The 60,948-nt window shown below is 32.9% G+C and overlaps 4 protein-coding genes across 8 annotated transcripts; 1 reads left to right on the forward strand and 3 right to left on the reverse strand.

Annotated features, from left to right (window-relative positions):
- Positions 1–32,105: 32,105 nt before the first annotated feature.
- Positions 32,106–36,973, forward strand: LOC130955853 (L-arabinokinase-like). Of its 4 annotated transcripts, XM_057882837.1 has the most exons (17): positions 32,106–32,134; positions 32,340–32,473; positions 32,584–32,691; positions 33,217–33,285; positions 33,388–33,471; positions 33,562–33,638; positions 34,002–34,068; positions 34,343–34,400; positions 34,500–34,567; positions 34,662–34,724; positions 35,046–35,099; positions 35,196–35,298; positions 35,373–35,482; positions 35,567–35,686; positions 36,335–36,391; positions 36,479–36,615; positions 36,722–36,973. In XM_057882837.1, exons 2-16 carry the CDS (start codon positions 32,348–32,350, stop codon positions 36,602–36,604), a joined length of 1,290 nt encoding a protein of 429 aa, XP_057738820.1. In that variant the 5' UTR covers positions 32,106–32,134; positions 32,340–32,347; the 3' UTR covers positions 36,605–36,615; positions 36,722–36,973. The 4 variants fall into 4 exon arrangements, 3 of the variants coding, with proteins under 3 accessions (XP_057738820.1, XP_057738818.1, XP_057738819.1); XR_009076921.1 differs by lacking the exon at positions 32,106–32,134 and having other exon boundaries at positions 32,168–32,473; positions 35,567–35,678; XM_057882835.1 differs by lacking the exon at positions 32,106–32,134 and having other exon boundaries at positions 32,168–32,473.
- A 213-nt stretch (positions 36,974–37,186) lies between these two features.
- LOC130955855 (uncharacterized) lies at positions 37,187–42,546 on the reverse strand. 2 transcript variants are annotated; one of them, XM_057882839.1, is made up of 5 exons: positions 42,216–42,546; positions 39,733–39,837; positions 39,104–39,205; positions 38,709–38,976; positions 37,187–37,879 (listed from the first exon to the last, which is right to left on the reverse strand). In XM_057882839.1, exons 3-5 carry the CDS (start codon positions 39,185–39,187, stop codon positions 37,731–37,733), a joined length of 501 nt encoding a protein of 166 aa, XP_057738822.1. In that variant the 5' UTR covers positions 39,188–39,205; positions 39,733–39,837; positions 42,216–42,546; the 3' UTR covers positions 37,187–37,730. The 2 variants fall into 2 exon arrangements, with proteins under 2 accessions (XP_057738822.1, XP_057738821.1); XM_057882838.1 differs by lacking the exon at positions 39,733–39,837 and having other exon boundaries at positions 42,216–42,544.
- Positions 42,547–44,050: 1,504 nt separating this feature from the next.
- Positions 44,051–45,760, reverse strand: LOC130955826 (AIG2-like protein D). Its single transcript, XM_057882802.1, has 4 exons — positions 45,497–45,760; positions 45,071–45,163; positions 44,778–44,861; positions 44,051–44,359 (listed from the first exon to the last, which is right to left on the reverse strand). The coding sequence occupies exons 1-4, from the start codon at positions 45,692–45,694 to the stop codon at positions 44,207–44,209; spliced, it is 528 nt and encodes a 175-aa protein (XP_057738785.1). The 5' UTR covers positions 45,695–45,760; the 3' UTR covers positions 44,051–44,206.
- A 1,303-nt stretch (positions 45,761–47,063) lies between these two features.
- LOC130954057 (proteasome subunit beta type-6) lies at positions 47,064–50,889 on the reverse strand. The gene is made up of 8 exons (XM_057880794.1): positions 50,632–50,889; positions 50,381–50,457; positions 49,768–49,823; positions 49,574–49,646; positions 48,624–48,735; positions 47,944–48,017; positions 47,618–47,692; positions 47,064–47,500 (listed from the first exon to the last, which is right to left on the reverse strand). Exons 1-8 carry the CDS (start codon positions 50,738–50,740, stop codon positions 47,375–47,377), a joined length of 702 nt encoding a protein of 233 aa, XP_057736777.1. The 5' UTR covers positions 50,741–50,889; the 3' UTR covers positions 47,064–47,374.
- Positions 50,890–60,948: the final 10,059 nt, after the last annotated feature.

Below are 60,948 nucleotides of genomic sequence, written 5' to 3' on the forward strand. Positions count from 1 at the left end.
ACGGAACGGTTATTTTTATTTTTTAAAATTTAAAATTAAATTAAATCAAACCAAACGGAACGGTTACGTTGATTTTTTAAAAATTTTAAATTAAATTAAATTAAATCAAATGATTATTTAAAATTTTTAAAATTTTAAATTAAATTATGATCTAATTGGATTGATTTAAATTTGAAAAATAAAAATAACTGTTTATCAATTGTTAAGAGATTGATAGAATAGTGAGGAGAGAATTAAAACGGTTATCTCACGTGGATAGTGAGAGATAACCGTTTCAATTCTCTTCCTATTATCCTATCAATTTTTTTAAGTACTAATTGATCAAATATATCTATTTTAATTTCTTCTACCAACTTTTTTATGTACTAATTGCATATTAAAAGTTTGGATTATTGATGATATTAATATTTTTTATTTTTTTAAATTCTTTTTAAAAAAATACATAGATCTCGTTTACAGTGTAAACGAGACATGTTTCGCATCCACCTGTCTTATCTGGTTTACAGCATTTATACTGTAAACGAGATACATACAAAATTATTTTATTTACCATGTAAACAAGATAAGAGAGAAATATTTATTTCGGTAAATATTTTTTAAATTATTTATTTTGATAATTATTATAATTTATTTATTTATTTAAATAAAAAATCCCCTTACAAAGAAAACTATTAATTTTGGATCATGCACGATAATTTGTGTTACTTTTTATATATAAGAAAATTACGTGTAATTTACTATGAGATGACAGTTAAGCAATAATTAAATTCATATAATATAACTAGTAAGATACTAAGGGTGTGCATGGCCCGGGTAAAATCGGGGTTGATGTGATCCAGACCCGACCTGAAATATGTATCGGGTCTATTTTTGAGACTCGAACCCGACTCTAAATCCGATGAAACCTATACCCTTTCGGGCCACAACTATACCGGGTGAAAATCGGGTCGTTAACATTATATTACCTTGATACCTTCTTGTAAATTAGCATGTAAAAATATCTTCTTGTAATGACCGGGTCTATTTTTGAGACCCTTATCCGGCCCTAGACCCGATGAAATCACACCAAATTAGCCCCTAAAGTGTTCGAGACCGGGCCGGATCTTCGGACCGGATCGGGCCATGCTCACCCCTATAAGATACCGCGCTATGCGCGGGAAGAGAAATAAATAGAATGATTACGTAAAGTAAAGCGTAGTTTGAAAAATAATGATCCTTGAAAAGAAAAATGAAAATTGCTGAAGCTTAGTTTTGTAAAAAAATTATTAACATTCAAAAATTGATAAGTTAGCTTAATAAGATATTTGTAATTCTATTGGAATATAAAGAAGATAAAGTATATTAATTGGATATAAGTGAAATATATTGTCTGTATTAATTTAGAATTTAATTTTGATGCACTATTAGTATAAAGTAGTTTTATACGTGCATTCAATTATATAATGCCACATCGGTAAAAATAACTATTTTTCACATTGACCGCATGTATGGTCATCCAAAAGAACGGATTCTGATCACGCGTACACGTGGGTCACACGTACGCCTCGCATGCAAAACTTCATTTCTTCATAAATTCTCCACTTTACATGCTTTTTCTTCACTTCTTCAATCCATACTTGCCTTATAAATATGAAATCACTCAACAAACACATCAAGGCATCAAATGGAATTAAAGTGAATAGAATTTAGCAATTTTAGGGCCTAAAAAGTATATTTTTACTTTTGAGCACAAATTAGAAAGAATTCACAAAATCATGCTATTTAATTGAATAAATGTGAGAAAAATTGATAAAATCCACCCAATTAAAGCAAATAAATATCATGAAATGTAAATTTATCGCATCCCCACACTTAAACAATAGCATGTCCTCATACTAAACTCAAGAAAGAAACAAGAAAGGGGTATTAACATTTATTCAATTCACAGTATCTAAATGCAACCTATCTACATGCAATCTATCTAAATGCATGCAACTACTTGGTCAAAATAAATCAATTTTCAAGAATACACATATAAACATAAGGGTTAAGACAATAGTAATCAGATCAAATCCATAAATTGATTAGAGTTATTGAAAAGAATTTATAACTTGCAAGATAAGAAATCATCTGGAAACATAAAATTGAGCAATCGAACCCCTCACCAGATGTGTATATACTCTAATCGCTCAAGTGTTTAGAGTTGATTCACTCAATTCTCCTCTTAATCTTGCTTTCCAAGATTTGTTTTTCATCTAACAGTCAACAAATATTCAATGCATGCATACAAATATCATGAGGACTTTTCATAGGTTGTAATGGGGTTAGGGTAAAGGTAAGGATGCATATGGTCAAGTGAGCTTGAAATTTGCATATTTGATTAGTCTAAGCTCTCACCAAACACATATAATAATTTATACAATTCTAATACAATAACTAGCTACCCATTATTCACTTTTTTCACACACTCATGCATTCTCTCAATTCATGCCACATATGCATTTTTATTTCTCAAACTTTGGAGTTAACATTTGTCCTCTTTTTATTGCTTTCTTTTTCTCTTTTTTTTCCTTCTTTTTCTTTTTTCTTTTATTTTTTTCTTTTTTTTCACAATAAAATATATACAAGAGACTAATGTATATGGTTTAAGTATTGAATACATGAATATGTACCCAATTCCAAAAATTTTCAACAAAAGTACAAAAATTTACTTTTACCTCAATCAAAGTTTCTAAAATTCTCCACACTTAGATGATACACACTCTCATAATCTTAAACTAATTATAGATCCAAAAGAAGGATTTATTGTTTTTCACTTAAGAGTCGTGATGTGCTAAAATTAAGAACAAAAAGAGATTAAAATATGCTCAAAGTTGGTTAACAAAGGAAGATAAAATGGTAGGCTATTTAGGTAAGTGAGATAAATGAAATGATGGCCTCAATCATATAAATGCATATATACATCAAACAATGGATATAAAAAATCAAACAAATCAAAGATTGTAATTATAAAAAGAGAATAACACACACAAGAATGAAAATAGTGGTTATATGATGTAACCACACAATTAGGCTCAAAACTCACAAGCTTATGTATTCTTTGCTCAAAAACTAAGTTCCATAATCTATAAATCATGCAAGTTCAATGAAAAATTTTCACTCAAATCAATTAAGATGTCAATGCCCTATATAGGAATGGTCTTGGAAATTTCATTTTGACTAAGCTTATTATATATATGCAAAGAAATGCAACAAACTAAGAAAAATACAAATAGATCTCTAAAATATATACAAACCAAGAAAGAAAATGCAACTAAGAATTCAAAAAGAATGTGAAAGTGTTTGGGATTAGAATTTGTCACCAAAAATTGCCGATCAGTGACGACTTTCCTATACTTAAAGGTTTGCATAGTCCTCCGTGCATTCAGAGATGAGCAAGCGGGTACGGCGATGATACGGATTGTCACCTTCAGCTGGTGGATCAACCGGCTTGTTACGTGTTCTTTCTTCCGCTTCCCTTTTTGCTTATGGTGAATCATCCATGAAAAAAATAGAAGACAGGATGGCAATACAAGTAAATGCAAAAGTAAGGAAGCATATAGTGTTGGAATGAGGTGATGATCACTAAAATGAAGTGAGTGAATAAGTTTGTGACATGAAGGAAACAAGTGTGTGAATTCTAAGTTGCGTGGTTTAGAACACACACACACTAGCATAGAAAGCTATGTCACAATTACACAAAAGAGGCATGAACTTCACTAATTCTAGTATACTTGATATACTTTAAATAAACTTGTAGGTTAAGATAAACAAACAAGTACACAAGGAGCATAAAAGCAATCAAGCAACAATCAAGCAATTGTGAAATGGATAATGGAGAAAAGTTTGTTTGCAACACCTAATTAACATGATGTGGGAAACATCGTTGCTATGTAATTTAGGAAAAGAGTGGTATAAGATGAGATTAATCACATAGCAAGCATGGTCCACAAAGCTTAAAAAGCTAAAAAAATGTCACTAGGTGAGCTTACGATCCAATTTCACAAGTCCTTAATTTCAATGCATCAACTGGGTGACTTAAATAAAAATCAATCATAAACAAGCATCACCTAACAAAAAATACATCAACTAAAAAAAATAAACTGCCTAATGATAGATAATAAATCAAATCACATGGTGGCTAGCTACAACTTGCAATTTAGAAATCCAACAAGATTCACGAAGGCAATGTCATAAGTACTTGGTATGTATAAATGCCCAACATTCAAAATTTAATACCAAGCAACAAAGTATAACCTCAACAAAGATATCCAATAAATAGCAACAACAATACAGCAGCGAAATCTCAACATAATCAGTGAATCAAATCAATAATCCAACACTTACCACCAAAATAGAAAATTAAACTAACTAACTAACTAACTAACTAAAGAGAGATGATGGTGGATGGTGAGTGATAGTGATGGATGATGGTTGGAGGGGGGAAGAAGAGAGGGGAAGAGAAAAGAAGAGAAGAAATGGAGAGAAGAGGAGAAAAGAAGAGTATATGAAACAGGGGAGGGGTCACGCGTACGCGTGGATCACGTGTACGCGTGGGACTTGCGAATATGGGGATCGACGCATACGCGTCTGGCAAGCATACGCGTGACAGGGAGAAAATGGAAGGCGACGCGTACGCATGGCGGGCAGGTTTGAAAAAAAATTGTGAGTACGCACCTAGGTGTGCGGATGCTCTGGGCAGGGAGGTTGTATGAAAGTGTGCGTACGCATTGGCTCGTGCGTATGCACAATACGCACAAAAGGCAATTTTTTATACCTAAAATAGGATCATGCGTACGTGCGCACAAAGAGGGTAAAAGGCTAGGATGCGACACACAAGTGTGTGCGAGCGCTCCTGGCAGAGGGTGTGCAAACAAGTGTGCGTACGCACAGATGACAAAAACTAGAGAAAGTGTGTGTACACACAGTAGTGTGCGTACGCACAATGCTCTATTTCTCCAAAAATTTTTCTTCAAATTCTAAGGTACCAAACTTGAGCTCAACCAAGGGTTTCAACCCTAAAACACCCAGAATTTCACAAACTTATGATCCATACAAAAAATCTAATCAAGCTAAGCTAACCAAGAGAAGCAAAAATCCAACAAACAAATGCTAAAAGAAAGGAAGAGTTAGAAAGATGTTACCATGGTGGGGTGTCTCCCACCTAGCACTTTGGTTTAATGTCCTTAAGTTGGACAATTGGGGATGCCCTTGCTATGGTGGCTTGTGCTTGAATTCTTCCTTGAATCCCCACCAATGTTTGCATTTTCAATAGCCTCTGAGATCCCAAATCTTGTACACCCGATCTTCTTGTTGACTCATGTGATTCCATCCGGGTGGCAAGCATTCAAAATTCTCACCCAAGCACCCAAGCATTCTTCTAGATTCATCCACTTTGGCATCACACCCACCATTGAAACCAAGCTTCAAAGAATCAACCTTAATGAACCTAGGTTCTTGTTTCCAACCACTACCTAACTCCCTCTTACTTTCCAATCCACAAAAATTCCTAAGTTGACTATCATTTTCAATCAAACTATATTCAAGTGGGATAATAAAGCTCAAGGTTAAGGATTTTACCCACTTAAATGAAAGAGTAGATGGTACTTCTTGTATGATCTCCACCTCTTGACAAGCTTTCTCAAGCTTGTTTCCTTGTTCAACTTCTTCAAATTCTTCAACCATTTCTCCTAATTCCTTGATCCCAAACTCCTCCACTTGCAACTCATGCTTCAACTCTTCTTCTTTCTATTGTAGTTCCAAGCTCTCTTCCATTCTACATACTTCAATTGGAGTTGATTCTTCACTTTCATTCATGGAGGTACTTGAATTGTTGGAAGAGTGTAATGAGGCTAGGTGAGATAAGGCTTCGGCTAAGGTTGCCATGATGTTTTCTTACCTCTTTTTGTACTCTTCTTGCTCTTGAAGGAAGAATTGAAGTGCTTCCTCCGTTGAAGGTTGTGGAAAAAAATAAGGTTCATCATGTGGGAGAAAGTTCTCATATGTAGAAGGTGGTTGGTATTGGTAAGAATGATAAGGTGGTGTGGAGTATTGGTGTTGGAATTGTGATGGTTCTAAGTGTGGTTCATAAGGTTGTTCATAAAGCATATAAGGTTGATGGTATGGTGGGTATAGATTAGCCTCATATGGAGGTATTTGGTGATAGTATGATGTGGCTTGTGAGTAAGATTGATCATAATGTTGAGGGTTTGGTTTGTATTGGTGTGCATCAAGAGATGGATAGTAGCTATAAGGAAATGGAGGAGGTTGTTGCCAAGAGGATTGCCTAGAAGCATATGACTCCTCACTCAATTGATCCCACAATCCGTGATGCATTCCATCATTGAGGTTCTCACTTCCTACAACATCATAACAACCAAACTCCAAACCAAAAGGGTGAGAATTCATAGAGAAAAGAGGAAATAAAAAACAAAAGCTAATAAGAGAAACTAAAACAAACTCCTAACAACTAACAAAAGCAAGCAACTGATCAACAAAAAATAAGTTATTCACAATATTCACATATGCACAATAGCCAACAATATAACACAATTGCAACTCCCTGGCAATGGTGCCAAAACTTGATGAGGGCCAAAATTAGGTTCGGAATTTCACAAAATAGAATTTTTTCATTGCAAGTATAGTCCAAACCGACAATTGACCAACATCAAAGTTTAATTCAAAGATGTCACAATCAACACAAAATAACCGAGAGTATTTAAACTCCTGAGTCATTCTCCTTAGGAGTTGCAATGAAGTGCTCAATTATATTGGTTATAGAAAAATGGGGTTGAGATTGCAAGAGACAAGTAATATAAATAGCAAGGAATTAAAGAAGAATGCAATAACTAAATATCAAAAGCAATTTAACTCAAGGCAATAAAGCAAAAGAAAGGAAAATTCAAATGCTAATAAACCTCTTGGCAAGGAGTGAGAGTTAAGGTTACCTATCCTAGCCATTGACCACAAACATATGATGATTATAAAGAGTTAATCCTACTTAGTCAACCCTAACATCGAGGATAAGTCAAATAGGAATAATTGATCTCAATCCACAAGTCCTAGCTAACTCACTAATTAGCTTAGTGAAATACTAGCGTTAGTGGAAATCAAATCAACTAACTACCCTAAAATATCAATCAAGAATGGACATCAATGACTCAAGGTCACCAAAGTCCTCAATTCCAAGCCAAGAGTGTGAAAAACTACACTAAAACTAACCCAAGTATTTTATCAAATACTTGGTGTGTATGAAAATAAAAGCATATTAAATTGCAATAAAAATAAAATCTAAAGCTATCAAATGCAAGATAAAAATAATAACAACTCAATTAAATGACAATAAACAAAGAAACATCAAATTGCATTAAATGAAAATTAAGATCAACAAGAGTTCATAAAACTAAAAAGTGGCATAGATGAGAAATTAACAAAAGAAACTAAGAAAATAAAGACAAGAGAGCGTGAAAACATAAATGAAACTATATTAAAACAAGAATTAAAATATGAAATTAAAAGAAAAATTAAACTAAGAACCCTAGAGAAAAGGGGGAGCTTCTCTCTCTAAAAAATATCCTACAGCATGATACTAAGTTAAACCTAATTGCTCCCCCTTGTTTTCTCTTGAATTCTGCTTGAAATAGCTTCAGAAATGAGTTGGATTGGGTTTTGAAGGCCCAGAATTCACCCCAGCGTATTACATTTAATGAGGTCACATGTTGTTTGTCACGCGTACGCATGGGTCATGCATATGCCTCGCATGATAGATTTCCAAAACTTCATTTCTTCATGAATTCTCCACTTTACATGCTTTTTCTTCACTTTTTCAATCCATACTTACCTTATAAAACTGAAATCACTCAACAAACACATCAAGGCATCAAATGGAATTAAATTTAATAGAATTTAGCAATTTTAGGGTCTAAAAAACATGTTTTTACTTTTGAACACAAATTAGGAAGAATTCACAAAAACCATGCTATTTTATTGAATAAATGTGATAAAAGTTGATAAAATCCACCCAATTAAAGCAAATAAATACCATGAAATGTGGATTTATCACTGAACACCAAATCTAAAATGTTGACAAAGTAAAAACATTAGTTGCTGTAATTATGGAAAACATATGGTACATGAAAAAATTACTATGAAAACATGTAAGCTACAACACTTTAAAGATATAAAATTTAATAAGAAGGTTTATCATTGGAGTTGTCTGCTTACCAGATAGGCCAAACATGGCTCTGTGATTATGCAAAATCCCATCACATAATAAGATGGCAGTTTCTTCCCATACAGCTTCAGGTCGCACCATTGAGTTAGACCACAATAGAGTCATAAACAATTTTCGCAAATAATGACATGAGCCCCAATGACTTGCTTCCTTAATGGCATCAATATATTCTTTATCGTCATCAAGTAGTCCACGTGCATAGCATGCATCTCAGAATGATGAGTTGATAACACCATTGTAGGTTCAAATATCTGCATAGCTTGTTGGTCCTTTTACAATATTTAACAACATCCTTAAGTAATATAGCTCACCAGATGATGGTGGAATGAAAATCATCCTTCCAATGACTTGATGACTTTTCCTAGGTTTCCAAGCTCGAAATAAAGGTTTCCAAATAAACTTTGCTAGAAATTCAGTGTATGTTAGTTCTCTAGCTTCCGCATATTTTTTGTTAGCTGCAAACCAAGCTAGAAACATGGACTCTTCTCCAGTGGCCTTCGCAAGAGCTTGAACTAATGATTCATTATCTATAAATACAACAGGTTATTGATCTGGTAAATGAAAACTCAGCCTCTCAACAGATGGATTTCTATAGTGAATGTCATAGGAAAATATCCTCCATGAAGCTTCAAAAGGAGATATATATCGACAATCATAAAACATTTTCACTTCATCAACTTTCGTACTTGAATTGTCACTGGTGGAGTTTCTGTAAAAAGAGGCTGTGACACAATCATTTCCTTTGTTTACATATTTGAACAAATACTTGATAGATCTTGATTGGTTACACAATTCCACATTAATGTGAGCACGGTATTTTAGTAACAACAATCTTTTATGTGGCACAACATATCTATTGTCAAGATGAATTCCAGACACTTCCACTGTGCGTCCATTATTTCGACGCCTATAAACCGGGTAACCATCTTCATCAATTGTAGTAACTTCGTTGAACTTCTTAGGGAAATGACGCATACAACATCCTTCTTCCATGCAAGCGGAAGTTGGCTTGCTAAGACCACATGGATCATGCAGCATAAAACTCTTGACAGCTTCGTAGTATGCATTATGAACATCACGATCAGGAATCTTAACACAGATGATTTTGTCTATGTCTGTAGGGTTTGGATACTTATCTTGCTCATGTAAGAACAATAGTATATGTGCGTGTGGAAGTTCTCTCTTTTGGAACTCTATTATATAAATAACTGGGGAAAAACCACTGCTTGAATGGTATTAACGCATCTAATTTAGAATAAGGAAGCAATTATGAATGTCATGGGAAAAAATTGCAAAATTTATATGTAAATTACATACCTACTTTGGTAGAACCAAAAAATTTGTTGTATCTAAGATCTTTAATCATCTTGTCTACTTTAACTTTGAAGAGTCTACAAATGATGTCTGGCTTGTCTTCTGGTTTGAGCTTGTGCTTTGCACAATATCGTTGTATTTCATCCCATTACGGATTGCAAGTAAAAGTGATTAACAAATCTGGATAACCAACGCATCTACATATTGCCATTACATCTTAATAATTTTGTATCATGTATCTTGTCCCACCAGTAAATGTTGCCCGGAGTATAATTCTCTTTCCTTTTGAGGCTGCATTTGTCTTGCCATTGAAAACGACATCTCGAAGGCCATTGTATAACTCAGCTTTAAAGTCGCTTTGGTGGGTGTAAACATATTTCAATCTAGCACTTTCAACCATTGAGAATGCATTAACTAAGAATTGTTGGAATAATCGATGGGAATATAAGAGGACACCATTGTGTGAAGGCTGATCTTGGATTCGAAATGCGAAAAAGTCTCACGTTGTGACATATTTGTCATCATCTATTTCTCCTTTTTTAATTTTGTTCAATGGAATATCTTCTCTCCACCCATCTTCACCATAAGGGAATAACAGTGGATACTATAAGCCTATATAGGAAGGGTGTAGCTCAGTTATTCTTTGAAGTGACCCTAATTATTCTCGACAATAATATCTCGCTCTGTTGTAGATCCATCAAAATCACCAACAACTAAGCCAGCAACTTTAGAAACTGAAGGCAAATTATATCTGCTTCCATCCTTTCCTCTCTTTCCTATAAGACGTAGCCGAATTGATTCAGTAGCTATAGCAGCAAGTGCATCCCGAGCAAGTTGAAATTATTTTGCAAGCACATTATGATGATCAAGCATAATTTTGATGGTCGAGACAATATCCGCATGAAGGTTGATTAATTTATCCCTTGAGCTGAAAAAAATAAAGTTCAAATCATATAAATATAAATTTGTGACCTGACTTTGAACTAAAATTCAACCTGCTTTTGGCTGAAAATTAAAAGAAATCATATGTAAATTACCTCATAGTAACGATTCGATTTTGTATCTCGTTTTGAGTATCATATATATATGGTTGTGCAAATTTTGCTATTCCTCCATCTGGTGGAAGCAAACTTCCCATTAAATGATAGTTTTGTCCATGTAAGATGAAGGTGGGGGCCTACAACTTTTATTAATTGACCTCTGTACCTTACCCCCTAATGATGAAAAAGCAAACATACTATTGTAGCTCCTAATACTCAATTGAAAGTGGTCGAATTTGTCATTGGTGTCAAAGTAAAGTTTCCTCAAAGATCCAGGCGGTACTTGCATTATAGGAAGTTGAACCTGACCTCGCCGGCAACATAGTGTAAAATTAGGAGATTTAGCATTATAATGCTTTTCTATGTGGTCTTCATACCAGAATATAGCTCCACAATATTGGCATGGAAATTGCAGATCACCGATATCCCAGCAAGCTACAAAAAAAAGCAAATAAAGTGATGTGTAAACTAATATATCCATTTGCAGAATGCACCTTCAATATAATTTAGATTTTGTTGATTGTGTATTCAATCAACTATGGTAACGTTGAATTTAATTAAGCTTAATTGAAATAGATTAATGACACAATTAAACTTAACGGAATATAATAATCGGAAAATTAACTTAGTGGAATAAATTAAACGTTTTATTTTTAGAAACATGTCGACTAATATGTGTAAAGAAAAATATTAACGTAAATAGTTAAATTTAACAGATATTATTGTACCAAACATTACATGAATTTAATAGTGTAGACAAGAAAATAAACATTAGCATTAAAATAAATCTAATTTTATTTGAGTCATTAACTAAAAAGTGCGTTAAATTACAATATTGAGTTTTTTTTCATAGCTTTTTTTGTATACCACCTTATCTCTACGTTTTTGTTAGTGCGTACACAGCTGTCTATATATATAAGTTAAATTACAATATTGAGTTTTTTTTCATAGCTTTTTTTGTATACCACCTTATCTCTACGTTTTTGTTAGTGCATACACAGCTGTCTATATATATATATATATATATATATATATATAACTTCATGCATAAATTTGACCACAATTAGAAATTAATATTCATTTATTACTCTACTGTGTCATAAGCTTTTATTATTCTTCTGGATTTATTTTTTTTAAATTATCAATATTCATTTAAGAGTCTCTACTAATATAATGTTATGCTTAATATTAACAATAAATTTGTTCAAAAAATATCCATCCGCATTTTCTTAATTGATGAATTTAATATCATGATTACATTAGTATTTTATTTTTTTTATGCAGTTAGTGTTATTGTTTTTGGCTGACGTTTGATTCTAGCTTTCGAAGCAAAATATATAATGTCACAGCAACAGTATTTTATTTCAAAGCAGATATATTCATGGCGAGCCTCAATATTTTTTTTCCATGCCGTACAATCCAGGAATTTTTATTTGTAAATTTATATAATTAAATTGTAAAATTCAATTTAGATTGAAATAATTCAAATCTTTTGTAATATTTTGCACAACGCCGCCGTTACACTTTAAATTTTATATTCTCAAACAACAACATATCTGTTATTTTATTAAATCGGCATACACCTTTGTTTTTGAAAATTATAGTCGTCAACGTATAATATAGTTTAAACTGATGCTGGACTGTTCTCGAATTATTTTTTAAAATTTATATAATTGAATTTTAAATTTTACTTTAGATTGAAAATTTTGTGATCTTTAAAAATATTCTGCACGACATTGACTTTAGACTAAAAATTTCGTATTTTAACATGGCAACATATCTATTAATTAACTAAATCGGCATACTACTTTGTTCGAAAAATGAAATTCGTCAGGCTAAAATACACTATAAATCCATGCTCTTTTATCTTAATTATCAGTATGTATTTATTACTTACATGACTGGTGCTTGCGACAAAATAAAGCAGTTTTAGCATTTTTTTATTTTATGCCTTCTGGCAACTACTGTTACTGTTTTTGGCTCACGGTTAATTTTAACTTTCGAAGGAAAAAATAGAATGTCTCGAGAAGAGTTTTTTTTTTCAAAGTAGGTATTTAACCCTGGCCTTCGCTAATATTTTTTTACCATGCTAGACTGTTTTAGAGTTTTATTAAAAAATAATATAATTAATTCAAAATTTTGTTTTTCATTGAAATAATTCGTCATCTATACAAAATTTTTGCATGATGTCGACGTTTTAAATTTTATATTTTTAAAATAGCAACATAACTCTGATTTAACTAAATCGGCTTACTACTTTGTTCTAAAAATTATATTAGTCTACGTATATAACTTTAATAATTCAATCCTAAAATTTAATTTATATTAAAAAAATTCATCATCTTTTGTAATATTTTGCAAGACGTCGCTATTACACTTTAAATCTCGTATTAAGGTAAATAGCAACATATATCTTATTTAATTAAATCGGCCTACTATTTTGTTTTAACATTTATATTTCTAAATGTAAAGTATACTTAAAATTTATGCTATTTTACCTTGATTATCGTTATATATTTTTTACACTTACATGACATGTGCATGCGAAGAGAAAGCACAGTTTGAGCTTATAATATTATTTTATTTTATGCCTTCCTGCAGCTAGTGTTATTGTCTTTGCCCCACGATTGATTCTAACTTTCCAAGCAAAAAATTGAATGTCTCGGGTACATTTTTTTATTTCAAAGCAGCTATCTAACTCCCACTGTCGCCAATACTTTTTGTAAATTTATGAAATTCAATTCTAAAATTTATTTTAGATTGAAATAACTCGTAATCTTTTTTAAGATTCTGCACGACGTTGAATTCAGACTTTAAATTTTTCATTTTAAAAGAGCAACATGTGTCTTATTTAATTAAATCACCATACTGCTTTGTTTAAAAAATTATATTAGTCAAGGTATGTAAATTTATATAATTCGATTATAAAATTTATTTTAGATTGAAATAATTCATCATCTTTTGTAATATTCGGCACGACGTTGCCGTTACATTTTAAATTTCATATTTTAAGATAGCAACATATATCTTATTTGACTAAATCGTCATACTATTTTATTTTCAAAATTATATTCGTGAAGATATAATCTACTTTAAATTCATATTCTTTTACCTTAATTATCACTATATATTTATTACATTTGCGTTACACGTTCTGGCGAAGAAATAAGATAATTTTAAATTTCATAATTATTTTTTTAGTAATTTTATGGTTTCTTTCCAACGAGTGTTATTGTCTTTGGGTCAGGGTTGATTCTCGCTGTTGAACCAAAAAATAGAATGTCCCAACAACAATTTTTTATTTCAAAGTAGCTATTTAGCGCCGGCAAGCATCATTATTTTTTGTGCACGCTGAATTGTACAGGAATTTTTTATTAAAATTTATTATACATTGAAATAATTAATTATGTTTTTTTATTAATTGATGAATTTAATATATGGATTAAATAATTCTTTACGAAAAATTATCATATTAGTTCTTTGTCGTTAACTTTGTCTATTAAAATATTATTCTAATTTCATATATGATATGTTAAAAATCAAAGAACCTATATATTATATAGTTTTTTAGATTCTTTAATGTTATAAATGAAATTATAACTTGTAAAATCAATTCATATTCAATGATATTAAGAAAAATTGTTATAAAAATATTTAGATTTTATTTAATATTTTATGATTTTATTTTGTTTAACACACACACACATATATGATTATAGAATTTGATTTCATGACTAAAAAATAATTTTCCGAAATAGAATTTATATGATAAGAGAAGTTTAGAATTGTAACGTACTAAGTTGGATCAGCAACATTAGTAATAAACCCGTTCAATCTTCTTACACGTGTTGTGTTACATTGTGCGTTGGTATTTAATCCTTGCAAGTCTGATCAATTTAAAAGGTTGAATAAGAAATGTTATCCAAGAAAACTTTTTTAACATCTGAAATTTTCTTTAGAATATAAAAAAATAATATGGAACTTCAATAGTGTTACTTAGGTAATAATATAATGAAACAAATTTTCGATTCTATTACCTATAATAGCCATTGCAGAGTTTTGATGTTCACTTAGAGTAAAATTGGCAGTTGTATTAGTCTCATACTCACCTGCATTGTTTGTATTGATTGAATCTGGATAACGTTTAGGATCTAGAGAAAACAAATTTATTTTATATGTAAAAGGTTTAAATTTTATTTGAAAGGTATATATACATTGGGACATAATTCATTATAGTATTTCAAGAGCAAATATTATCTATGACATGTATTTGTGTGAAATGTAATGGTGCTATGCACAGGGGTTAATTCAAAGTTGACCATGTCAAGTTGAGATGCATCTAGAGTCTGTCGTGTGGGAGTTACATGTGTAGAAGAGATTGGATCTATGTTATGACTTGCAGTTTCGTTTGAGGCAAGGTTGTAAAAACTGGTCGCACCTAAGAAGTTGTATAGACTTTCAAAGAATTTCTTTATTATTATGATTATGCTAACACAGTAACATGAATATGGATAAGAACTATTCAATAACTCTGAATTATCAAGGAAGTAAATTATGACTTTAACCTGGGAGTAAAGATGTATTTGATGCTAGCTGGAATGTTTGAACATGGATGGTGTTGTGTCAAATTGGAGTCAGTATGTGGCATCCAGGAGTTAGACTTGTTGAAGGCATTTTGGCATTGCAGTAGAATTAAGCTGCATATGGAATAACATGCATGTTGTTTTCAGTCCCTAAACATAGTTGATGTTAAGAGGATTAAGTGACAATGTATAATATGAACCATATCCCATATTTTCTCAAATTCCACATGACATGTTAGTTTAATTAGTTGTGGCAGCAAAGTTTTAAAGCAGGAACAATGACTATAAAGACAACCATCAAGATGGCTGTCACAAATCACCAGGCTTACACAAGTGTTGTAGTAAAAGTTTGAATACAAAATTGGTTTACTCTTGCATAAAAGATATTTTAAAGTTGAAGTATGAACAGTTTATGTTACATACCTTGTAATAGGGGGTACATACAACTCTTTCAGAGGTGTTCTATGCTCGGATTCTTGCTGTGCACAATGCTGAGGTATATACTTTGTGGCAATATGTTGTTGTTGAAGCATGGGATGTCCCACATCAAAGTTCTCTACAATGTATAATATAAGATAAGAGAAGTCTTGTTAATGGGTAAACAAATGATGAAGGCGGCATGAAATTTGATTCATCCAAACTGTAAAGATATGTTTTGTAGGTACCTTTGTGGATAGAATAATGGAGCTTTCTTTTTTTTTTTCCAGCTATCTTGAACAATCTATTTCGCCTTGCTTCTTTTGCATTGTCAACTCCTTGGTCTGGCGAATTCATCTTTATCCTTCGATGGTGAATGTGTCATTGTTGTGGTAACAATGGTATGAAAGAACTCTACCGCTATTTCATTATTTGGAAGGTTGCTTGATAGTTTTTTTATTTTACATGTGTCAATTGTCATGTTATTAGAGGCTTCAATTTCTGATATACCTAAAAGTGTACTGTCACGCCATGGTTAAGATACCTCGATCAACGTGGGACAAGCCTTCATGGAAGCAAAATTTTTCAAATTACATAAATTGATCATGTTAGTTGTACTTGCTTGGAGGTGAGCTGCATTTTTTCCTGATAAAAAACAAATGGCGGCAGATATTGTCTAGTGGTGTTTTAAAAAAGGATATTCTCCATTCTTTTAATGTAATGAGTTTTTTATTTTAATATAAACCTTTTGTGAAAAGGAAACTTGAGACTATACAAATGTTAGCTCCTTATTAGAGTGTATCATTTGAGAAAGATTTGAAGATTAAATATATAGACTTCAATTGCTAGAGGCAAATGAAATCAACTTTTTCGTAACACCCTTGTATGTCTAACTTATGGTGCAACTTTATTTATTTTCATGCAGAATTTTTGTAAAATTTAGGAGGTCAGATACCTGAAAAGCGGCTCTTGTTTACCACAAGAGAAGAGACTATAACAATATATCTATTCATTGAAAACAGGGCATGACCTAGAGATATAGTATGTAGAAAACTATGAATTAATACAATGAAAACTATAACAGTATCAAAGCTAACTAAGCATGGAACATAATCGTAATTCTGTATTTTACATGCTATTTGAATTTTTGTACTAAACAGGAAACACCATTGGCATGTGAAGAATGATTCTCTATAATTGAATTTGCGTTGGCCAGCTCTACCAATATAAATGTCATCGTTGATATGGCTCCCAAGAACATCTTGAAAGCACAATTTCTTTCGTAGAAATATATCCTTCACTTCCTTCTTATGTTAAGCAAATGAGTTCCTCCTCAAGAAATAATTTTGGCTGCTCATACATTCTAATAGTTTCCATTGCATATGGAAGATTCCAACAAAAGCTATCTTCTGTTTTCATTTGAAGAATCCATAATGATATGCTATAGTTATCAATGTTAGCTGGATAGGAGATGTAGCAAATCTGATCTTTGAGCAGTACCAATGCATTACAATCTGACTTTGCCTTGTTGGGAATTCGACTTAAACACCAATTGTAGTTGGTTATGGAGAATATTAGGACGGACTGCAATTTATCCAAAGTTAATCCACCAAAATTAATCCATAAAAGTAACCCATTTTTTGAAATGTAATCAGGACTGACATTGGTAGTATCACCAATGGAAAAACTCTTGGGTTTCTATTGCTGGTACTTGCTGTTCCAGAGGGTGTACCATATGTTTTTGTCATCAAATTTCTGCTTGAACACATGCATTACACAGTACTTCGTGGTGGAAGGGTAGTATGTGAAAGCAAAGATTGAGACGCATGTGTGAACTTTGAAAATTCGTGGTTGAGGTAAGTGGCAAACACTACTCGTTAGCAAGTTCCAGATGAGTACCATATTCTTCCAGCAGCCATCTGTAAGTGTTAGGCAGACGTTCCCAAGCTTAGAACCCACAAAGGTAAAATTATTGCATGTTGTTAACTATGTTAGGAGACAATGTCTTTGATGCACCTATTAAAGCATTGACATTAATAATCGCATTGTTAGCTTTTGTCCATTCTGGATAACAAATATACAATAAAAGTGTTTGTTTATTATGTGAAAAATTTTGGTGGTGCTGAGTAAAAATTTAAATTCCATCAATGAAGAGAACCAAAATCTATTCAATGCCCTGCATCTGCAGAGACATCTATTATCAACTTTTTGTAGAATATAAAGAATTACATCCTGAGGAAGAAAAGGAGAAGAGGAATCAGAAGTTGGCATTATCCCCAACATTTTTTGAAACTTTTTTGCTCACTAAAGAAATCAGTCTTTTAAAGAATTTAGTGCAGAGGCATAGATAGAGCTGAGGGACCTTTCTTGCTTTCCAAGCACCATTTTAATTAAACTAAACCCCTTCTTTACTACCTAAAAGAAATATGTATAAGTTTTGCGCGGGTTAATTGACTTGTTTTTCATTTTTTGGTTGTTAAATTCCATTGACATTTTCCAATTTTTTTTTGCTATCTGACAAAGCACACTGCTAGCAGGTCTAATTGTCATCAATAGACATCAAGTCACAAGTAAAGTGTATCTATCAACACATAGATTTGCACACTATTTTATAGATTTTGACATCACTCATTGTCTTATATGCTAGTTATTGTTATGTGAACTAAATGAAAATGGCATGCAAAGTTGCTAGTTTAAAACCAACTAAGGTCTTTTAGTGAAAGAAAAGATCTAACTATAAACTATTTTCAGTCACTTATATAGTTACTTGACTTTATAATTAATTTATTTTTTATCAATATTTTTTTGTCGGATATAAATTTAGTTTAAAGTTAGATGTCAATAACACTTTAAGAATTTAATTTTTGGTGAATTTCAACATTAATAAATCAAATCTAAACTACTAAACTTTTTTTCACAATTACTTGCCAAATTTTTATCAAGCTGTATAAAATCCGGTAATAAATTTTTTATTTAAGTATTAGTTATAAGTCGAGACATTACTTAAGAGTAATTTATTAAAGAAAGTATTTATCCTTTGAAGAGGGTCACTATAAGGGCTGACATAAATTTACTCCTACCTGCAATAGGTGGCTTGAAACCTTCATGTATAAAAGATTTTTTTAATATATAAAAGCTTGCTTCAGTTAGGATTAAATTGATAGATTAATGCAGTATTCAAAATTTGTGCATAGTATACTATGTTAGCACTTAATGGATTTAGCCATACTAATTATATGGAATAATAAGTTGAAACAAATGATGACTTTTCATTATGGCAGCATTTGTGATAAAACCGATGTATATGAGCTCAGTCATACTTAAAGTCATGAATTAAATAATTCAAGTCAAGTTAAGCATGTGATGTGAGATAATTGGATGTTGCATAAAATATTTTTATGCAGAAGGTGGCTGCATGCATGATGCAGAAAAAATTGTTCAATGTAAAAATATTTACATTTAAGAGGTTTAAATTCATAGACTAATGAATTAGTACAAAATATATTTCTATCCTTTGAAACATTAATTTGAAAAAAAAAAGTCTAAATTTTTCTTTTAGAACCATTTACTTCAATAATTTGATATAGTCTCTCAATCTTATCATTTGTAAAAGACACTTCACATGTGTAGAATCATGATACTCATTTGAGAACTGATTTTGGACATCAGTTTGTTCAGGTACAATTGAAAGGCTATTGTTGTTAGATTAACTACCTTCCAATAAGCCATTTTTTCATACCTTTTCTATAGTATAAAATAAGGACATCGTCATTTGAATATCACGACAAAAAACTAAACAAAGTATGACTAATCTAATTTTATTAATTTTTACTGTTACTCCTGTAGCTCTTATAAAATTTTGAATTCTGAATTTTTTTGTAGTTCAATTTTTCAATTGATTAAGAAAATGTGTGTGGATGAAAAAATATTGAATAAAACTATTTTGAAACAAAAATATTTTACAATGATTCTGATATATAATGTGAATCTAGAAATTGTTGTTATTCTCCATAAAAAAATAGATTTCGAAAAAGGGCAATTTTGATAGTGGTTTTGTGAGTAGAAATGGAGAAAGTAAAAAAAAAATGATTAACCTTGAATTGCATTGTTACTCGCATAGTATAGGATCCTTACTTCAAAGAACAGAATGTAATCATAATTAACATAAGATGTATAGTTATTAAGAGACGGTAGTTCGTTCAACCTGATTAATTTGAAGGATAGATACTTCAACGAATAATGATAGAATTGAGTAAAGAAAGTGTAGTTTTAAAATTCCTTCAGCTTAGCTATCATGGAAAAGTCAGTAACTTTGACTAACAACACTGGTAAATTAATTTAAAGCAAGTTCTATATAAATTTAGTAAGCCATATTAATTTAGAGAAAGCAAAGCTTGACAATACAACATAACATAGTAGACACAGAGAATAACCTCTAATACATAGCTTCATGCAACACATGAACATGCACTACATACCTTCTTGTAATATATATTTTTAACTACTAATAATCAGCACCTAGATTATGTGATTTTACCTAAATTACATAACAGCATCTTAGAACAGAAAACTTGCATTATGCTTAAGCGTGAAACAGAGTTGACTACAAATAACATTGCAGTAACTCAGACCCATCATAACATACCATTTTATAACCTTGGGAAATCTTTAGGTCCAATGTGAAAGCTAAAAATCACACTGGATATAATGTCTTGTGGTACACATGCATCATCTTCGTATTTTACCAAATAAAGGGTTCTCCTTCTATTGTTCATAGGAGTATACTGACAGATATGGAAGTGTAAAAATTTTGACTCATCAACTCCATCAACTTGAAATGACTTTCTTTGATTTGTATGATATCTTCACCAACAAAGTTGGTTGAAGTAAAAAGCGAACCATCCCCATTATACATAAATAATCTAGTCCAAGTTGGTTTCTCCTCGATAACATTAACATGCCAAATAGTAGTGGAGAAGTCTTTTTCATTCTGGTTGGATGAAGCGAGACAAAGCTTTTGGTTAAGATTCATTAGCATGTAACAATTCTCCAAAGCTTGTTCAGGGACGACAATTTGTTGAAAGGTTTGAGATAATATAAAAAAGCATACAATATATGGGGATCTTTGCTCAACATCCTCAAATGACCGTGTTAGCCAATAAATAACTCCATCAAGTGTAACGTAGGTTGGATCTAACCTTTGCATATATGATGGACATGGCAAAATCACATTCCAAATTCTTGTGGTGCTGGTATACATGGTGAGTGTGCATGCAGTAGTTTCATCACTATGTTGGAACACATACACGATAGCATAATCAAAAGTGTATGGATAGTATAAAAAGGCATATGAATAAGCTATTTTAGGTTGAAAGATGTAGACAGGATTTAGGATGAGTTTAGACCTCCGGCTCACTGGATTCCAAGCTATCAAGTAACTCTTTTTTTTCATGGAAGAGTATCTGATGCAAAATACTCCATTTTGAATGCCAATCAGTTGGAACCAACCTTCATAAGTTAGCAAGAATGGAAATTGAAATGGACTGGCATACCCCGTCAAGGCATTCATCATCATGACCCAATCAAGAGAGCTCATGAAAGAGGGTCGATAGCATAAATGTAACACTAGTGATATTCCATCACTTTTTCACATCTCGGACACATTTGTGACAAAGTGATAGCTACTGAGCTTTCCTCTTTAGTAGCGAGACGTCATGCGACCATTCAAAATTGTCGAAGCATTACAGTGATGGAATATGTCAAGGAGAAGTTCATTAGGTAGTTCAGGGAGAGGAATGGAGTGAGGAGGAATATCACTCATTCTTAGTAAAATATGAGGATGCACTATAGAAGGAATTGAGTAGAAAAATATGAGAGTTAGGAATATAAACTTTTTTAGGTGAGAATTTGTCTTGATATGGTATCTGCACTTGTCTTTATTTATATAAGAAAAGCTGCTTAAGGATTCAACTACTACATTGAATAGGTATTTATGTCTTCAATTTAAATAGAAAGGAGCCTAAAGAAATATAAGAGATATCTTTTTAAGTTAAGTTTCCTAATAATCCAAGGATGAATATATGCTAATTTTCACTTATAGCCAGGGGAGTCAGAGCTGCTGAAGCTAAATGTAGTAACTTCATATATTGCTCATATCCTTCTAATTTTGAGTAATTAAATATTATTTTAGCATGTTCCACCTCAACTAACAAATGCAATTTGAATATAGAAAAAGAAAAAAACATTTTGTACCCCATTGATGTTGAATTATGGGAATGCAAAAGGAATGGATAAGTAGTAAAGCCTTCCCAAATGTCATATCAAGGAGAAGATAGGAAGCAATTTGAAGGAATCTTTTGTTACAATAGAGGAAGGATTTAAATGGAGTTACAATAAAGCTGAAAAATAATCTCACAAGAGATTAAGCATTAATGCTCACATGACCTCCAAGCCAGGTATAGCAGAGTATATCTACTCTCTCTTCCTTCCTTCTAATTGTTCTGTATAAATAATTATATAACTCAATGTATAACCAAAAGCTAATAACATTTTTAAACAAAACTATCTCTTCATTTGCTATTTGTGTGACATAAACAGCTAAGCCTTCTCTCATTGAGCAGCATGCTTCCTTAATAAATTTGTGAAGGGATTGCTTAGATATGACTATATATATTTAATAACTGACTTTAAAATCTTATTGCAGGATCCATGAATCATTACTTCTTTAATGAGATTGTTATAAATGGACATTTGCAAGTGGGTTATTATCTATCCGTTCAGCAACTTCTAGTTGCTACACCAATATATTTAAAATGAGTTGTATGATTATTTGATTCAGTGACTTTGTAGAAAAATTCTTGTTCATTATCTATGCAAGGCCATTATTGAAACTCAAACTTTAAGCCACAATTAAGATATCTGAAAAATCAACAAAGCAGTGTTGTTATTGTTTGTTTTGGTCAGCACGTTTTAAAGGATGAAAGAAACTTGTGAACATTCAATTCTTACCATAAATAGAATCTGAAGTCTGCCAATACTAGAGATTACTTTTAGGATTTAAATTGTTACACATTGAAAATAACTGCAGCTGGAAACACATAGCCCTTCCATAAAATCTGTAACTAATCACCACAGTTTTTAATTGTTAGCTTCCAACATCAACAGAAGCATCAAAACGATGAAAGGGTAATAACATTATCCATGTAACACTACCTAAGTGTAAATTACATTGCTTCACACTAACCCCTAATAACATTCAATTAGAAATTTTCTAATAAAAAGATCAATACAACACTACTATTATACAATTTTTACTCCATCTTTTTTTTCCCAGAATTCCGTTTAAAGGTCTTGTTAGCTGACGCTTGTGCATCTACAGAGACAATTGCTTCTCCTATGTATCCATCAACTGTATCAGGGGATGATCTCTTTGCTGGAGTTTGATAAGAGCTGTCACTGTTGCTTTCCACTGTAGAGTCTTTTGGTTGACATTAACCAAAGAATCACTTTATATTTAATTTACATGATCTACCTGTTAGAATATTTTTTCCACATAACAAATATTAACAACAATCATTATATATATAAATCTCACATTTGAAAGAGAAACTACACCATGGGCATTGCTATCATCTTTTGTCTCACATAGAGGAGTATTACCCATCGTTTGGGAAGTCTGCAAGAAGAAAGTACATTTTCAGGTCTACTCTAACAGTGGGCAATCTTTTTTGTCATCCAAAATAGTATTTTCTCTTAGCAATGGTCCCAAAAATTATTCTTACAGAGGCTTCAACAGAAGAGCTGGCACACCCGAAGCTCGATATGAGGAAGTCCTCATCTGAAAGCTTGGTTACACTGTATACCCCCCTCAATGGCATTTATATTCTTGTATGTAATGTTCAGTTTGAATAAGAATCTTTTGTCAATAACATTATCTAAGTGTTTTGGGTATGAGTTTGTGTTTTCCCACATTTTCACACATACATTAGGAATTGTTGTTAGTGGAAGATAGATAATTGACCTTGTATAACTTGGTTATAAACATGTAAAGTTGACTTACACATATCTCGTTAACCTTGTCAGCGGGCTTTCCCACCATCTGCTCTGCTTTTTTGTTCCACACAATGAGCTTTAGACACCCAGTTCCATCAGTAACAATTATTTGTAGCCTATACTTGCAGCATCGTGCCAGCAGAATTGAATTAGCAAGTGCTAACACCACTAAATAAAGCTATAGTCAAGGTACAACATTCTTAATATTGATGTCAACTGAGTGCAACATTTTCGTTTTGTATGCTAAGCACTTACCTCAACATATCCTTGAAGCCTACACGTCTACAATGGTCACACCAATACCTATCTTCGAGCATGTCTTACATGAAGTGTAACACTAGTCATCTTTTCCCACCTCTAGACACACAATATTGGTAATAATCCAGCACGACGTCTCCTAACAAATGGCACACGAATGAGCTAAAAGATGGTTAGTCTAAGTAATGATAGAAGAACCTCACCTGTTGAATATTGAGGACCTCCTCTATAGTCTTCAATGGAACATGTCTGCGTTGATCTCATCTGTGGCATAGTATTGAGGTTGGGTCTAAAGCTGCGTAATTCGTTGTGAAGAGGAAACAATATCCTTATTCAACCTATGCACAACATAAAATGTTCCCATAAACAAATTTTTTTAGTTTTCCCAGATAAGAAACACAAGTACAAATGTTAGTTAAACAGGCAGTATTGGCAAGTAAGTTATACCTTTGCTTTAACTCATTTACCTCCGTCAGATTTGGATTGAAGTAAATTTTGGAGACATAGTAGGCACTTTGAATATTCACTGAATTCAAGTAGACATTAGTCTTAAAAAGTTGGACCACCAATATGAAAGGTTCTCCGTCATCTCGTTCAAGTTGTGGAAGCACTTGGTCAACCAACTCTCCAAACAATGTAAACTTAATTTTATTCTTCCTGGGACACCAAGAGAGAACACCAATGTCACACATAGTTTGAGTATTGATACTTCTTCCATGTTGGCATGAAAAGGTAAATTTTGGAACAGAATTAAAAAATGAAATTAACTCAAATATTAAACATTATTACTCTAGGTCCTCCAACTGCAGAGCAATACATTTGCTTTGGTGACCCGTGCGTGTGATAATTCCCCTGGCCTCTTCCTTTCCCACAATTTCACCTATGTAATCTACAATGAATAATGTTGCAGTTAAAATATATTACTTGAAATCATATTACATAATATGAAAATCATAATATGAAGACTAAATTGATTGACCTTACCAAATAATAGATTTTTATCACTGGAACCATTTGACTCAAGCTCAGTAAAAGGACGAAACTTAAACGGATTAAAAGCGAACATCTCAATTGGTTGGAGTATCACCTCAGTCTTTGTATAAAAACTGAGCTTGTACTTGTGTAGAGTTGTCCTAACCTTATCATTGTTAGTTGTAACAATAAAATTCTGCATACTGTAAATAGTATGCTCCTTTATTTGGTGTCTGAATACTTCTAGTGTAGGTTTAAAGATGGTTGCTTGAATCCTATTACCCTGCAAGAGATTTTTCAAACAACAGGAACAAAACAAAATGACAATGCATAAAAATACAACTTCCAACTCATTAGAATTGCTCGTAAAATACCTTCGCATCTTGTAATACCATCTCCAATCTGAACATCTTGTTCTCATTCTATTGGCTCGGAAACTCATACAATCAAACCACCCCCATAACCAATGACCAAGAAAGCTTGGTAGCATTGATATCAGCAATAAGATCCATTGTTCCAGTCATATTTCCCTTCGAAACAATAACAACAGGATTATGAGTAAATAGAAATTAGGATACAAAGGGTAATGAGCTATAACTTACTTGTGTATATAAAATTGACCGTCCTGCTATATATAGACAATTCTCCATATCCCTATCCTTGAAATGAGCGGGAAAATCCTCTAATGAGCTCAAACTTGTTTAATTTTGAAACACTTGCCGACGACGCCAAACTTCAAGCTAGCAACACCCTCACACGCTCAATATTCCACAAATATCTGTAACCCAATGTCACTTCAATTCTTCTTTTATGTTGCATCTCGAGGTGCAACTTTCCTTCAATATGCGCAGGAAGGGAGAGTGCATCACTGAACACTTCATATTGGAAGGAGTTTCACCGAGAATCCCACCAAGTTGCCCTTTTTTGGAGGGAACACTATTGCTGTGTCGCTGACAGAACTGTTGTATTGTAGAGAACCATTCCTGATAGAACCACTACTTGGAGACCTCATTTAAAAATGTAAAATCCGGTTAATTAATGGCTAATTAACCCATAAATGAGAATTTATTCTAAAAAGCCAAAAATGTGATTTTTATGGGTTAATATGATAGATGAGATTGAGACGAGAATTTTGGTACCAATTTTATAGAAATCGGACCAAGATTGGACTGAACGGGCCAAACTGGGCCAACCGGACCCAAAGTGGACCCTTGGCCCAACTAAACTAAACCAAAACCCTAGTTTTCAGCACTCTCTCTCCTCACTTGACACACTCACACGCTGAAAATAAGAGGAAATGGGGGAAGAACACTCTCCAAGGTTCTAACCCTCACTTGATCTTCAAATCACCATAACTTTTGATCTAGAGCTTCGATTACTGCACCGTTTGCAGCCACACATTCACCACGGAGAGCTCTACAAAACCCATACAATCAATCTTAAGGTAAGCCACATTTTGCTCTTCGAAGTTCCAGCCCTTATTTTCGAGTTTCATGGACAAAATATTGAGATTTTGGGCTCTTTGATTTTATAGGACCCAACTCTCTTGAAGGAAAAGATTAATATTGTCTCCTTGGACCTTGGGTGTGGTAAGATTCTCAACCCTAGTGTAATTTGTTGTTCTATGATGTTTGGGTATTGAGATGTTGTGTATGGGTATGATGGTTGTGGCTTAGGTTGTGTATATGTGAATATTTGAGCTTGATTGAGACTTTGAAAAGCTTGAAGAGGATTTTGTATGCAAAAATCTGATCTTGGAGGTGTTGAGACCTTGAGAGCTTGAGAAAAAGTGGTTTGGAAGTGCTCCGGTTGAGATTGAGAAATCGGCTAAGGTATGGTCTCGGTTTCTCGTATCTAATATGTAATGTGGTGGGAAATACTTAGGTTAGAGACCCTAAGATAGGCATTGAATTGTTGATGTTGTTGAATAAATGAGATATATGATGTGGTCATATATGTGATTATGAATATTGATACTTTGATGGGGTGATATATGAGAAAAATGCATGTTGTGATATATGCTTGATGAGTAATTGAGGTTGAATTGTGGGTGACACCATGTTGATGGTGAGCATGATATTGATTATGTGTAATGATGGTTAATTGGAAATGGTATTATTGGAAATTGGGATGAGAAAGTATGTATGACATGTTTATGTGTTTGTCTCTTAGCCATTTGATTGAGAAGTATTAAAATGGTGGGATGATATTTTGTGAATTGTGGTAAAATGTTAATGTGTGAGTTGAGGAGGCTTGATGTTGATTTTGATATATTTTGATTGATTTCAAAGAAAAGGGATAAAATTGGCATGTTTTGGTTGATTTTGAAGAGAGTTGAAAATGACTTGTTTTGAAAATGGTACTTTGTGGTTTTGTATGAAAACATGGTTTTTAGGCATACTTTGATGGGATATAACTTGGACTCCGGATCCCCGTTTTGTGCCAAATTCGTTTAGAAATGAAATTGGATTCGGGATGTCCATGTCGTTCGAAGAACGGGTAAAAATCGATTTAAAATGAGAAAGTTATGTCCGTCGAAAGATTGGGGGTTGAATTTGTGAATTCTGCAGCTTTTAACTTAGAAATATTTTTAGCAGAATGACCACCCACGCGTAGGCGTCCTTGACGCGTATGCGTCGTTTTTTAAGATGGCACCATCCACACGTGCGCATCGATGTACCGAAATGGTTGCCCAGCCATTTTTCCGAGAGTTGTGCCGATTTTGTGCCTGGGGCACAAATGTACCCGCGCGTACGCATCGTTTGGATGTTTTTCAACCCACGCGTCCGGATGAATGATGCATACGCATCGATGAACTGTAAGGCCATCCACGCGTGCGCGTGAAAGACGTGTACGCGTGGCCCTCGTTTTCTTTTCAAAGTTGATTTTTTAGTCTTAAAAGCCAAATTTCATACTTCTAAGCCTCCGATCTCACCACTTATGTCTTAAATCATTACGATATGCCTAGCAATGAGAAAAGGAGCTAGGGAATGTGGTAACTTGCGAGTGAAGCAAGGAAAAAATGGATGATCAATCAGGATCAAAGATAATTATATGAGATGCGGAGGATGGCGGTGAAAGTGCTGTATGTGCCATGAGCCGATGGGCTAAATTGTTTATGAATTGGCTGATTCTGGATTGAACCATGAGCCGGATGGCTGAGTTTATTGCTGTGTTACGGTGGAGCCATGATTATGGCTAGGTATAAATGCATATATGTTGCTGAATGAAATGTGAATGTTGCACTTCCACCATCGGAGACACGAGTTTCCCTGGGAGAAAGCAGTGACTAGTCACCACGTGCTCCAGGTGGAGACTTGAGACTCTGTTGACCCTATGTCGTAAGGATGGCCGGGCACTGTGAAAGACCCGGATGAGCTTGCCCCCGTGAATATACACCAGTGAGGGTGTTGGATATGGATCATGATTATGATCACGATTATGTTGAGTATAACTCGAGTTAGAGATGCACGACAGAGGGACAATCCAATGGTTAGCTACCAGGACTTGTCTCGTTGGCTATATAACCGACAGATGATATCATCAGCCATTAGGGACAGGCATTCATCATATGCATACTATGTGATTTGTTTGAGACTGTTTATTTGACTGCATATTACTTGCTAATTGTCTAAATGCCTTATCTGTTCTTATTTGTATATCTCTTGTTTGAAATAACTGTGTTTGCTATATTATACTCCTGCTGGTGGTTGGGAGGTCTGAAGGAATTGGAAAGGGAAGTATTAGTTAAACCAAAGAATCTTTAGTCAGTTGCCATTTAAAGTTTAGCTTGTTTATAAGCTTTGATTTTATCTAGAGGAAGTTCTAGGATTGCCTTCGGCTTTCCTCTATTATTACATGTTATATATGTGGGAATTGTTACCATGCTGGGAACCTCTGGTTCTCACCCATGCGGATTTTGTGGTTTTCAGATGCAGGACGTGAGGTTTCTCGCTGAGGCATACTGGAGACTTTTGGATTAGCGAAGATCCTTTGTTATCGGGACTCTGTTTTGGTTTATATGTCTTGCTTAAATACTTCTTTCTCCACTAAATAATACAAACTGTGATGACTCCTCTTATAGGAGATTTTGGAGAATAGGTTCTCTGTTTTTATGTCCCTTTGGGGTTTCCTTATTTTATTATATGTATATATTGCTATGCTCGGACCAGTTATCTTCGCAACTGGATTTTGAGTTTTGATATTCCCGTTTTTGACACTCTTTTGTATTTATATATAATCTCGCGTTGATTTATCCTTGTTCGTTACGTTATCGATCGAATTGTTGCGCTTTCGAGTTATGAATTTTGTCTTAAAAAGGCTCCTAGTTATAATCATTTTTTACAATACTATTCGTACTAAATTTTTATTTTAGAGGTAGTAATACTTTACCATCTCTGAATTATGAGTTAAGTATAAGACTCTGTATGGTAGGGTGTTACAAAAAAGACATCGTAACACTGGTCTGGACACATGTCATTGTGGAGGAAGCCATGGTTACAGTATGTTCCGTGCACGTGTTGGTCTGGAGAGAGTTTAACGTTGGAGGGAATACTGTGGTGCTTCATTTACTGGACTGCTTAACCTTTATATATTAGATAGATTCTCTTTTTTTCTTCCTATATGGACGTATATTTTTTCGCTAACATGATCCCTAACTCTTTATTAATTATTTAACGGGACAATTAAAATTTTTATTTTAATTTATTTTTTTAAATTAAAATTTTTAAGTAAAATTAAAATTTTAAATTCTTTTAGAAAGTAAACTACGATAAAAAATAATTTTAGTTGTCATTTCATATAATAATTAAAAAAGTTATTAGGATAACGGTTAATATTTTTACTGTTAATCGTTTTGTGTCAAAAATAAAATCAGGACTAAACATGCTAAGTTAAGAACGGTAAATTAAAATTTTAGGAAATTAAATTGAAGTATGAATGCAATTTAAAGGACTAATTTAACAATTTTTACGAGTAAACATTCAATTCGGGGTTTTTTAATTTAAATTAAATAATTATATAATTTATCAATATACATAAATTGTAAAATAATTATTTAAATAAATAATGTACCACATTTTGGATATTGTAAGATAAATATGAATATAGGTGTATTTTAAGTACTGAGACTGTGATATGACGCATGAAAATTTTGACATATTTAGAATACACTTAAGATATGTTTGTAGACAGAAAAATCGATACTAAATATCCGAAATGTGTTTCAGAAGCTGATGCAAGTCACCGTACCTAAAATAGAGTCAAAATAAAAATTAAGATCACAGGATTCGAGATATAGTCTAACTCTCTCCTTAAATAAAAAATTCCTATATTATTGCATTATATTTTTTAATAAAATAGTGAAGCAAACAAATATTTCACATTTTTTTGACTCTCTTCTTTTAAAAATAGTATTTATTCTCACTAGTTAATACTATTAGTATTACGAAAATATGAACGAATAAGAAGACGATTTATAGATCATATTAATTTTATCAACATTCTTTTTTTTTTTTAAAAACTTATATTATATAATAATATATACTCAAATATCTTTGTCATTAAGATATTCTTTGGACTAATTATATAAAAAAAATATATTTTTAGTTTTTCCACAAAAATATTTAATTTTTTATAAAATACAAAAATACTCTTTTTCTTAATTTTTAAAGGAATAAAATACTTTTTAAGATTAATTTTATTTAATTATAGTATAAATTAAAATTTTAATTTTAGAATTATTTAAACTAACCTTTTTAGTTAATTTTAAGACTAAAATACCCTTTAAAAATTAATTTCAGAAAGACTAAAATAATTGTTTTGAATTAATTTTGTTTACTTGTATTATAAATAAAATTTGAATTTAATAATAAAAAGACAAAAATATACATTTTAAGATTGGTGTGTTAATATTTTTAGAAATAATTTTAATAGTTAAACGTAGAATAATCAATAATATATTAGTTAAATTAAATAAATATATTGGATATACTTATCTAAAATCACTCTAATTTCTGTTTTGATCGTATTTTGGTGCTGTAACTCGCATCAATTTTTGAACGCATCTCAGGAGTTTAGTACTCGTTTCTCCTTCTGTATATGTATTCTGAATACATCAGATTTTTCACACATTATACTTCAGAATCGCAATATCCGAGATACGTTCATATACGTATTTGCCTTATATTATCTGAGATGTGGTACATTATTTATTTAAGTAATTATTCTACAGTTTATGTATATCGATAAATTATATAATTATTTAATTTAAATAAAAAATTTTAATCCGACTCTGGTTCATTTTCACAAAGGACAAGGAAATTCCTAGAAAAAAAAGGAACACTTCGATTCTCAACTTTTACATTTTGGGACAATAAAATTCTTTTGTTAAAAAATTTGTTAAATAGTAATGAAAATTAATTTTATAGGGATTTTATTTGTAATGTGGGGATTTTAAACTCCCACAAACTATTAATAAGTTTGTCTTTAAAAAATTTTTTCGTCAACGGCAGTTAAGTGAAGAAAGATCATTGATGAAAATAATGTCACAAGCAAAAAAAAATAATTGTACAAAAATCTTTTAAAAAAAATAGCATTGAATAAGAAAAAAAATATTAATATTGAGGATATTGGTATGGGTGATAATAGCAACTGAAAAGATAACGATGATAATAAAGTATGATTACACAATAAAAATATAGAAGAAAAAATGATAATGATGACAATAAAAAAGATGGTGGTAACAGCGGTCATAGTTGATTATATTGTTAAAAAGAACTTTGGAGTTTAGAACTTCTACAAAATATATAAATAAAACTCCCACAAAATAATTGTAAATGAAAAGGTTGAGAGTAAAAATTTTTCCTTTTTGAATCAAAATCGTCATATTATTCATAAAAATAGATAAAAATCGGGTTAGATGTTTATTCTTAATTTTACTACATATAAAATAAAAGTTTTTTATTGTAAAATTTAAAATTGTAATTACTAGATAATAAGATATTAAAATATTGATCGTATTTGACAAATAGTATTAATTTCTTCACTTAAGTCTTAATAGTTAATATTCAATTTTTTAACACGGAATAAGTAAAATCGCATTTACTCCGAATTTTTTATTGAATTCCAAGACCCAAGATGTTTATACCTATTTTTGTTGAAAATAAATAAATAAATAAATGAACTTCTCCCGATACTCGTAAGTTGATTCATATTTGATAACTCGTATGAAAGCTTATTCCCTTTTGGTAATTGCTAATGGCCAATGACAATGTTGCATCTTGATCTGGTCACTTACAATATAATTCTAGGGTTTATTGGTTATAATACCTATGAATTCTTAATCAATGAATCAAAACATTAGATCCTTACTACATTGTTCATTTTCAGTACTATTTTTCATTATTATTATTTATAGTGCATATAACATTGCAATTATTCATAATATGGTAGCGATTAAAATGGGGATGAAGCACCAGGAAGAGTATGATGGCGATGGTGCTGCTGCTGTTTCTTCCACACAGAAAATGGTGTTTGCTTACTATGTCACTGGTCATGGATTTGGCCACGCAACTCGTGTTGCGGAGGTAACCTCTCATTTCTCATTGTCATTCATGATTCATTATTTGGATATTGCATTGCACTTAAGTTTGAATTGTAATTTCAATTTCAATTTCAATTGCATGTATATATGTAGGTGGTGAGGCATCTAATCCTTGCTGGTCATGATGTTCATGTGGTCACTGCTGCTCCTGAATTTGTTTTCACCAACGAAGTGCATTCTCCTCGCTTATTCTTTCGCAAGGTGAGTTTAATTCGTTTTAGCTTGATTCAGACTTAGTTTGATAGTTGGATCCACTTCAAAATGGGGTTGTTCATGACCTAGATTAGTTGGACTGTATATATGGATATGTTTGTTATGGAATGAAATGAATGCTAGGATCATAGCCTGTATAGGTGTTTATTTTTGTGAACAGAAAAAAAAAGCACATGCTTTACTACGTGTAATGATAATTGTACTCACCTTGAATTAAACATTGGGTTGACACACACCTTCACCACCATTGGATTGGATGTTGTCTGACTTCAAATCATGGTAACGGTTTTGTGAACTGGCTTAGTATTTGATGCAAAATGAGTACATCAATCATTATTCATTCAGTAAAAGGAGTAAAAGAATTACTATAGTTAGTCCATGCTATTTTAATTTGTTGTGCGTTGAAGGAGATTTATCATTTTCTAGAGTTGTATTCTCGGATCTGGACATTCATCTTATTCAAAAGCACATAATTCTTACAAATTAAAGATACATTTATCCATTTTTTTCAAGGTGGTTTTGGAGTGTGGAGCTGTTCAATCAGATGCTTTGACAGTCGATCCCCTTGCCACTTTGGAGAGGGTAAAGAAACATAACTTCTTAGTTCAGTTAGTTGATTAGTTATAGTAAAGATGGTCAATGCTTGAACTTTAAATTGTTCTTCTTTGTATCTGGTTATATTAGTATACTGAGGAAACAGTGAAGCCCCGTGCTAGTATCTTGGCGAAAGAAGCAGAGTGGCTGAAATTCATCAATGCTGACTTAGTGGTAAATAAATTATTCTCATGCCAGCCATTTTTGTATGAAGAGAATACACTGTATCTGGTGGACCCTTCTAAAGCTGATATGAAAATGCAGGTATCTGATGTCGTCTCCACTGTATGTCGTGTTGCAGCTGATGTTGGTATACCCTCTGTTTGTGTGGCCAATTTCAGGTAATCTTCCTCCCCTTTTGTGACTGGTGCCACACTAAAAGAAAATGTAGGAAATAAAATTATTGTCTCAAAATGTCTATGTCCTTTCATCTTAGTATTAAGATCTCTCTTCATCGTGTATTCTTTCGAAAACCTGATTGGTATAAATTCCTTTTGACTCCATCGCATCACTAAGTTGCTTGTTCACTTTCTAATTCACTTCCTAAATTAAATAGTCTTTACTAGTAATAAAAAATTTAATCGTAAATGATGCAATTAGAAACTACTTCATTTCAGCACTTGAGAGTTGAGATAAATCGGATTGCTTATTTTTCATAAGCTGCATCAATAATTATTGCTCATTCGATATCGTTGTGATTTCAGTTGGGACATCATCTATCTGGATTATGTCATGGCTGCTGGACCTGATTCTCGTTCGATAGTTTTGCAGGTATCAGCAATATTCTATATAGAAAGTTATCTTTCTGTGCTGCCGTTTGAGAGAAATTTTAGGTTTCTGATTGTGTATCTTAAAAAATTTGATGCTAGTTTGGGATTTAATATATGCATATAGTTTCTGCATCTGATCCGATATTTATGGTGCATACTAAATGACTTTATGAAGCCCCACAGAAAAAGATAAAAGTCCAGCCAAGTAAAATCCTTTCAACTTTTATTATTTTTTAACAAAGATAAAAGATGCAGTTGCATATTTATCGATGCAGATAGCTGAAGACTATTCTAATTGCAATTTCCTTATCCGCCTTCCAGGATATTGCCCAAGTATGTTAGTTCTTATAAAATTTCACAACAATTTCGTAAAATTATTTAAATAGCTGTCTAAATCTTGTCTTTTTAACAGTATTTGTTGCATATTTGCAGTGCCCGCTTTTCGCAATGTTATTGATGTGCCTCTAGTTGTGAGGAGGCTGTATAAATCCACAGAAGAGGTACTGCAACAGTACAACATGAACCTTTGCGGAGATTTTCCATACGATGGTTTCGTTCCTAATCTATGAGCATGTAATTTTCGTTGTTGAAAAGGTGAGGGAAGAACTAGGGATAGCAGACAATGTGAAACTAGTCATTCTCAACTTTGGTGGCCAGGTTATTCCTTAAATTCCATTTTTAGGTACTAGAATTATATATATATATTTATCTGGTTATAAAATAGTTTACTTTGAAGCAATTTGTTTCTGTAAGTGTTCAAGCCTCCAATTCACTTCATCTGAACCTTCAATTAAATACTGATTTGAATTATGAACACAGTTTACAGTTTTCTTGCTAATTGTTTGTTACTTCATCATGACCTTATATTTTTAAGTGTTTCCTGTATTTGGACCATTGGCCTCAGTATAAGCAGAGCCACTACCGTCATCGGACATTCTGAATTCTTCCTGACTATATACTGTCTATCCTTGTCTCCAGCCATCAGAATTGAAACTGAAGGAGGAGTTTTTGCCTTCTGGTTGGTTGTGCCTGGTACTCATCAATGATTCTTCTTTATATATGTTTGATTAAAATTGTTCCTCGATTAGTATACAATTCTTAATTGGTTGTGTTGCTTTTACGATCCAGGTTTGTGGTGCTTCTGACACTCAAGACCTTCCTGCAAACTTCAAAAAACTTCCCAAAAATGTTTATACACCTGATATTATTGCAGCATCTGACTGCATGATCGGTTAGTATGAAATTTCCCTTGGTTTGGAGCTGGACAAAAAAATAATATGCTAATAGCACCTTTGAATTTTTTAGGAAAACTTGGATATGGCAGTGTGAGTGAAGCCCTGGCATACAAGTGTCCTTTTGTCTTTGTACATAGAGAATATTTCAATGAAGAACCTTTTCTAAGAAAAATGCTCGAAGTGCTCACTCTCTCTATCTCTCTCAAATTTCATTCTCAGTGTTTTCTTGATCTCTTTTTAATTGTCTTTTATTTTCTCCCTTAGCATTATCAAGGTGGCATTGAAATGAGTAGGAATGATTTACTCTCTGGTCATTGGAAACCTTATCTTGAACGGGCAATGAGTTTGAAGCCATGCTATGAAGAAAGCATCAATGGTGGGGAGGTACCCTTTAATTCTTGAATGTATTGACTCCTATTTCTGCACAAGTAAATATCGTCATGTAATGTCATATTTGACTTTGAGCTTTATTTGTTTAATGGTTGATTTTCTTGTAACTCGTGCAAGAGTGTCCCCTAGTCTATATAGTATTATAGTAGACAGGGGATGTCAATAAAATATAAATATAAATTAAAATTAGCTTTTGGATTTGTCTGTATCAAATTTTGTATCTCCAAATATTTTGAATGTGAATTCCATGTGATTAATATGCCATAGCAAATAGGTTTTTAGAAAGGGCAATCTTTGAAAGCTTGAAATATTTTTTTTAAAAATATCTTTATTTTATCATTGGTGGACCAAGAACAAGGTTTGTTTACCTTACCATTGAATCTGCGACTAGTAGTAATTTTACCTTTTGGGATGAGTTCTCTTCCTCTAGTTTTAGTTTGCCTTGGAGAACGCTTAAGAGCTTAATCTTTAACCGGATTTAATTGTCTATTAATCACACTACCTTGCATTCATTTTTCTTCTTATGAACATGATTTTAGGTTTGTTCTTTTTTTCCATACTGATTCTGACATGTAAGTGCTTGTGTATTTCAAAAGTTTGATTTTTATTTTTATTTTTCAAATAAACATTTTAAAAATACAGGTGGCAGCCCAGATCTTGCAGGAGATTGCTTTGGGAAAATATCATGCTTCAGTCAATGTAAAATGGATTCTAACACCTATTAATAGCAGTTTGTTTTTGTCAAAATTTTCTTATTCATTTGTATATTGACTTGATAATATGTAGCATAGCGAGGCAAAAAGATTGTGTGATGCCGCAGTTCCAGATGATCAACGACGAAGAGCCATTGGTCAAGATGATATTTTGATCCCAGAATGGTATGCAAATGCTGGAAAACAACTTGGTTGCTAATCATCATATTTGTAAGTATTAATCCATGTTTACAACATACGGGTAATCATATTCAAATTCATGTTTATAATTTTGTTGTATGGTTCCTAATACATAAGTAATTTGTTTTTGCTTAAGGTTCTTCATGGAAATGTTGAAGGTTTTCCAAGATACCTCTTTGCTTTGAGAAACAAACAATGCTGGCGATTAAGGTTATGCTGCTCTTCAACTATAAGGACATGATCATGTCATATGAAAGTAATCACGTTTATAAATTTATTTGTAATTGATAAAAAAGTTCAAAATATTCCTAAAGAAAATGAAGTGCATGGCCTGTAAAATATATATTTGGGATACATCTTAAGCATAATATGTAACCCCTTATTTTCACATTTGGGAACTCACTTTAACCTTATTCTAAAATTTGATGATTCTCAACAAAATGTTATTCTTTTACTTTCATCTCGTTCTCATTCAGAAATCAGAAGTAGACACCAAGAAATAGCAATTATCCAGCCAGGTTAACAACATACATATTATAATTAATTAACGCAATATATAGTTATAATAATAATAATAATTACTGACAATTATGGACTATGGTGATATATAAATAATTAATAGCTTATATTATTCTCTGTCGTATCACTGACAATTATGGGGAATTTAGTAACTACAGATTTGTAGTTATTAATCAACAATCATACAGAGTTTATCTATTCACTGAGTAATGACATAAGTACACTGCGCCTTCAAAAAGAATACCCTTAGAAGAATCCCAGAAAGAAAAACTAATTAAATTGCAAAACCTTTAATTACACTGCCATTCAATTTCAACCAAAAATCAATATTAATCCATTGAATCTTTGACTAGAACTTCACTAATATCCATTTAATTACGGGAACCTTTGACAACCCAGGTTTTAAATACCAGAAATCTGTGGCAAAATCTCCATTACATTGAATGAAGCAACCAAGAGGTAAACTTGAGGATTTAAAATAAGCATTTGGTTTATAATTACAAGAGATAAGATTAGATAAGCTACCCAGATACCCTAAGAAGATTTCTTCTAGAACACATAGCCATTTTGTAACTAATTGATATAAGAAAAACTTGGTCGCCACACAGTCGTAAGCTCAGGCATCTTTACTTTGACTTGTCGTTTAAGGTTACAAGAGATCTAACCACGCCTGGTCCTATCTTATCAGCAAGGGCACCTGTCTCTGAAATAAGTAATGATTTTTCCTTCACTATGCTCTGTAGCTTCTTTGCCTCAAAGTCAAGTCGAGGTTGATCTGTAATTACAAGCTCAATATGAGGGATACACCAATTTACAGTTAATATATATCAGTTCTATGCTTGAGGGAACTGAGTCATAGATACGGTTTAAATTCTGAACTCAGGAATAACAGTGATCATTAATGAACAGGAATAGATATAATCAGTCTCATCAGAAATTCAGAATTACAAGTTGATGCGTAAGGGCCATAAATCTTTAATATGTTCTAATCATGTGTAGGATTATGCGTGCCAAGATGAAAAAACAAGGAACGTATGTCAAAAATTCCAAACTAGTTTCAGGTAAAAAGGGTACAGTTACATTTGTCTTCAGCATTGCAGGATTTGCAATAACATGAAAAAATTGTTGCCATAATGAATTTAAACCATTAGACTGTAACATAGGTAATTTCAATAAAGATGAATTTTCGCATGCAACTAAAACAAACAGATAAATACAACAAAGACACATGCTTGATAATTCAAATATCAAATTGATAATTCAGTCTAGACTCCAAACAAATGCATGAAATATGGCTTGTATTTCCATCCAGCATTAATATATTAAAGCATATAACAAGGAAACCAATCATCTGTCATAAATATTTATTTTCCTAAATTGCAATCAATCTAAGATTTGTTACCGAACTTTACTGTCAAATAACCACGACATACAAATGATAACTAAGCAAGACTTTTGCACAAGCACATTGGGAGAAAAGAAAAATGGAAAGGGTTTTTATTTTGTGGCACTACTAACAGAGGCATGCATTTATGGTATTTTGATTCATTGTCCCTATATTTTACTTCTTTAGAGGGTAGGGTGGGATGGAATGACCAATTAACCTGTTTCCAAGATAGTGTGGGCAGCATGGAATGGGATGCTGGCAAACATATCAGTTCCTGGAAACATCATCCACGTCTTCTCGAATGAATCATGGTTACCACAGGTGTTACACACTTCTTGCACCAAGGGTCTTGACCTCGACCCTTCGACTCCCTTCATCATCGATTCAAAAGGAGTCGGAACACTAGTCTTGGTTGTCCGAGCCCTCTTCCTTAATGCAGTCAGTGCTTCTCTATTCCCATTTCTCAATTTATCATTCTCAACCATCTGCATTTTTTACCCAAATAGGACAGACAGTTAAGTACCGACTTAATTCCACAGAAAAGCCATTTAAAGGGTCTGATGAGGGTATGGTAATGAATTGATGATTGAGATTCCTCAATGAAGTTGTTACCTGATGCCGGGCCAAAAGAAGAAGCTCGGCTTCCAGTTCCACTTCTGTTAATTTTTGTTGGAATTGTTTCATGGTAGGATCCATATTCCAAGAAAGAAACTCCTGCGAGTTGCAAATAAAAAACATATTTTCAAGCTAATGAAATAATGATGGACACCAATTTCAGAAGAGTTATGAGATTCAGTTGACAATCAAGAAGGAACACTAACAGTTTTTTATAATCTTAAAAAAAAAAAAAAAAACTGATAGCTGATATATAAATACACAATTTTTATGGAAATCAGAATTTTATTAACTCATTCATATAAAAAACACAAATAATAGAATTTCTGAAAAACAAATAAATTGCAGTTAAAAATGGAACATTCATGAACAAACTATTGCAGCAATTTCAGCATTAAAACAGTTGCCAATTACAACAATTGCATCCAAAACAAATAGCGAGTAAACAAAACATAAATCGATACAAGAAGCGAAAAAATAAGTGTTCGATATTGGGTACTTTGGCAAGAAGTGAGAGCAAATAGGAGAGCAAGGTCACCTATACTAATCAAAAAGCACTAAAATAGGGACTGGCAACGAATTGAGGACATAAATTAACAAAACCGAACTTTGGATCCATGGCCTACCTGCAGGAATGCGGACACGACGACAGTGACGAGCACGGCGACGGTGGAGAGTGAAGCCGATGTGAGATATTGAGACTCAGAGAGCAAGCTAGACTTTGTAATTTACTATGAGTTTGGCAAATTACATATGGTTTAGCAAAAAAAAACCACTGCGAGGCCAATAAGCCCCAATTACATCATCAAAAACTTACTGCTTAAGAGAGAGGCGGGTTTGACTAAAAAAAGAGAGGAGGCGAATTCCAGTAATGTATATTAATATCCAAATCCATGATTGATCCGCTCAAAATATTAGATCATTGGGTTATTAATTCAATTGTTGAATCACTGATTGAATCTATAGATCTAATTTAATTAAATAATTATATAAAATTTTATTTTATTTTTTTATAATATGTTTTTTATCTTTTTGTTAATTAACTATTATTTTTATTTCAATAAAAAACATGTTATGATTAATAATTTTTTTTTATTTTTAAATATTTAATAAAATTTAGTATTTATTTTAACAAGTGTATAATTAAAAATATAGTTAATCTAAAGAAGAGTGAGTATAAAATTAAAATTAAATTAAATAAATAAAAAAATAATTTACTTGAATATGTTATGTAAATATATACATTAATTAACATAGTAAATTCCAAGAAATAGCATGGTCTAGTAGCAAAGCTAAGAGGGTATAACCCATCGTTTTCATATTTTGCAATTTAACATCACAAAGTTATTCCTTCATTTAGTTTCATAATGCTTCAATACTTCACATCGAATCTAAAGGGGAAGAGAAAAGCCTTTACAAGGCTTGTGACAAGCATAACACGTGCACGCCAAGGAAAACACGAACGGGGAGCACTCACTCAAGGACAAGGCAGAAAAAATCGAAATTTTACGTGAAAAATTCCGTAAAATCGATTGACTGCTCAACAAGGTTTTGAGAACCAGACAGGTCAATCGCTTTCATCATTGGTTCACTGATTTCCTGGTTCAACCGGAAAAACCATTTTGTAGTTATATCTTTGATGTTTCAAATAACAAAAGCAGCAATCATTCAAGAAATGAATTGTTTTCTCTTCAAACTCTCTACAATTTCAGTAAAATAAACCACTTTTCATGTATTTGCGTACAGTTTTAGTCCAAAGCTTTAAAAAATATGCTTTTAACTAGCTTCTGAGTACAATCAGTTTTTAACATGTAAAATTAGAAATACAAAAGTTGTAAAATCCTTAACCTTATATTTTAATTAAGACTAAGATTAAATAGCCCAGCTAGTATACAAAATATACTGAGTTTCAAGTCCAAATCTAATTGACCAACAACTGCTGTATTATACATGTTTGCGAAGTACTCCAAAAGTGTATGAAATATTGAAATGCACCATTCAATGCAACAAAAACCTATGCAGGATGCAGTGTACAACAAAAGTATAGTTCAGGACTTGTATGTGGGAAAATATGATAGTATATCAAAAATAAAACTTTTACATCATATCACCATATTTAAAAACTCATATATCCACCTTAAACTAAGACAAATAAATTAATCTGAGAATTAAGCCAGTCATAATGCAGCATAATTTGTGAAGCTTAATGTCACACACAAGTCAGTCTTAAGACCCAAACAAAAAGGGTGCTTATAGAACATAATTCATATTTCCTAGCACTAGTATAAGCTGATTCCTAATAATTCAAAGGCCAGATTTATTAATGCTACTGTGCTAGAATAAAAGCTCCAATTTCCGCAACCCAGGAAGAAGCAGTCTATTTCCAGCATTCAAGGACAGCAAGGTTGGGAATGTTTTGAACTAAATAATTGGAGTTCAATTAATTATTAAGATAGCCACAATCCATGCATGATTAAGTCACAAAATAGTAAAACACAAACCAGCACATCACTACCCAGAAAGATCACAAAACACAAAACAACAGAGAGAACAGCCAAAGCTAATTAATAATCATTAATCAGATAATCAATCAATAAAAACATTCAGATAATTAATCAGATAATCAGATAATTGCTTCTTGATTAATACTATCATTTGTAACTGAAATTAATATATCATTCACAAAATTAAAAACAGCAGCAGCACAGCCAGAATATTAATAGCAGCACAAAATTAATACTACCAACAGCATTCAGCTCAGCAACAAAAATTATCATTCAGCAACAAACAGCATTTGATTTGATTTCCATTTTAGCATTCAGCAACAAATATTACAAAACAGCAACAAGGAATCCCTAATCACACTAAACCTGAAATCAATAAAGCTAATAGAGCATAATCCCTAATTACAAAACAGCAACAAGTAATCCCTAATCCATTTTTAGCAGCAGCAAGAAAATTTCAACAAAAATTTCAGGAATTAAAAAAAGAGCAGCAGCACAAAATCAATTATTTGATTTCCATTAATCCATTCACAATTTCACATTCAAAAATCAGCAAACAGAGCATAAAAGGAAGAGAAGAACCGAGAAGTGAAAGCAGTGCTAACCTTCGACGGAGACACGGACGGCGACCAGCGAGACGACGGCGACCGGCGAACGGCGGCGACCTGCTCCAAGCCTCGAACAGAGAAGCCAGGGAGGACGGGGACAAGGGGAAGGAGGACGCCGAGCTACAAGAGAGGGCCTGGGCTACAAGAGAAGACGTGGAGGCGCCGACAGCACGGACGGCGGCGGCACTGCGGCAGAACCGTTGCAGGGAGAACCTAGGGCTTTGGTCGGGTGATTTTGAAAGTTCAGAGGGATAGTGAAATGTTACCTTTTAGTCTTCTTAATTATGAGAAACACTCAGGGAGGAAACCATGTGAAAGTTAGCATCTAAATAGAGACAAAATTCTCACATTTTTTTCCTAAAACATTCAGTATTATATTGGAGAAACCGGCCGATTTTCAGTCCGATTCAGTAGTTTATATTCGGTTTTAAAACGAACGGTTTTGAACAGAAAACCAAATTATTTATATTGCTGGTTCATGATCGAACTGGTCCAACCGGCCATTCCAGGCCGATTTTCAAAGCCATGCTGCTCAAAGGGGTTGTGTTCTTGCACATCGCGTGAGTTGCCGCTTGCCAGCTCAGTGTGGATTGGTCTAGTTTTTGGCGTGTGATTCATATCAAATAGGCCGCTTTTCCATAAGTTTGACCGATTTGTGACTATTCAAACGTAAAAATGATTCCAGTGTTAAATCGAACCAGATCTATTCGATCCGATTTTAATAATTATGATACAATATCTTGGCTTATGGTAAAACTAGCCAGCCAATCAGCATATTTTTTTTGGACATGGAGTCAACACATTTATTTGCCTCCCTGTAAGGATGGCTAAAGCAATCAATCCGGCCGAGCTAGATTATTCGACCATTGATTCTAGCCATACTGCCATAGCCAGATTGAATGAAATATCAGATTTGATAAGATACTTTTCTTTCTGAATTAATTTAAACTGAGCCTCCTAACCCAAAGCCAATGGGTCTTTTATCTTTGGTATGATAAAATAGGAGTTACTCAATTTATCTTTTGAAAATTGAATTTGGATTTAAATTGATCTATAAAATCGTAATTGACTCAAATTAAATTTTTAAATTTATAATAGCTCATCTCAGCTAATAACTTGCGGAGTTGACATATTAACTTGTCACAGTAGATGAAACAAACGTCGTGGTGTTCAATTTTCGACGAAATAATGTCATTTCATACAAATAAAAGTAAAAACACATCTAATTTTATGATCAATTTGAATCCACCTCAAATTTCAATGGTCAAATTGAGTATTAACTCAATAAAATTGGGATTTTTTTTCTTCAAATTTGTTAATTTAATTCAAAATAATTTTTTTTTTGGAAAATTTTATTTTGTATGGCCAAAAACCTTTTTAAAAAATTGAAAAAAAACAAGTCTATATATATTTCGATTTTTTTACGAGCACCTTCTAAATGACAGACTATAAAAAGAAAGTTGTGATCCTTGATGTATTTGAGAAAGAGGCCGATTCCCGAAATGTATATCCAGGTGGACTGGTGGTATTGTCCACTAAATTTATATCCAGATGGTATGTTCATACAATATTGTTGGTTTACAGTAAAACATGTTCTCTACTTTATGATATCAGGATTAGGCTAAGATAATTGTGACATTTGTTTTCTACTTATATAATAGTATTTTCTACTTCCAAGATATAGCAGTATTTTCTACTTATATGTATAGGCATGACTTTCTACCGGGTAGTATCGTAAAAGTTTTACAAATACAAGTATTTAATTAAATGAGACCGTGAAAAAAAATTGCCTAACTGCATGATAACTAAACTCTAAACATATTACTAAAACCTTGTTATTGTGATGGAACTGAGATACCATAAATCATCAAATGAATGATTCCAAGAGTAACTAGTGATTGTTAGCACTTAGCAGTGACGGGTCTTATTCTTATATGAACCATGAAACACACAGCACATATATATTTTTAGAAACTGTGAATAACAAATCATGAGGATTGCTTATCATTTTCTTGCTTATAGAAAGATTCATAGGTTTGAACTCTTGTCTTTGATTCTTGCAACTCTGATTCTTGCTCTGATTCACGCATGAAAGCATCGGTCATCTTGACAAAATCATTCATGTGAACTTGTTTCCATTCCTTTCAGGTAAAAATCAGAGAGAAAATAAGAACTAACACGGAGGGATGCATAAAAGGGGGGTTTAAATCTTAATGTATAACTTAAAATAGACATCGAACTGAACATTTATAACCAACAAAGGCTTAGATCTCGAAAATAGTAAGATGAACATATTTGAATATAATTTCATGCTTCTCTTTTGTCCTTATAAATATGCAGAGAACGAGTAATCTGGAGCAACCACGTCACGTGTATACAAAAATTAGTTACTAAATCAGCTAACTACTCATATAAAAAAACATTGTAATATAAAATATACATTGAAAATGGGTTAAACAACACATTGTGGTTCATTTGATAGCTGATTTTTTTATGTGCACACAGCATTTGTTAATCCGGAGCATGAAAAGCGAAAAATAAGAAAGATAAAATGCATACCTCAAAATCCCACTCTCCATATAAATTTGGATCGTTTCGGTCACTCCAAACATAAGTGTGAACTTGTAATTTCTCAGAAGTGTCCTACAGCACAATTGATTTCAGCATTCATAGATTCTTTCTAGATTCCTCAAGATCATACTATGTACTGTATACATCAAATTATCTCATTTGTCATGAAAATTTGAACTTGAACATCAAATTATCTTCTGTACCATAAAAGATTATCTAATTGAAGTTGAATGATACACATAGAGGCAAATAGAAATAGCAGAGATTGGAGTTGGACTCACCATCAATACAACCTCAGCATCACTTCTATTATATTCAACATCCTCGAATTCGTCTAAGATATCCAACTCCACTCCTGTGATCTCATGAAGGACCTGAGTGTTCAATAATAGAATTAAAAGAGGATTAGGTTGTGATTACCTAGATTTTTTTTATTAGTTTAATATTTTGTGGTTATCCTTATGTACTCCTTATGTATTCCTACTATAATTAACTAAGCATGCATATAGACCGAACACAGGTTCAATTCACGCAAGAAACAGGTTTTTCTAATTTCAAGGAGCTAAGGGGCAAATTGCACAAATGATTTAGATTTATTCAACAACAGCATGGGAAAAAAATTGCTACAGATGAACCGAAACAAGCTTAGAAATGAGAAATTAAGTAAAAGCAAAGGATCAAGAACAACAAGAAAATGAAGATAGTACCCTGCCAGTAACTTTCTTATTCTCCACAGGGAGAATAGCGGGATAAACGCGACCTTTGATTTTAAACCTGTGATAGCCATGGAGAGTGGCAGGGGTTGAAGAAGGGACGCGATTCAAGAGAACACGAACAACCTCATCGGCTAAGAGGCTGCCATACACGAACACGTCGTGCCTCGCTCTCACCACAGAATTCGTCATCTTCTGCTGCTTCTTTTTCTCTCGCTCTCGCTCTTACTCCACTCTCTCTTCCTCTCCAACAAAATAGCTTCCTTATTTATTTATATATAAACCAACTAATCATATCACTCCACTTAGCTCTGATTTTTTTACTAAACAAGTAAATAAGAATCTCATTTGTCTCATTGCACGTGTCGTATCTCCGTCACGTGCTTGTTCCTAATACATTGCTTTAATTTTTCTACAAAATTTATCACTCAAATTTTGATCGGAGAATAAATTAACTAATTTCTTTTGGAGAATTCTATGGTGAGGTCACAAAATGTCAAAATCAACATCAATAAATGGCGCATTGTAAGACTGCCAAGTTAGTGAGTTTAGGGGGCGCATTGTACGACTGCCAAATTCTATGGTTATTTTTCCGCTATTTGCAATTTTTATTAAGTAGGTATAATAATTAACTTGTGCAATACAAGTGAATTAGGCTGCATACGAGTTGGACTTTTGAACTTTTTTGCTCCCCATGTAAAGTTGGGAGTGAGTCGAGCGGAATCAAACCGAATCAAATTTAAATTTGACTAGTAAAAATTGAGTTTATTTTACGACTCGACTTATTTACAATTAAGTATATTTCTTAAATTTAAATTTTATTCATTAAAAGCTTACGAACTAGCTCAAACTTATGAGCTGATTTAAATAATAGGAACATAATTTATAATTCTATATCAATAAGTTATAATTTATATATTTTAAAAATTATTTCAAAAGATCAATTTTATAAATTTTTTATTTATATCCTACATCAAAATTAATATAAAAAATAAATATAAAATTTTAAATAATTAGAATCATTAATATATATATATATATATATATATATATATATATATATATATATATAATTATAGAATAAATTATCATTTGTACCCATAAAAAATATAGACGCTAACAATATACCCATATAAGAATAAAACGACAATTATAAACTACAGAAGATGGCTTCCGTGTGCCAAAAATACCCTAATAGACCAATTGCGTAACTACTATCTGGGTACTCTTGGCACGGAGGCCATCTTCTGTACATTTGTTAACATCTATATCTTTCATGAGTACAAATAATAAGAGAACTATCCAAGCTCAAGTTTAGCTCATTTAATTTATAAACTCAATTCCAAACACAAACTCGATCTGATTTTGACTTACTTCCAGCCCTACATGCATCAGCTTATAAAAATATGCTTGTTGACTAAGTACAAACCAAAAAGAATAAAATGAACTGATCTTCTAACATTGTTTTTTTATTTATTTAAAAAGAGTCCATTAAAACATATCATCTTAAATATCTGAGCAGGTTATAATCCATTAACCACCTTAATAACAGAACAAATAATTAATTCAAGCTTCCGGAGCCTAATCAAATCAATCTCAAAATGCTGGGTTCTCCCGTATTAATTATCGCCATTTAAGTTTTTTCTTAGTGGTTGAAACTCGAAACCTCTGTAGTCTTTTGTATTTGGTGGCCATATGTGAAGACTGAAGAAATAAATATCCTGAATCTTCATGGTACATAGCACTGGGAATATAACACCAGAAGAAAAACATTATCCACACAAACACAATTTAATCGGTTACAAATCTTTAGACTAGTTCAGAAAAGATATGAAAACAGCATGCAACTTGATTTTAGCACCGCCAATATCTTCAGATGTTCATTGGCTCAGGGGCACCAAGGATGTCTAGCAATGAGTTCTGCGGCTCCAATTCCTCGTGCCATAGCGGAAGTTGATCACCGGGGTAGAAGTTTCTCGTCACTCCCTCCGAGTTTATCTACAAGGAATCAGAATCAAGTGAGTTTCAAATTATTGCAAATATTTTTTTTGGTGACAATTATTGCAAATATTTACAAAAATTTTAAAGAAACAGGACACAAATTAAGAGTCTTACAATGACTGTTCGGACGACACCACCACTCGCCCCGTCCCTAGCAATGGCAAGTGAAACTGCCTTTTTCACTAAATCCTGCCACAGAACATACAGATAGATCCGTCAGCAACAAGGATTGAGACATAAGTTTGAACACCAATTCTACCAGGAAAAACAGAGTTTTCATATTATACGTAGTAGCTGCCAAGTTATTGGCCACTGTCTATATCCGAAACATAATGTAGGCAGAACATGAAAACCAGGAGAAGTCCCCAAATAGAATAACATCCACAACAATCTGTTTTGGCATTTAAGTTGGAAAGCCAGGCAAAAATCGAGATGCATACCTCAGCTTCATCCTTGGTCATTCCTTCCTTCCAGGCTTGGTCGAAAAAACCATACAAGTAACTGGAGCCAGATCCTGCAAAAAATACAAATCATGAACCAAAGCTTCAAGACCAAAATGCATGTACATGTATAGTAAGAGAAAACCCGGAAAATAAAAAACGTGCAACAACAATGCTTCTACTATGGCAATTGACATATTAAACTAGCAAAATGATGGCAACTAATCATCAAAGACTTGAATCACTTAGAGAAAATTTAGGAAGACGACTCCATCCTTCAAAGCAAAGCAGCATGATAAAAGATATTTGTTGATGAAGAAAGAAATTTATCATATTTCCATAGTAAAACTTATTCATTGAGAAAATTCAACTTCTTTTTCAATTTAATTTTCTTTCTTTGCCTCCACAAAAGACCAGGAAAGCAGTGCTCTATGCTGCAGTGGTTCTTCAATATTTCGTCTTCCATTTCTACAACAAAACTAATTTTTGCGAGATCTCACAGAGAAACAATGATCCTTAGCGGAAAATAGATCAAATAGTGTAAACCAGGATTTCAAGGCACTGTAGGTTCAACAAATACAACCAAGTTATATAGACAGGTACAAACATATAAAATAAATAACACACATAACAAAATCATGAAAGGCATGGCAACCATAAACATTTTAACACTTTAATACCTCCAATAGCAAAAGGTTGTTGCACTATTGTTCCACCAAGAGGAACTCCATAAATTTGGCCACCTTCATATTTGTCCCAACCACCAACAATCAAGCCAGTCTCTAAGAAATTCTGTCAATGAGAGTAAGCTTACAATAAGGCCAAATCTATCTAATGGAAGAATTTATGGAGAAAATGAAGACAGCACACAAAGATCAAAACAGAGAATCCATCAGGTGAACACAATGCTAAAGCCTATTAATTTAATTTTAAACTTCCCCAGCTGCCCCATATACTCGCAATAAATTAAAATAAAAACTAAGTAACAGAAATCGAAAAACTTTTAAACTTCAAACCATCAGCTATGTGAATTCCTTTGGAAGTCATATTTAGTGAAATCAAATGCAACACTAACAAAATAAAAGCTGCCATTCAATAATAATGTTGCAAAGTATATGCTATTATAACAGTAAGGTAGGTTTGGAAGAATAAAATTTGCAAATATTTTGCCATTATGGTCGACTAAGTGAAAACAGCAGACAAGATAATTCTTCTCAAAATAAGATGCAACTTGGCTTTTGTGATCTTGTAAGATTTAACAATCATTAACAGGTAGGTGTCTGGCATCGGCTACTAGAATATTGGGTAGCAGACCAATCATGAATTGGCCTTAATGATAATTGCCAACTATGTGAGATGGGAGAGAATGATGGGCAATTATGTTTAACAAACTACTTCGTCGGCATTCTTCTTAGAGGGGAAGAGGATTGTGGGAGGAAATCCGTGTTTCTTGTTCATATTTCATACCATTCTCATACTTCATAAAGGATATCATACTAATATAAGGTCAGGTCCCACTAAATAGCATAGTTTCTACTTCTGTTAGCTCTTGAATGAGCAGGTTCCTACCACAGAATTACATACTGAAACCCGACCATGTAATTAACAGAGAAAAACTTGGAAGTCAAACCTTGTTGTTATATGAAAGAAGCCGAACAAGGTTGGCAGCAACTTTGACTGTTGCAGGTTGTCCAAGCTGTATACTATACAAACAGAAAACTAACAGTGAGGTAAAAAACAACTTAGATACACACAATTTTACTCTCAAAATTATTTTACAACAGGATAGTATTCAATGAGGGAATAAACAATAAAGTGACTTACGTGTGTTGATGAAGGAAGTAGCGAACATAGTCAGAGACAACCTGAGAATCTGCAGCCTGCAAAAAGAATGCAAGTGATCATTTTTAGGACATGAACCAGCATCATTTCATGCGGATTTCTGGAACCATTACTGCATCATTATGTTACAACTCATGAGCATGCTCAGTGGCATGCCAAAACAAGCTAGATAGAAAATAAAGTATTGTGACATGACTTCAAATCCGTACCAAGATAATTTAGCATCAGCGAGGAAGAAAAAGAACACTAAATACTAGCAAAACATGATGCAAGAAACTGATAAGGTGCACCTAAATATCCGAAAGCTCGACTCTCCACCAATACACTCGGTCAAAAACAACCACCACAGCTCAAAATACCATCCTTATGAACTCGAAACAAAAAAAAAAAAAAAAACAAAACAAAACAAAAATTATCAAATCAACAATATGAAGATCAAAACTGCATAAATACATCATGTACAGCATGTCAATAACAACACAAGACTCAAATCCAAGCTAAAACTAATTATACTAATAATGATAAAACACCATAACCAGCCATTAACCAACCAAAAAACATTAACACAATAGCTCCATGATAAAGAGAGCAATACCGATCCAGAGCGACAGACGTAGACATTATCAGTAAGTTGTGTGATTTTATCCGAAGCGCGGTTAGCAACATACACTCCTGAGCATAAAAATTAACATTTAGATATGAGATCAAATTTTAGTCCCAAATACGAACCAATCCAAATTCCGAACAAATAATTTTCCAAAGGAGCAGTTCCCGAAAAAATAAAAATTAAAGAGAAAACCCTAATTTGAAAAAGGTAGGGTTTTTCTTTAGATAGAGTAGTATTACCGGTGCTGGTGCGAGAATCGGCGCCGAGGACGACGCCGCCGTTGTAGGTGACTCCAATGATGGTGGTTCCCATGGAATGAGGGGCATTGAAGTCCATCTTCTGATCCATTGTTGATCAGTGAGTGAGTGAAAGGGGTTTAAGAGTTCGATGCCCTAAGCTCTCTCTCAAGTTTTGAAGCAGTGCAAAACGAATTTGGGGACACAGCACAACAATTACAAACACTGACCTCCCTTTTTTCTTTCCCTTTTTTTTTATTTTTCTTACTTCAATCTCCTCATAGACTTGCTGCTCAAGTTTTCCTTTCTTTTCCTTTTATTTTCTTTAATAGTAATTAAAATAAATAGTAAGAAAAATGATATTGCTACTATATAAAGACTAATTTGATTATTTTTTAAATTTTAAGGATGAAAATGACTTACATTTAAATTTTTAGAGACTAATTTGATTATAAATAATTTTTTTATATGTCAAGTGACACGTGGCATGTTAGGTGTCACTGACCTGACACGTCAACCAATCATCTGATGACATGTGGCACCTAACGTGATATGTCGTCATCTAACAAACGGAAGGACCAATTTAACTTATGTTTTATCTTTCAAAGATTAATATGACTAAAAAAATCATTTGAGAACTAATTTGAAAAATGAATAATCTTTCAGGAACAAATTTGACTATTAACCATTTTTTTGAGGGTTAATACTTAATAGTCAAATTAATAAATCATTATATGACATTATCTAAATTAGTCTTTAAAAAATTTTATTAATTAAATCAGAAAAAATATTACGGACCATCAGAATGACGATCACTTAGTTATCAACTCAATTTTTTTAGTTTAGAAATCCAATAACATACTTTATCTCATACTTTTAAGTATTGATGGCTAAGACCCTGTAACATTCCTCTTAAATCAATCTAAATAAATTACGTTTGTCTTTTCGTTACTCCATTAACAATTGATAGATTTTCATAAACATATTTGCTTAGCATCTAATTAGATATGTTAACTCTCATGTATGTTTGTTAATTAATATTTCATATTATCAATCGTTGATAAAACGGGCCTGCTACACATATAAGCAATTAAGGCTTACAAACCTTACACGTTGGCCCAGCCCAAAAACAATCCACGCGCACTCACTCCTTAGAATGAAGCGTCAATCCCACGCGCCTCACACAACGGTTATGCTTTCCAAAACACGCTGATTATGGTGCACTCTTCCTCTTCTCCCTTAAAGAAAACGCAAACCGTCAAGTTTCAAAGAACATTCCAAACAAATTACAATTCTGAAGAGACGTTCGAACTCGTCGCGAAGATTAGAAGAAATCAAGAACAAAAGATAGAACTCTCCATCAAAAATCACCGAAAAAAATGAAGAAATATTATTCAAGGTAAGTTACTGTTTTACTGATCTTGTAGATTTTCCACATTTCTGTTTCTGATTTCAAAATCGAAGAACTAGGTTTTACTGTTCTTCTAAGTTCTTCTAGGTTTTATTGTTCTTCTTGTTCTAGATCTCATATTACTGTTTTTACTGTTCTTCTTGGTTTAGGTTTTACTGTTCTTCTAACTTCTTCTAGGTTTTACTGTTCTTCTAAGTTGTTCTAGGTTTTATTGTTCTTCTTGTTCTAGTTCTTCTCCTAACTGATTTTTGTGTGTATATTGCGTAATTTGTTGGGTGTATATGGCGTAATTTGTTAGGTGTGTATGGTTGATTGTTGGGTGTATATGGCGTAATTTGTTGGGTGTATATTTCTGAACTCATATAATGTAATATAATCAACTGTTGCAACTGTTCTAATATTGCTTGTCCTTGGGTGTATATTGCTTTACCTTGTAATATTGCTTGACCTTGTATATTTATGCATGTTTGAGTGAATTTAACATCATTTTGAACTGATCTAATTAAATACTTATGAGAATCGGTTTGGGTGTATGTGGCTGATCTATAGGTGTATCTGATTGATATATGGGTGTATTTTTTTTATATTGATAGCATCTCTTTTTCATTGCAGAAAAAATGGCAAGCAAAAACCAAGCTGAAAAAAATATAAGCACAAATATATGTCTTAGATCAAATCAGTTTTTCATAATAGAAATATATCTGACTCTAATTTTGCTTTGTTTATAGCAAACCAAAGACCTGAAGTGTGCAACCCATTTGTTGAGCGAGATATTCAGAAATATGAGCAAGGAAAAGAAAGCAATTGTTAGGAATTTGGGATTTGGTGGCCTGATGCACATTCCGCTGCTAAAGGTGCATCACAAATTATTAAAGGAGTTGGCTAACTCCTTTAAATTAGGGAAAAATACACTCGAAACTGGCTACTATTCGTTTAGAGTAAGACCAAGCACAATAGGGGCTGCACTTGGCCTCAACACGTCAGGTAACTCATTACAAACATAGGTGTATATGAGCCATATTGGGGTGTATTTCAAGTGATGTTTGGGTGTATTTCAAGTGATTTTTATACTATGTTGTTTTCCTTTTTGTAAGAGATCTATTTCCTTAGAAAGTCAATTATAAGGATCTTTCTGAAGACAATAAACAGATTTTTAGAAGATTCCAGAAAAAGACCCTAAAAAATATGACAGATGAGATAATGACTATTGCTGTTGATAATGAACAGGATTGCCTCATGTTCAAGAGGATTTTCATCCTCTCTATACAGATGGAATTTCTGTTACCAACCACAATAAACAAAATCTCCCATGTGCACCTGGCACCAATTTTCAAGATGGACATAATAAAAGAGAAAAACTGGGGAGCACATGTTCTGAATTTCATCATCAAGGGCATAACAGATTACAATCTGAAAAAGAAAAAGACAATTGACGGCTGCTTGTTTGCCCTGATGATAGTTTACTTCCATCTATCAAAAAATAAAGACAAGAAAGGAGAAGAAAGACCTCCACAATCCTGGATTGCTAACTGGACTAAAGAGCAGTTGGTTGAAAGAATGAGAGCAGATATGGATGAACATATGGTAAGTGAAAAGAATACCTTGGGTGTATTTTATTTATGTGGTTGCTGTTAACTAACATTTCTACTGTTTTAGGGAATTGTAAAGATGGAAGAAATAAAGGAGAAAATGAAACAAATGAAGAAAAAAGAAAAAACCAAAAAAACCAAAAAAAAAAAAGAAAAAAAAGGAAGGCAAGTTCATCATCATCAGAGACTGAAACATCTGAAGCTGAAGTTTATTCTTCCTCTGATTTTGAGACTGAAGAAGACTCAGAGGGACCAAAAAGGAAACAACCCACCCGAATAGCCAAAAAGTAAGTAACATACTTGGGTGTATTTTATGTCTTTATTTGGATGTATTTTGTGTAATCTTTTTTGGGTGTATTTTGTGTATACATTTGGGTGTATTTTGTGTATTCATTTGGGTGTATTTTATGTCTTCATTTGGGTGTATTTTGTCTCTTTTAGTATATTTTTAAATATTAATTTTTTGCCTTCCAGAATAGAATCCAAAAAAAGGAAGAAGATTTAGGAGGATTCTGATTCAGAATCTGAATCGAATGATGAGTAATGTTCTGAAATTATTATTGCTTTCCTTTCGGTTTATTATCAAAATTTCATGTATTAATAGAGCGTCTCTTATTAACTTTCAGAAGCGAAGAATCATCACCAGTAGAGAAGCAAAAAATAAAGAAAAAGACTCAGAGAACATCCCAAAAGTAAGCACTTCTTTGGATAGTATTTTCTGATCAATTTTATTTTGTATTTCTGATTCATACTTATTTTTTCCCATCAGGAGACAATCCAAAAAGAAAAAGGTCATTGTTGAGGATTCATCTCCTGAACAAACTCAATCCTATCATGGGTAGAGTACTTTGTAAGCTATATTACCGTTTATCATCAAAATTATATTTGTTAACATGTTTTTTTATGCATGTGACTGTCAGATCTGAAATTGGAACTGAAGAATTAGAAGAATTCTTAAGGGAATCTAACAAAGAAAAATCTGCTGCACAGGGGTATGTCTTGTTGGGGTGTATATTTTCGATTTTAAGGTGTTTTTTTTTGCTAATAATTGTTTCTGGTTTGCCAGGGAGAAGGAAGTTGACCTGCAATCAACAGAAGGTCACTATGTCTCATCTGAAACGTAAGAACCTTTATTTGATAAAATCTTGTTATCCTGATTTAACAGTATGATATTTTTACTGAATAATATCTACTCTATATTTATAATACCGGAGGTAAACTTAAGAAGTGATGATCCTTTATCTCAAGGACACACAGATCAAAGTAGCGTAAACAAACCGGCGGAGAGCATGTAATTTCTCTTTCTAATAACTGTTGCGTTTATTCTTTTATTACCTTCTACTTCTAATTCTCTATATATATATTTTTTAGAAAAAAAAAAGCTCTTTAATGTTTTATTCAAGAAAAAAAGGCAAAAAAAAAAGCAAAAACTGGAACTATGTAAGTTCTCAAAAAACAAAGCCTGTCTTTCTTTTGAATGCTTCGGGTGTATTTTTTACTTTCTTAGGGTATATTTCAGATTGAGTGTTATAGAAGAATCACCCAATGACCAAGCTGATGAGAACATGATGGTTGTGTGGGAAGAGACACAGTCACAAACAGAAGCGCTTTCAATGTGAGTTTTTTTAGTAAATTTCAACCTTATAACCATTTTATTTTCATTGGCTTTCTTAACCTTTTTATTTTTGTTTTGTTTAGACTTCCAATTCAAGTTTGTCTACCTTTGTCCCAGACAACCCCAATGCCACAAATTGAACAAACTCCTATAACAGAAAATGAACCAACCCCTATGCCAGAAAATGAACCAACTCCTGTGCCAGAAATTGAACCAACCCCTGCAAAGTTTTCAACTGAAAAAAATAATGAAGGAACTACAAAAAGGTAAGGAATAAACTTGGGGTGTATTTGGTTATAATTTGGGTGTATATTGTCCCTTTTTAGGGTGTATATGATCCTTGTTGGGGTGTATATTTTAACTATTGATCTCTGACTAGTTTTTTTTTATAACATGATTAATTTTATGTAACCCTGCAGCACTCCAGAACCACCCCCAAAACCTGAAAAAAGCACACCCACACTTCCACCAGCTCCATCTAAAATGTAAGCTCAGCAGAGTAAAAACCAGGTTTCAATATCATTCATCTATTCTTATTCTTATAGTATGTTATATCTCATCACGCAGTAATCCAGCCCCAGAAGATGCTGCTGTACTGATGATGATGGCACGGACAACATCCTACATTCCTAAAGAAGGTCTGAGGCCATCATTCAGCATCGGCTTGACTGATTCAAGCCAAGAAGAAGTAGCAACGCAAGAGGGGCAGAGGGCGAAAACTCCTGAAACACAAAAACTAATAGAACAGTTAAGGGAGCTAGTGGAAAAAATTACAGGCAATGGGGTGAAAACAGAAGGTAAAACTCCACCTATTTATAAGCAAAGTGGTAAAGAAAGTTTTGAAAAGTTTGAAACTCCTGCGTGGACAAATGAAATGAGTGCTGAAATGAAAGAGAAATGCTACATCTGGGCCACACGTGTGAAAACATACGCAGATGGAAATACTAATGAGTATGACACCGTGTGCACACTCAATGCCCAAGATCAATACATTTTGTCAAAAATCCACTTCGCATTTCTCCAAGCTGATACACATATAGAAACTGAGGTAATATTAGAATAACATTAATGATTTTATCATGAAAAGTAACTACAATATCGATTTATGTAAAATTGATTTGGGCTTTTATTTCTAGATTGTCTCTGCCATGTGCCTCATCCTTAACCAGCAAAAGATTATAAGGTTTCAAGAAGAAATATACTGTCTCTCCCCTGATATTGTGGTAAGTTGTACTTCAACAAATCTTGGGTGTATTTTCTGTAGTCGTTTGGGTGTATTTTCTGTATTCATTTGGGTGTATTTTATGTATTCATTTGGGTGTATTTTCTGTATTCATTTGGTGTTTCACAATTGTTGCAGAACATAGTCATTACAAATCATCCAGAAGGGGTATTCTTACAGCCTAAAACCAATAAGCCATTTAGGGTGGAAGACTACCCAACGTTTATACCCTTCTTGAACCTTAAAAAATTAGCATCGCATCGTTATGTAAGTTTTCATTTCTAAAACTTCTTATTACCATTCTTTACTTATGTGCCAAATAAACTAAAACACTGTTTAATGTGGACATACTTCAAATTTTTGCAACTGTTTGCCATTCACAACATTGGTGGTTATGGGTGGCTAATACAAGAAAAAAATATTTTGTACTCGACCCATATCACAAGACTTGTCCAGCCGATGAAAGAAAGAACATAAATATATTCGCTGTAAGTTGGTTCTGTGTTATGTATTTTAATATTTGGGTGTATTTCTGTTCAATATAAGGTGTAGGTTTATGCTCCTTTGTTTATATTCCTTTATTAAATTTATTCATATATTACTGATTTGTTTTGTGTTTTAAGGAACATGTAATTTCAAGAATGAGAGTATATGCTGGGGGCACCTTTGAAGAAAAACGATCGCAAAATTCATACACCATACATTAACATCTCAGGTCAAAAGACAAGGTATAATTCTTTTAATCTGAAAATTAAACTTTCCTAGATGTAATTTGCTAATTTATTTCTTGTTTTTCAGCTATGACTGTGATATTTATGTAATGAAGTGGCTTGAGATAATTCAGTCCGAAAATGTTAAAAGGGGAAAATATGAGTGGAACAACTGGACCCAGGTAATTGTGTTTAAAAACTATATAACTCTATATTACCTTACTAAATTAACATAGTTGATTAAAAAGAAAATTCTTTTAAACTTCAGGACGAGGTGGACCACTATAGAGTAGAATATGCTTCCCAGATTCTATTCCATAAAATGAATCAGGACAAAGTTGAAGCCATTAGGGGAAGTAATGCAATAAGACTGTCTAAGCCATCCTCATTGTTATTGAGTCCATATTGTCAGATAGATTCTAATGATATTGACATTGATTAATGTAACTGTTATATAGTCTTATAAGAAATTGAACACATGCTGTAAAAATTTGCCAACTATAAGTAAAAATTTTTTCCATAACTAAACTCTCTGTGCTGTATTCAAAATGTCTGAATTACAGGTATTATAATATGAAGGAAAACATCAAACGAAATATACATCCATAATCTGATATTTTACACCCAAAGAAAGTTGAATATAAACCTAAAACATCTATCCCCTGATGATTTATCCCTAAAACTCTAAAACCCTAAAACCCTAAACCCTAAACCCTAAATCCTAAAAACCTAAAAATCTAAAACCTAAACCCTAAAACCTTAAAATCCTAAAACCCTAAACCTTAAAAACCTAAACCTTAAACCCTAAACCCTAAAAACCTAAAGCATAAACCCTAAAACCTGAACCCTAAACCCTAAACCATCCAACCTACTATACACCCAAATCATTGATTTTTACACCCATAAGATCTCATTTTACACCCAAGGAAAGTTAAATATACACCAAACTTCTATCCCCTGATGCTTTATCCCTAAACCCCTAAAACCCTATACCCTAAACCCTAAAACCCTAAAACATAAACCCTAAACCCTAAACACTAAACCCTAAAAACCTAAAAAATCGAAAACCTAAACCCTAAAACCCTAAACCCTAAAATCCTAAACCCTAAACTCTAAACCCTAAACACTAAACCCTAAAAACCTAAACACTAAACCCTAAAACCTAAACCCTAAACCCTAAACCACCCAACCTACTATACACCCAAATCATTGATTTTTACACCTATAAGATCTCATTTTACACCCAAGGAAATATACACCATACTTGTATCTCCTGATGCTTTATCCCTAAACCCCTAAAATCCTAAACCCTAAATCCTAAACCCTAAAACCTTAAAACCCAAAACCCCTAAACCATAAACCATAAAACCATAAACCTTAAACCCTAAACCCTAAAATCCTAAAACCCTAAAACTCTGAACCCTAAACTCTAAAACCCTAAACCATAAACCCTAAAACCATAAACCCTAAAAACATAAACCCTAAACCCTAAACCCTAAACACTAAACCCTAAAAACCTAAACCCTAAACCCCTAAAACTTAAACCCTAAACCCTAAACCACCCAACCTACTATACACCCAAATCATTAATTTTTACACCCATAAGATCTTATTTTACACCCAAGAAAAGTTAAATATACACCAGACTTCTATCCCCTAATGCTTTATTCCAAAACCCCTAAAACCCTAAACCCTAAACCCTAAACCATAAAACCCTAAATCCTAAAACCCTAAACCCTAAACTCTAAACCCTAAATCCTGAAACCCTAAACCCTAAATCCTAAACCATAATAAAAAAACAAACAATAATTTATAACATAAACAACAGATTCTGAATATATATATATATATATATATATATATATATATATATATATATATATGTAAAATGTCAAACATAAGAAAATTCAGAAATACACCCAAAAAACTAAGGTTTATACCCATATTCTGTAACTATACACCCAAAAAACTATCCCCTGCTGCTGGTTTCCTGAACTGATAATTCATAACACGTCCTTGATATTGGCTGAAATTTGGATGCACCACTGATACAGCATCAAAGAGGTTTAACTAGATATAATAAACTCACATATTAGCAAAAATATTAACAAGAAAATTAAAATCAATCACCACAAGTTTAAAGAACATCACTTTTACCTCGTTTAGATCTTTTGTTTTCTTCTTCTTTGAGGCATTTACAATCTATTTGTCCAACTTTGAACCTAGCCTATTTTTTGGATGTCCTCTTATTCGAACCCTTGGAGGGCTTTGAAGCTCGTTAACGAATTCCAAGTTGGCATCTTCGTGAGATAACGAACATATCCCATTCTTTTTGGCTTTCAATTCTTCCATCTCAACCATGACCTTATCGTACGCACAGTGCAGAATGGCAGTTAACTCCTCCGATTCTGATGCAAATTTGCAAATATTTTACGAACAAAATACCAATTCGTCAAACCTCTTGCTTCGTGGCTCCAACAGTGGCTCGTCGTGGCTGCTCTTTATGTGTGTGTCGCCTCTTTACCTTCTTGCTCCATCGTTCCAATATATATCTCGGTGACACTTGGGTTACTCGTTCAAAGCTTAACACGCTTAGTGCGTGATGGCACAATATGCCTCTTGACTCGAATAATAAGCATTGGCATTTCACCTCGACTGCTACTGAGTCGTAAGTAACCACAAACTTGTTGAATATTAAGCTGCAAACTTGTTCTCCAACTTCGTATACTGAATAGCCTAGAGCGGAGTTCGTTAATCTTGTGATGCAATTTACCTTTCCTCTGAATTGTGCTTGGACTTTCCTAAACTTTTGGTGAGTGTACACATGTTGAAACTGAGCTTCAATGGAGGATTTTGTTGCACACGGTATAACCGTATGAAAATTTGCAGCATCCGATTCTCTCTCTGCTTGCTCCCTGCTTTCGAGGCAATTATCGTATTGCTTGATAAATTGAATAAGCGAGCTGTTCCGTGTAATGAACTTGTTAAAAAATGAATGCATGCTCTCGCTCCTTTGTGTACTTTTCATCCCTGCCCAGAAGTGGTGATCCAGATAAATTGGAACCCATGTATCACAGTCTTCGTAAAGATCTGCATAATACACCTAAAAAAGCTATAATACACCCAAAAAAATGCAATTTACACCTCTGCTGCAGATTTTAAACAACATTACCTGAAAGCCACTTGTTGTCCACAAGACCATACTTCAGCAGAAAATCATTTCAATTCCTATCAAATAAGTCTTTGGTATGAGAGTTCCAAACAACTTGGCTCATTTCTTGTTCAATTTCTGCATGTCCCTTGTACCTGTTTAATTTACTTGGAATCTTCTTCATGATATGCCAAATACACCAATGGTGAATTGTTGTTGGCATACAAGCCTCTATAGCCCTTTTCATTGATGCACATTGATCGGTGAGAATCCCTTTCGGAGCATTTTCTTCCATGCAACATTGAAATAACCATTTGAATGATTTAATTTCTTTGTTTTTTTTATCAAAGAGCATCCAAGAAGTGTTGACTGACAGTGGTGATTTACCCCGACAAAAGAACCACAAACCAAATTATACCTGAAATAAATTACCATAGTGCAGAATGAAAATTCATTACGTACACCCAAAAAATAATTTTATACACCCAAAAACATCTAATATACACCTCTGCAGCAGATTCATAAAACAACATTAATTTAGCATCATAAACAAGAAACGCAGGAAGGATATCAAACGAAATTAGCAAGAGATTCGAGGAAGGAGACAAAATCTTTTGAATTT

The sequence above is a fragment of the Arachis stenosperma genome, chromosome 10 (genome assembly GCF_014773155.1).
Source record: "Arachis stenosperma cultivar V10309 chromosome 10, arast.V10309.gnm1.PFL2, whole genome shotgun sequence".
NCBI classification, from domain to species: Eukaryota; Viridiplantae; Streptophyta; class Magnoliopsida; order Fabales; family Fabaceae; genus Arachis; species Arachis stenosperma.

What these genes read in the sequence shown, in the direction of transcription:
- LOC130955853 (XM_057882835.1), top strand. Translation starts at nt 32,234, where the DNA reads ATGAATCAAAACATTAGATCCTTACTACATTGTTCATTTTCAGTACTA. An exon ending in CCCTTGCCACTTTGGAGAGG is followed by an intron (nt 33,286 to 33,387) that starts GTAAAGAAACAT and finishes TGGTTATATTAG; the next exon opens with TATACTGAGGAAACAGTGAA. An exon ending in TCATCAATGCTGACTTAGTG is followed by an intron (nt 33,472 to 33,561) that starts GTAAATAAATTA and finishes ATGAAAATGCAG; the next exon opens with GTATCTGATGTCGTCTCCAC.
- LOC130955855 (XM_057882839.1), bottom strand. Translation starts at nt 39,187, where the DNA reads ATGGATCCTACCATGAAACAATTCCAACAAAAATTAACAGAAGTGGAA. An exon ending in TTCTTTTGGCCCGGCATCAG is followed by an intron (nt 38,977 to 39,103) that starts GTAACAACTTCA and finishes TAAAAAATGCAG; the next exon opens with ATGGTTGAGAATGATAAATT. An exon ending in CCACACTATCTTGGAAACAG is followed by an intron (nt 37,880 to 38,708) that starts GTTAATTGGTCA and finishes TTGTAATTACAG; the next exon opens with ATCAACCTCGACTTGACTTT.
- LOC130955826 (XM_057882802.1), bottom strand. Translation starts at nt 45,694, where the DNA reads ATGACGAATTCTGTGGTGAGAGCGAGGCACGACGTGTTCGTGTATGGC. An exon ending in ATAAGAAAGTTACTGGCAGG is followed by an intron (nt 45,164 to 45,496) that starts GTACTATCTTCA and finishes TTGAACACTCAG; the next exon opens with GTCCTTCATGAGATCACAGG. An exon ending in ATGGAGAGTGGGATTTTGAG is followed by an intron (nt 44,360 to 44,777) that starts GTATGCATTTTA and finishes TTTACCTGAAAG; the next exon opens with GAATGGAAACAAGTTCACAT.
- LOC130954057 (XM_057880794.1), bottom strand. Translation starts at nt 50,740, where the DNA reads ATGGATCAGAAGATGGACTTCAATGCCCCTCATTCCATGGGAACCACC. An exon ending in ACGTCTGTCGCTCTGGATCG is followed by an intron (nt 49,824 to 50,380) that starts GTATTGCTCTCT and finishes TTCTTTTTGCAG; the next exon opens with GCTGCAGATTCTCAGGTTGT. An exon ending in TTCTTTCATATAACAACAAG is followed by an intron (nt 48,736 to 49,573) that starts GTTTGACTTCCA and finishes TCTCATTGACAG; the next exon opens with AATTTCTTAGAGACTGGCTT.